This window comes from Sorex fumeus, unplaced genomic scaffold, assembly GCF_029834395.1.
Source record: "Sorex fumeus unplaced genomic scaffold, SorFum_2.1 ptg000039l, whole genome shotgun sequence".
NCBI lineage: Eukaryota > Metazoa > Chordata > Mammalia > Eulipotyphla > Soricidae > Sorex > Sorex fumeus.
In genome coordinates, this window is record NW_026606096.1 from 7,992,299 (window position 1) to 8,063,928 (window position 71,630).

General features: G+C 44.7%; 2 protein-coding genes across 2 annotated transcripts; both read right to left on the minus strand.

Annotated features, from left to right (window-relative positions):
• Window positions 1–7,608: 7,608 nt before the first annotated feature.
• NKX3-1 (NK3 homeobox 1) lies at window positions 7,609–33,132 on the minus strand. Its single transcript, XM_056118820.1, has 4 exons — window positions 32,938–33,132; window positions 9,263–9,756; window positions 9,087–9,166; window positions 7,609–8,128 (listed from the first exon to the last, which is right to left on the minus strand). Exons 1-4 carry the CDS (start codon window positions 33,130–33,132, stop codon window positions 7,710–7,712), a joined length of 1,188 nt encoding a protein of 395 aa, XP_055974795.1. The 3' UTR covers window positions 7,609–7,709.
• Window positions 33,133–33,259: 127 nt separating this feature from the next.
• On the minus strand, window positions 33,260–36,675 carry NKX2-6 (NK2 homeobox 6). The gene is made up of 4 exons (XM_056118821.1): window positions 36,396–36,675; window positions 35,447–35,621; window positions 34,945–35,009; window positions 33,260–33,870 (listed from the first exon to the last, which is right to left on the minus strand). The coding sequence occupies exons 1-4, from the start codon at window positions 36,673–36,675 to the stop codon at window positions 33,260–33,262; spliced, it is 1,131 nt and encodes a 376-aa protein (XP_055974796.1).
• Window positions 36,676–71,630: the final 34,955 nt, after the last annotated feature.

Consider the following 71,630-nt stretch of genomic DNA (forward strand, 5'->3'; position numbering starts at 1 on the left):
ATGGGGTCCACCATTCAAATAACATCAACATCTATGAACCATTTCCAGGAGGGTCCTCTGGAAAGAGAAGATAGCGGGACTTTAGTCTTCCTACATCTTCCCTCATCCATTCCCTTTCTTTCTTCCATTGGAATAACTCCTTCCAGTGGAATTTCTTGATCTGCTTGACACATTTATGGAGAGTCTCACTGACTCCTTTAAAAAAGAAGGAACAAATTTAAAACACAAAGAAGTAGTTTGTGTGAGTCACAAAAAAAACTCTGGAAACCTTTGTCCAAAACTTTCGTCATCAAATCACCCTGCCAATTGGTATGGGGAAGTCCGAAGCCTCTGTGAATTCTCTGACCAAGCTCACATACTTCTCACGCTGACATCTTTATGACATTGGTTTCTGTCCCAGAGGAGATGTGCATCTGCTAATTAGGGCTCTGTAGAACTCAGCAAGGCATCTCTTGGATGTCTTTTACCCACACAATCCTTGGGATCAACACTCCACACTTACTTTGCTAGGCACAGAAGCTGCATGTATCAGCCTTTGATGAGTCAGATCTTCTGTGTAAGAGAAGTAAGTGTGGAAAGTATCAAGGCGCTAAGAATCAATGAACTCTCAACATGAAGTCAGGGAGGATTCCAAACTTCTCCATGAGAGAAGCACACCCCCTCCACAAACCTTGAAGTTCATGCTGCGAATATTCCCTGCCTTCTTCATAAAGAAACTGGACAGAGATCTAGGTCATTTCTGTCATCATCTTCAGAGGTAGTTTAGGTCATATCTAAGCTTTTCTGACTTTTTGCTAGAGCTCTGATGCCAGCTCAGTATTTATTGCATGAAAATTTTCGTTGAAAACCATGTTGCCACAGGCGTTTTATTCCCTCATCCTGTGAACCCTCTACCCTACTCGTCTCTATACACACATTTATTAAAAAGTTCAGTATTACCGATTTGGTAGAAGGAAGTGCCAATCTTATGTCAGTGTGAAGACGACTTAATCCTGATAGATGAGTTGCCAGAGAACCATGACGCTAATTGACAGATGTTAAATGACTCCCAAAGTTCGGTGACACCACTGTGCACAAAAATGATTCCGCAGTGCCAGGTCAGGGAAACTCCTGGGCAAGAGCAAGTATGGGAAACTTCTTTTCTGCCATTTCCTGACCAAAGTGTGTGGTATCCATATGGATGTGTCTGCATTGGAGATAGGTAAGAGGGGATTGCCAACTTAGTCAAACACCCAGAAAGGCTGGTCCATTCAGCACTAATGGAGGGATGAAATGGATTGAGCAGGGGTTTCCTGGAAAACAGAGGGCATTTAATGGTGTCAGAAATTCCAAGAAGAGGAGGCTTGAGAAGAAAAGCTGAACATTTCTTTTCTGTAAAAAAAAAATTAATTAAATCAAACCAACTGATCACTTCACTCTGCCCTGGCCAGCCTCTCTAGGTCATGCTGTTATCCAGGTTCTTTTGGGCTGACAAGAGAAACCAGTTGAAAAGAGGTTGAGCAGGAGGTTCTCAACCTTGGTTATTAGGATCTGAAAACAAAATAAAACTACTTATGGCTGAGCCTTACTTTTAGAACTATTAACAATTGATGCTGACAATTGGTGTGAACAGGACTGGGTCTTCCTGTGTGTATTTTTTTGGGGGGGTCACATCCAGTGATGCACAGGGGTTACTCCTGGCTCTGCACTCAGGAATTACTCTGAGTGGTGCTCAAGGGACCATATAGGATGCTGTGAATTGAACCCAGGTCAGCCGCATGCAAGGCAAACACTCTACCTGCTGTGCTATCGTTCCAGCCCCATTCCTGTGTGTATTTTAAAGACTCTTGGAATATTGTTCAGTGCTGACAATCATGGAACCAAGGGACGTTCTATAAATGCCTCTCAGAATGTGAGAATGACCAGCTTTTGACATTGAATTCTATTGGACTTCTATCTTCAAGAGAGCACAGTTAGCACCATGTTCCCCTACACCATGGGTTTGTAGGCTTTTAAAAAAAGTTTTGTGGAGTTCATGCCTCTTTCAGTCAGCTTAATCAGTGGCTGAATAAATAGCAGTACTCCTACATTAAAAACAAATGTTTTATCAGGGTCCAGAGAGAAAGTGCAGAGGGTAAGGCTTAAGGCCACATCTGACCCTGGTTTGATTCCTGGCTCCATATATGGTTCCATGAGCACCACCAGGAGAGATCTCTGAGCACCACTAACTGTGATCCCCCAGAAAAAAATCTTTAAGTAGGCTGGGGAGTTAGTTCAAAGGTCTGGAGCACATGCTTCATACACAGAAGCTCCAGGTTCAATCCATGGAGCTTGAATGGTTTCAAGCAATGGAATGGTTTCCCCAAGCACCGCCCATAGCCACTCCTGAGCACTGAGTTGGGAGTAGCCCCTAATCACCACCTGAGCCCCACCTGAGTACCACAAAAAGCAAACAAACAGAATTACATAAGGAGAAGCACAGAAGGCAGCAATGGTCGAGTACGTGTTTCGGGGTAAGAGACACTGGGCTGGACTCCAGGCATCAAGGCCTTTCCCATCCCCAAACCCAAACAAAAGAGCTGTAAGTCTCCTGGAGTTAATCCAATGAGAAAAAATGAGACTTCTTCTGTGTGTCAATATCGCTCTCAGGCATTGCCATCCTGATGGTTTGGGGTGATGACCCCATTGCTTGTCTATCACTGGGCAAGGTGGGGACACGGAGTCTTCCCACTCAAAAAGGCCCAGGGGAATGTATCCTAAACCTTCATCTGAATCTCTCAAAACCTGCCAGGATATAAGTCCAGTTCAAATCTGGAGTTTCTGCATAGATACGAGGCAGACAGATCCTGGAAGCTGAGAGTCTTCATTCCCTGCAGACTTTGGATAATGTTCCCTTACCCTTTTTTTTTTAAATGGGGCAGTCTGTCTGGGGAAAGTTGGCAGCAAGGCCCAGCCTACGGCTAAACTAGGAGCGCTTCATGTCCCAAGATTGTGGTTCCTGCCCCTTTCCTGGGGCAGTAAATAACTCTGCTTTGAAAAACAAGGCCCGGTGACTAGTTCCTGATGGTTGTGGGAGACACAGTCTGGATGTCTGCGTGCAGAGCTTGGAGCCACAGCCGGCTCAGACTCTCTCAACTCATATCTCTCTGCAGACTTTTTGTGTTACCCATGGTCCTTGAGAGATCAGACATCACACAGTGAATTCCTTGTGCCTCACTGAGTTCCCTCTAGAAGGGTGACATCCCCCTGTGACTGCTGAGCTGTGAGTTTCAGCTGTATCCTTCAGTGGCCAGTCCCGTGTCCAGAAGGACACTGCATTGCCCAAGGTTGCTCCCACTTTCAGATGACTGATACTGGGATTCAAGCTGCCACCCTCTTTCCTCAGTCTGAGCTTCACTGGAGCGATTTTGGTTTCTTCAGGTATTGGGTGAAGCGTCAGACAACTTCCCAGGACAGGTATAGGGGTCACAGTCCTGTTCCTCAACACTGTCCTCTCTTTCTCTCAGACACATCTGAGGAAACCAGCACACCCTCTGTCACAAGGTGCTGGAGTGAAGTGGCTTTCTCTTCATGGCCCCCTTTAATAGTGGGGAAGAAACATTTTTGTCAGCAGTGAGTTTCAGATAACCATTGCCCCCGCTAGAAGCTCTGGCGTTCTTAAGGAGGTCTGGGAAACACCCACGGGGCCACCAGGGACAAAAATATAGTAACTGGGCCAGAGAGATAGTTCAGTGGGCAAGGCTCTTGCCTTGTATGCAGCTGACCTGGGTTTGATCCCTGGCACCTCATATGGTCTCCTGAAGGCTGCCAGGTTTGATTCCTGAGCACAGACCTAGGAGTAAGCCCTGAGGGCCTCTGGGTGTGACCCCCCTAAACAAACCACATACAGTGACTTTGAATTTGCAGCAGAAGTAAATTTTGTTTGTTTTTGAGCCACATCTAGAGATGCTCAGGGTTTACTCCTGGCTGTGCATTTAGGAATTGCTCCTGGTGGTGCTGAGGGGACCATATGGGATTCCAGGAATCAAACTTGGGTCAGCTGCATGCAAGGCAAGCACACTACCCACTGTGCTATCACACCCACCTTTGCACCAGAAGTAATTTAAGAGACAGACTGAAAGGATATCCAAATACCACCATGTGCTGTGCCAAGGATAGCCCTGGGGGATGGGGGAGGACATTGGGGGGGGTGGAAAATTAGAATCCACATTGAAGAGACAGTTGGAAAAGGGGCAAAGAAGAGACAGAGATTACACTTTATAGAGAGAGCTTTGTTTTGGGTTTTTTTTTTTTTTTGGTTTGTTTCATTTCCTGGATTAGTTACTTTTAATGGTTAAAAAGAAATCCACATCTGTTAATTTGCTGCCAGGGCCTTTGTAATTTGAGAGAGAGCTCACAGCCTTCCAGGGGAGGAGAGGGTGGCTATAGATTTGTGCAAAGAGTTAAATCTCATGATGTGAACATGGCTACAAGAGGCCCCACCTGTGTGTACAATGTACTTAAAGGATTAGAGTCAACTTTGAAATGATTTTGTGTTTTCCCTCGAGTAAGCACCTTCCCCTTTAAGCTTCTATTTCCTTGAGTGAGGGGGAAGCATCAATTCTCCCAGGTAATCGGGGCCATGAGACGCTCCACTGCAGGCATCTCAGGAAGATTCAGGTGCAGGCAGGGCAAGGATGTGTTACTTCTAGCTCTTATTTTAAACCTATTTTCAATACTTGTGATTCCAATTGAAAGGTGTTGCTTGCCAGAGGTCTCTCTGCCCTGGGTGAAGGTGACATTTTTGGAGAAGCAGGTGTCTAGGGAAGCAGTGGTCCTGTGAGGAGGGGGCCAAGGAGGTCCTGAGAGCTGGTGTGCGCCCTTCAGTCTCTGCAAGGAGCCTACACAACAATCTGGGGATCTGTTTAAACAGAAGGCACGCTAGTGCAGGAGCACATGATCATTAAAGACAGAATGCCACTTTCCTCCACGTGATTAACCCAGAAGACAGGCCAGTGCATTTATAAGAGAATCACCACCATCCACTCTGGGTGAAGCTACTATTTAATGATCATCTGCCTAGGTTGGCCAGCTAAAGGTGGGAGGACATGGTGAGCAGAAATATGTCAGCTGGAATCCTGCCATCTTTAAGAGAAAAGAAAGTCACACACAGGTCATGTCTAGTAAAGACACAGCGCTTTATTTTAAAAACACTCAAATGTTGCAAAAAAATACATAGAAAAATAAAGTCTGGCTGGGGTACTTTACTAAAATCTCAAGTCATGGGCTTTTATGCAGAGCAGAGCCAATTATGGTGCACACAGAGAACCCAGATTAATTTATCAAAATGGGATCGAAACAGCTATCTAGAGGAAGTAATCTTGGGCACCTCCCATTCATGAGGTATGATACACTTCTTCAGATATTGTCCTACCAGTTCAGATATGGATGAGTGACTACTTCCTGGGGGGGGGGGGAGGGGGAGCAGGATGGTTTCTAAAACCAAATGATTTTTAACAAAGAATTTGCTTTTTGCAACACAATATCCATACCAGTAAAATATTTCACACTTGCAGAATTGCAGGTTGGAAGAATTAAACTCAAAGAGTGTGCAGAGAAGGGCAGCAAGGAGGAGACCGCAAAATGCTTATCTTAAAAGGCATGCGAGGGGGAGAAAGCCAGTGAGCCTCCTCTCCCTCCCGTGGTCCCTACTGAATCCGCAAGTGGCATGTACCATTTCCACGTGGAGTCCAAATGAGAGAATATGAGGTGAAATAAGTTTTGTCCCCGGCAATAAATTGACCCTTTTACTAGGTAGGCATGGAAAAGTTTCCTAAGAGATTTCCAGTCCTCAGGGTACTTCATTAAGAACTTGATTTTGTGTGAGTTTTATTCTGAGCTCTCGCCCCCAGCAGGTCACCCAGAGGTCTGAGTCAATGTCTCCTTGGCCTTCTGCTAATTATCTTGAAGGTCATGAGGGGCCTCGTTCTGGGGGCCCATTTTTATAGACATTGAACATAGTTCACCAAGTATTTGGGCAATTTCTGCTTGCCGATGGAAGCCATAAGCATTCAATTTGAGAACAGTTTCCACTCTCAAAGGCGCTTCCTGTAAAGTGCTGGCAGCCCTTGCTCAGGGGACTAGGCCCTGAGGCCAACCCCTCCGACACTGGACAGGCACCGCTGGTGTCACAAGATCAGACCCATCCCCTTGTGGGGTGGGCTCATGTGTGCCCAACAGATGCTTCCTGCAGCCTCGGCTGCAGGGATCAAGGGGGGGTCAGAGCCGATCGTGAGAGCAAGCTTAAGAGGCAGCAGCGGCCATTCAGAGTTATCACATGTCGAACAAGAATTTGGGATTTAATGCTGTATATTTTTAAAGGAAAGAATTAGAAATTTGTTGCTTTAAAGCCTGTCTTTTGGCCAGTTCAAAAGCTGCCACCCCACCCCTACACCCCCAACACACACATTTGTTTAACTGCTGGAGATAAATCTTTGGGGGAAAAAATAGACCAGATCTCGGGCTAAATAAGGAAGGCATGTTAGGTGCAGCCAGCCTAAAAGTCTAGACTGAAAAAGAAGTTGGGCATGGGGGGGGGGGGGTTGTTTGGGGGGAACGCTAGAGAAAAGGTACACAAATTTTTAAAAAAGAAAGGAACTTTTAGTAAAAATTATGCCAACAGTCATAACGCAGCATTATAGAGTGCAAAACTCTATTCTTGAATTTTAAATTGTCTGACCTGTGGTGGAGGGTCAGGGGCAATGGTGCAAATGACCCAGAAGACATTCTAATGAAAAATGAGAAACGGCTAATGAAAAGTACAGTGCTTTCTCCCTCCGCCATGTCTCGGAAAGCGCCTGTCTTAGACATGGGGAAAGCCCCGTGGCATGGGCCCATCCCTTAGGTGAAGGTCTGTTTATTCAGCTTGTTTTAAAATCACAGTGAGAGCATCTTGGGCCACCCTGTAAATACTTACACTTGCATCCATTTAAAATGTAACAAGAAGCTTCTTTTTCATCTCTTTCTACCCTTCTATTAGTGCTACGCATAATGGGTTTCTCTGTAATACCCTATTGCCCCTCTTTCTCCTAGGGTCAGGGAGAAATACTGGTCGCATTCCCAGGCAACATGAGACTTAAGGTGAATTCCATAGATGACCTCCTAATCTTGGCTGTCCATAAACCCCTTCTGGTTTTCTCTTCCTGACTCCCTGACTGAAGTTACACAAGAGGATGGACTGGGGGGCACCTTCGGAAGTGACATGGACAATGCACACAGAATCACACAAAGTGCTGGCAACAGCTCTTGACTTTATCCCTTTGCACCTTAAGCAGGTCCCCCAGGTCAAAATGACCAGCCCTGTCTCTTTGGGGGAACCGTTCGGGGATTGCCTCATCACCATCCTGATCATCGGTGGGCCACAGGGGAAACTCCAAGATTTCTCTGCAAACCTCAAGATCGGTTTTGTTTTGTTTGGGGGCCACACCTGTAAATGCTCAGTGGTTACTCCTGACTCTGCACTCAGAAATCACTCCTGGTGATGCAACCCTATGGGATGCTGAGGATCGAATAGGGGTCAGCTGCAAGGCAAGCACCTTACCCCATGGTACTATCTCTCCAGCCCTGCGCAAACCTCAAGTTTTGGTCTCCATGCCTCAGGCTGCCCATCCTCCCTGACCATGACCCCTTCGGCCTGTCAGAGACAGAAGCTGGGGAAGGCAGTTGTGATGCCACACGTCTGTCATCTGGCACTACCAGAGAGCTGGGCTCCAGCTCCCCAGGTAGTACAGGTAGGGGTAGTAAGGGTAGCGGCTGTAGGTGGTGAGGACAGAGGCATGCGAGAAGCCATCCTCCTTCAGAACAGGCAGCGGGGCGTGCTTCTCCAGGTCTCCCAGGTCTGTGGCCAGCTGCTTCCGCTTGGTCTTATAGCGTCTGTTCTGGAACCAGATTTTCACTTGTGTCTCGGTGAGTTTGAGGTTCTTGGCCAGATGAGCCCTCTCGGGCGCTGACAGGTACTTCTGGTGGCTGAACTTCCTCTCTAACTCAATGACCTGTGTATGGGAGAAGGCGGCTCGGGAGCGCTTCTGGGGCTGCTTGGCAGTGGAAGGGAAGCTGGGGAGGGCCTCTGAAGTGTGTTCACAGTCCAGCACGTAAGTCTCCAAGGGTGTAGCTGGAAAGGAGACAGGAGGAGGACGAGGAGGAGGAGGGATGCAAAGCAAATGTTACATGTTAGCAAGGAAGAGAACAGAATTCAAGCCTCCCTTCCTTATCACTCAGGGAGGGAACAAACAGCCCACTGTCACCTTGGATACATTTCCCTCTTTTCACACGACTAAGGAACTCTCTAAGGCAGCTGAGAAGGAATCAGTACCTGTATGACACATTCGTTTTCTAATAGTCACAGAGAAGGAGACAGAGATGGCTAGGGGAGAACTTCCTGGCATGTGTCAAGAGGAACTAGGGCTTGTGGAGATGTGTAGGGCAGGGCAGTATGCATGGGAGATGGTGAGGAGAATACTGGTAAGACAAGACCCCAAAACATCCCGTGTCACCTCTGTTAGCCAGAGCAGCTCGGCGTCCAGAGAGCAGCAAGGACTAAGGGCAAACTCATCCCTGGACTTTAAATATTCCCTCCCCCTATCTTCTCTAAAGACAGGCGTTAGTTAGGATGTCTCAACAATCTGGTCACACTGCTATTGGGCTTTCTGAAAACCACAGGGGAAGTCTTATTGCCTTTTGCTCTGGGAAGCGAATGGGGAGATTTTGCTGGACAGAGTTTAATTTATGAATATAAATAAGTGATTGACCATTATTTTGTTGGTAGGTAGTGCCACGTGAGCGTGGGCTGGTGCGGACGGGGGGAGGGGGCGCGGTCGGGGGGGGGGGGGGGAACGGGGTGAGTCACTGAGCAGCGCTCGCTTTGGGTGGCGGGGCGGTGGAGCTTGGGAATCAAGCTCGGGTTTAAATCCGGCGTCCCGAGACGCTGCAGCTCGGGGTACCTCTCGGAGGGAGGCGGTGTGGCCTGCGCCCAACGCGCCCAGCATCGCTGCAGCCCGAGCTCGGCGGGGTGGCCGCCGGGCAGCCCCGCAGCCGGCCGCCCCCTTCCAGCGGCGGGACCTCCCGCTTACCTGGCTCGGTCCCCGGGGGTTCCTCGGCCAGCTCATTGTCGGGTGCCCGGCCGCGGCCTCCTCCTCCTCCTCCTCCTCCTCCTCCTCCTCCTCCTCCTCCTCCTCCTCCTCCTCCTCCTCCTCCTCCTGATCTTCCTCTTTCTTGCTCAGGCTCGGGCTGGGGCTCCGGGTCTCGCCTGGGGTCGGGCTGGCTCGGGAGGTGCGGGCTGGCTGCGTGGCCGCCGCGCCGCCCAGCGCCGTCCCGCAGGATGTCCTGGATGAGGAAGGAGGTGAGCGGCTTGGACGGGGGCGGCGGCGCGGCCGCGGGGCTCCGGCCGGCCGCCCCCACCTCCCCGGGCCGCGGCTCGGGGACTCGGAGCATCTGGCTGCCTCGGCCCGGGCTGCTCCCGCTGCGCCGCACCACTTTCGCTTTCAGCCACCCCCGCGCACTTATAGCCCCGGGGCGCGGCGCGCCGCCTTCCCATTGGCCGCCGCGGCCCCCAGCGAGCCGCCCATTGGCCGCCCGCGCCTCCAGGTGTGAGGGGCGGCACCGCCTCCCGCCCGCCGCGCAGCGGGATTCCTCGCCCAGCTCCCGCACCTCTCGGCCTTTCTCCCAAGCTCGGAAGCAACCACCGAAGCCGCTCTTCCAAGTTCCCAGATGCACGACAAGCCCACGACAGACGAGCGGGTGCTTCCGGCGAAGACGGACTTTGAGGAGAGACCCCCCCGCCCCCCGCCCCCTGGCTCAGCCCCTATTGATTGTCACAGCGTCTGGCTCGCGGGCAGGTGGGTGGCGCAGTCGCTCCGACGGAGCTCACCTTTGCGCGTGAGACTTCTGGGTGTCGTGCGCCGTAACACGGTGGCAAAGAGGGATCCTCCTGAGCCCTTCAAAGAAGCGTGACGGCTGATCTGATCGATCTCAGGCTGAACTGGTACTGGACGCTGCTGGGGCAACTGATGTTTTTTGTTTTTGTTTTTAATTAATCACTGTGTGATGGGGGGTGGGGGCAACTGTTTTTAGAAATGAATAAGAAGGATGGATGCAGGCTGTCGAGTCCGTGTGGCTCGCCGTGCTGTGGTTGACAAGGAAAGCGTTAACATATGCAGGGACACAAAGTCACGCTGTCTGGAACTTTTTTTTCCCTTCTGAAATGGTTCATCAGATCCCACTGGATAACATGAGTGGGTTAAATTCTTAACATTCAAGAATCTGGGAAAATAGGTTATGCCCGGGTTCATTTGAGATGTTTTCATGTATGCAGCCCTTCTGTGCAACTTGGCCTAAGGCACCTACCATGCATTAGAAACTTTAAAATGTTGTTGTTCCTTTGTGTGTCTGGGGAGGAGAGATGGGGAGGAGCTTACTGAGGATGAAGCAGCACTGAATGTGTGTAAAGGATGAAGCGTGCAAAGGATGAAGTGTGCAGCACTGAATGTGTGTGAAGGATGAAGCGTGCAAAGGATGAAGTGTGCGAAGTCACAGGTGCTCTTTGCTCCTTTTCCCATTTCCTAAAGGTGACTTCTCATATTTTATTGTTATAATGCAGTCATATCGCATTTTTAATTTAGCTATAGATTCACAGAAAGTTATAAAATCAGTAAGCCCAGCTTCCCCCCCCCCCAACAGTATAAAACTTTATATAACAGTATATAACTTATATAACTTTAGTGCAATGTAAGAGGAAACTGATGCTGGTATGTTACTGCTGACTACATAGGAGACTTAATTTAATCTTTTTTTTGGGGGGGGGTCGGGGGATTGGAGGAGTCACACTGTCTCTGCACTTAGGAATCACTTTTGGTGGTGCCTAGGGGACCATATAGGATGCTGGGGAGCAAACCGTAGTCAACTGCATGAAAGGCAAGTGCCTTGCCTGCTGTACAATTTCTCTTCCCCCTAATTTCATTATTTTAAGTCTGAATTGATTTGTGTGCATGTCTGTATGTGTATGGTTCTCCACGAGTCTAGTACACACACACACACACACACACACACAGATTCTTATCATATCTCATATCAAGATATAGGATATTCTATGGCCACTAAAACCTACCTGTGCTCTCTCTTTGTATTTGTTTACCCAAGTTCCTTCTCTCTATCCCTAACTCCCCTGGTAACTATTAATCTGGTCCCCATTTATGCCCTTTTACCATTTTGAGGATATTAGAAATGAATCAAATAGCATACCATGTACAACCTTTTGGAACTTGCTTTCCCCACCAAGCTTAAAATCTCTGAGGACCCTTCAAATTGTTTCATGTTTTATAACTAGTAAAACAACTAGACTACTTTTGTTGTTTTTGTTATTGTTGCTGCTGACTACTGTTACATTGTATGACTCTACCCAAGCTATTTAATTATCTAACCACTGAAGGACAACTTAGTTGCTTCCAGCTCTTTGTTACTCTGAAAGAAAGTGGTATGAACATTGTGTACAGGTTTTTCTGTGAACAAGTTTTCATTTATCTGCTGAAAATATCCAGCATGCCATTGCTGGATGAAATTGTACCTGATATTCAGTTTTGTAAGAAACTGCCAAAAAATTTCCAAGAGTAGTAATTTTAGGTTTCCTTTTCAAAGCAATTCAGATTTTCATCAGTAATGTAGAAAATTTCTAGTTTCTCCATATCCTCATCACTTGAAGTTATTATATTTTATTTAATAATCCCTATATATAATGTGATCTCATTATAGTTTTGATTTTGATTTGCATTTTCTAAATGGCTAATATAGTGCAATGTAAAAAGAAATTGATGTTGGTAATAGAATATCTTCTCACATATTCCTGTACCATTCACATTTCCTCTTCAGTGAAATATCTGTTCCAACTATTTTTTTCCATGTTATAACTGGATTGTTTAGACTTTTGAAATTAAGCTCTGATTGTTTCTTAAGTATTCTATGCACAAACCTTTGGTGAATGTGTGGTTTGCAAATGTTTTCTTTTGGCATGTAGCAAATGGTGCCTTCTTGTTCAAAGGATATTTCCTGGCACAAATTAGTTTTATTTTGAAATCCTAGTTATTATTATTTTTTATTTTATATCTTTTACTTCTGATACTATGCCATGAGAACTTTTTAGATTTTCTAAAAAATAAAAAGCTATCTTCTAAAAGTTGTCTATTTTACCTTTAAATGTATTAAAGTTAAATACTTATACCTTTAATTAAAATTTTTATATTTTAAATTCTATATTTAATAAAATCTATATTTTATTAAGATATTAATTTTGGGAGGCTGGAGCAATAGCATAGTGGGTAAAGCATTTGCCTTGCACACGGCTGACCCTGGTTCGATTCCCAGCATCCCATATGGTACCTGGAGCACCTCCAGGAGTAATTCCTGAGTGTATGAGCCAGGAGTAACCCCTGTGCATTACCGGGTGTGACCCAAAAAGAAAAAAAAGATATTAATTTTTTCTATTGTACCTTTATATCTATTCTGACTTAATATTTGTACATGGTGTGAGGTTTATGCTGATGTGACCTCATTTCATTTTTAAAATTTGGAGCTGGATGACATTTTAAATCAGTGGGGAAATGTAAATTATTTAATAACTAGTACTGCCATTTGGAAAAAATAAAGTTCTATTCTTATAACAGAATAAATCCCAGATGACTTGAAGATTTAAAACATAAACAGGCACATAAAAATGTTTAACCACACTCATCATTAGAGAAATGCAAATTAAAACCACATTGAGATATCCTTTTTCCACCTATCAGAATGGCAGAGGTTAAAAAGATGGATAATTTCCAAGTAGGTGGGGGTGTGAGAAAGCGTGCATTTGAGCTTTGGAAATTTGGATGATGACCTGGCAAAATCTGTCAAAATTAAAACCAAGGTATTCTCTGACACAGACATTCCACACTTAGAGACTTATTCTAAAAATACACAAATACACAATGTAGGAACATATTCTCCCATTGTAAGTGACTCATTCATTTTGCTATATAAGATAGCCAAATGGGAGAGAAGGAAAGAAGGGTGGAACAAAGAACATTTTGATATATATAGTTTGGGGGCCACACCTTGCAGTGCTCATGGCTTACTCCTGGCTCTATACTCAGTCATCACACCTGGAAATGCTTGGGGGGAACCAGATATGTGTCAAGGATTGAACTCGAGTTGCTGTGTGCAAAGCAAGCCACTACCAGTTGTGCTCTCCCTGTGGACCCTAATTTATATATTTAATTAAAAATTTAGAGCGGACTCCTCTCATTCCCTCTCATCTCCTCAGACTTCAGATACCTTTCAGAGTAGAGACAGTCATGGTGCTTTCTGTTCTTCACTTCCCATGTCTTCCATTATACTTTGTATTGAGGTTATCCTTGTGGATAGGTAGTCTCCCCAAGCTAGGACTGTACCATCCTCATGTGCATGCCATCCCTAATACCTGGTTGAAGTTTTGGTACACGGAAGGTGCACATCAATGTTTGCTGACCGCACAACTTTAGGAATCTAGTGGTGGGCAGCATTATCCCCTCAGGCCAATCACAGTGTAAGATCTAATCTCCCCTGACCTTGTTTGTGCAGATTAAATTGGGTTAAAATAAGGCCCAGGCTGGAGATATAGTACAGTGAGTAGGGTGATTAGCCTTGTATGCAAATAACCTGGTTTGGGGCCTCAGTACCACATTTGGTCCCCTGCACCCGGTGATCCCTGAGTGCAGTGCCAGGAATAAGCCCTGAGCACTGCCAGAAGTACCTTCTAAGCAAAATATTAATGATCAAGGGCCATGAAAAGACATAAAGGGGGGCTGGAGCGATAGCACTGCAGGTATGGTGTTTGCCTTGCATGGGGCTGACCCAGGTTCGATTCCCAGCATCCCATATGGTCCCTCGAGCATCGCCAGGATGAATTCCTGAGTGCAGAGCCAGGAGTAACCCCTGTGCATCGCTGGGTGTGACCCCAAAAGCAAACAACAAATGAACATAAAGGGACTGTGAAAAGACCCTTTAGATGAAATAAAAGAGAATTCAAATAAAATAGTGCCCCACCCCTACTCCACCATGCAAACATGTTCACCTCCTAATCCCTGGAATTTGTGAAGATGGTACTCAGATGCAAAGGCAAGTGTGCAGAAGGAATTAAAATTGTCAATCAACTGACTGACCTGGAGATAGGAAGACAATTCCGAACAATCTAGGTGGGCCCAATGTAATCACAAAGGTCAGAGGAAATGGCGACAAGAGCCACAGAGGGTTGGGACACATGCCTGGTATGCTGAACACCTTAGGTTTGATCCTCAGTGCCACATGACCTCCCTACCAATGCTAGGTAAAACCCTGGTGGTTCCCAGCATGGTTTGGGAAGCATTGCTTTCCCCCCACTCAAAGGAAGGGGATTTAAGCTGAGAATAATATTCCTCCTCATGTGATAGAACACATGCTTTATATGTTTGAGGATCTGGGTCCTATTCCTGGCACCACAAAAATGAATACATGAAATAAACAGTAATAGTTTATTTTGGCCAGGGATGTAACTCAGTGGTAGAGCTGTTGTGTGTGTGATCCTGGGTTTGACTCTCAGCATTGCAAGAAAACAAGAGGGAGATGAGGCAAATGCTTAGAATGATGGAGGGGACACAAACCCAACTGACCTTTGCTGACATTAAAAATAGACTGGGAAACAAAAAACAATGAAAATAAATTATCTAGCATCTGCCCCTGGCAGGTAGGTTTGAATGGCAGTGGGAAATTTTGAGCAAAACATAATGCCCAAAATTAAAGAGAATTGGGGAAATTGTCTGCCATAGAGGCAGAGTGAGGACTGGGATGTGGGTGGTGGAAAATGTGCACTGGTGGTGTGATGGGTGTTCCATCATTGTATGGCTAAATCTCAAACATGAAAGCTTTGTAACTCTATCTTTTGGTGATACAATTAAAAAAAATAGTAATGTGGAGTTCATGCCCAATCCAGTCAGCTTAATCAATGGCTGAACAAATAGCAGTAATCCTACATTATTTTAAAAAAATGGATTGAGGGAAGGTCATGGGGCAGGGAATATTAGTAGCTTCTAGAATCTGGAAAAGGCAACAAGTGGATTTCTGTAGAATCTTCAGTAGTAACATAGCCCTTGGGCTTAGCCCAACAAGAACCATTTGGGGTTTCTGACTTCTCAATTTTAAAATAATACATTTGTGTTATTTTAAGCCACTAACTTTATGTATTTGTCACAACAATAGCAATAAGAAATGAATATGAGGGACCACAGAGAGTTCAGTGACAAAGCACCTACCCTGAAAGGATGAGGTCACAAGCCCAAATGCAGGTCTATGCCATAGTGAGTGTGACCTCAATGACACAGTGAAAAATACACTATCCAGGACACTGCAACGAAGTGTGTGTGAGCGTCGCCACTAAAAACTATGCAATGTCCTCTTAGCACTGAAACCAAAGTGCATAAAAGCACCAAAGCTAGTAAGTGGGTTACCCAGTAAGTTCCCAACCAAGTGTGTGGAGACTTATCACAACAAGAAGGACAAAAAGGGACAGGAAAAGGAATAAATTTTCTAAAAATAATAATGGGCTGGAGCGATAGTACATCAGGTAATGCATTTGCCTTGCATACCAACAACCTGGGTTTGATCTCTGGCATCCTATATGGTCCTCCAAGTATTGCCAAGAGGGATTTCTGAGTGCAGAGCCAGGAATAACCCCTCAGCATCACCAAGTGTGGCACAAAAACAAAAACAAAGTATAAAATTAAAATAATAATAATGAAGAGGATGAAAGGGGAAAATGAATTGAATAAACAAATTTAGGGACATTTTTACAAAGGGTGCAGAGATGGGTGACAACAAGCTCCCCATTAAATCTTATACTGTATATATATACTGTCCTCCCGTTGTTCATCGATTTACTTGAGCAGGCCCAGTAATGTCTCCATCGTGAGACTTGTTGTTACTGTGTTTGGCATATCAAATACATCACGGGTAGCTTGCCAGGCTCTGCCGTGAGGGTGAGATACTCTCGGTAGCTTGCCGGACTCTCCAAGAGGGGCGGAGGAATCGAACTCGGGTCGGCCATGTTGGCTGCGTGCAAGGCAAACACCCTACCGCTGTGCTATCGCTCCAGCCCAAGCAAATCTTAATAGGGTGAATATACACTCTGGTTCTTTTCTTTATGTAGCTGAAATACTTAGCCCCTACATGCTTCATTAAGGTTTTAGTCACCAAAAACTTGTTTGTCTTTGGCCACATTTGAATCTACAATAAATGTAAATTTTGTCTCCTGTTCCTCCCTCCCAACTTCATATCATATTGTATGTATAACATATGCATGTTCCAGATGTGTCTCATTTCTATATTGCTCCATTGTATAGTTTATTTAATTTTTGGTGTTGAATCACACCTGGGGGCGGCCAGCAGCTACCTTGAGCTCAGTCATGGGGGTTGCTCCCGACATTGTTAGGGAGCATGCAGTGCCACGGATAGGACTTAGGGCTTTAGGGGATGGTTGATACACCCAGCAGTGCTCGGGGTGGGGGGACCTTCCTGGCTCTGCACTCAGGAATTACCCCGGTGGTGCTTGGGGGACCACATGGGGTGCCAGGTTGACTTCGTGCAAGGCAAGTGCCCTATTTCTCCAGCCCAGGACCTGGGGCCTTTGCATGCAGAGCATGTGTTTCAGCCCACTGAACCATCTCCTACACCCTACCATCACATTTTAGAAGCTGCCTAAATCCTTGGAAAGAACTTGAAGTTTACACCCTGAGACTTCAGAACTATAATTGGAAGTCAAGTCTTATGAATTCCTTAACCCAAATAAGTTCCCGTTAGATCACTTTCCATCCTGCCTCCAACCTTACCTGTCTCTAATACTGCCCTCCAGTGTGGAAAACAGGAGCTACGCTATGGAATTATCCTTTATAATGTTCTCGAAAATGTATTTGGGGGTAGGGCCAGAGACAGCTCAATGGACTGAGCACATGCTTTGCATACAGAAGCCCCAAGCTTGTTTCCAGCACTGAATGGTCTCTAAGCATTATCAGGACTAACCCCCAAGCACTGATCCTGGAGTGGCCCCTGAACACTGCCAGGTGTGGCCCCCAATCCTACAATAATACTTTAAGAAATAAAACAAAATACACCTGGGGTTTGTTTCCAGTAAATACGCTAGAGCCTCGCAAGCTACCCGTGGTATACTCAATAAGCCCAAAACAGTAACAATGATGGTCTTCATTCCCCTGACCCTGAAAGAGCCCCCAATATGCCATCAGGCTACACTAGCATGTGACAGGGACGAATGGAGATGTTCTGGTGCCTGCTCGAGCAAATTGATGAACAACGAGGATGGCAGTGACAGTGACAAATATGCTAAAACAGAGACATAGATATGACTGTTATGAAGGGAAAGGTTTTGATACTCCTGGGTTTCAAAGAAGGCATGGGGAGCCCTACACTATATAGGAGGCAGAAGGGGGGCAGTGTGGATGCAAGCTCTATTGTGAGTTTAGTGAGAAGGCGTGGACAAGGCTGGGCAGGGGGAAGGTTGGAAAGTTGAATAGTTTGGGCAGGCTCTGGGCTGTGGGGATAGCCTTGGGTTATGTGGCACCTGTGGTAATTTGGGGCAGAGGAATAAAGATTTTGCTGTGTGGATGCTAAACAGAGGTGAGTAAAGGTTTGGGTTGGAAGTTAGTGAATTCACACAACTGCATGCTCAAGGGAAAGTTGGTTTATAACCTGTAGAAATTAGGCAACTCTGGCCGGGGCAGTCCTTCTCAGCATCTCAAGGTTCCCATGCACTAGAAAATACACATGGCAGTAAGACTTAAATGCATAGATGACATAGAGACAGTGATGGATGGTCTTAGGTGGTGGTGGGTGCAATAACTTTGCTACTTTTTTAAGTTCTGGGGCCACATCTGGCAAATCTCAGGCTCTACATTCAGGGATCATGTCTGGGAGTGCTCAGAGAACCATATGGGATGCCGGAGATTGAACCCAGGTTGGCCATGTGCAAGGCAACCGCCCTACCTGCTATCTTTTTTGCTCATGAGATGAAATAACTTTGTACAGAAATACCATAAATGTCAACACTATTGAAACCATGTTGCCTAAACTAAACTACAGTGAAAAAGAAATTATTTCTTTAAAATGCACAGATGAAGGGCCAAAGAGTTAGTATGGTGGGTAAGCTACTTACCTTGGCTACAATCAACCTAAGTTTAATCCCCTGCACCACATATGGTCCCCCAAGCCCTTCCAGGAATGATCCCTGAGCACAGAACACCAGACACAAGCTCTGAACATGCCTAGTGTGGCACCTACAAGAAAATAACACAACAAAAAACCTAGATGAGAAGCTGAGCCATCTACAGAGGCTAGATGGTCCATAGTTGTTGTTTGTTGTTGTTATTGTTGTCCTTCTCCTTCTCCTTCTCCTTCTCCTCCTCCTTCTCCTTCTTCCTCCTTCCCCTTCCCCTTCCCCTTCCCCTTCCCCTTCCCCTTCCCCTTCCCCTTCCCCTTCCCCTTCTTCTTCTTCTTCTTCTTCTTCTTCTTCTTCTTCTTCTTCTTCTTCTTCTTCTTCTTCTTCTTCTTCTTCTTCTTCTTCTTCTCCTTCTTCTTCTTCTCCTTCTTCTCCTCCTCCTTCTCCTCCTCCTCCTCCTCCTCCTCCTCCTCCTCCTCCTCCACCTCCTCCTCCTCCACCTCCTCCTCCTCCACCTCCTCCTCTATTAAAACTTTAGTACTTTTTTAGGTTTGGGGGCCACATCCAACAATGCTCAGGCTCTACACTCTGGAATCATGTCTCAGGGAACCATATGGGATGCCAGAGATTGAACCCAGGTTGGCTGTGTACAAGTTAAGTGCATCTTCCCACCCCACCCCCAAGTAGCTTAAAAGGTTTATTGATTCAGCTCCAGGCCCTGCATCTTCCTAGGTGGCTTTGGGGTTAAGATCACTGGCATGTGTGGGGCTACAGAGAGTACGGTGGGTAAGGTGCTTGCCTTGCTTGCGGCTGGCCCTGGTTTGATGCCTGGCACTCCATATAGTCCCCTGAGTCCACTAGGAGTGATCCCTGAACCAGAGCCAGGGGGAAGCCCTGAGCACAACTAGGTGTGTCCCCAAAACCAAAACAAACAAATAAATAAAAAGATTACTGTCATGGGTTCACAGGAAGTTGCTGAGTGAATTTGGGGATTCATGGAGTTATGTTGGGTCATTTGCAAAATAGTGTGAATTGATTGGGCTTTTGCTTTCCCTATAGGATATGAGAGATGTTCCATGAAAGTGGAGGTTTAGAGACCCAAACCACCACCCTCCCCCTCCAGGGTTGGGGGAAATGAGACTGAGCAGCTAGAGCAGTTCCTCTTAGATTCCGAGATGCTTATAAACTACTTGTAGTTGGCTCCATGTTAATCCTGCCTTGCAGGCCAAAGCAGACACATGGATTTACATTTCTAGCAAGTGCATTCGTGTTGCTGGTGCCGACTCCCTTTTGCTTCCTTGAATAACTCTCAGAGATCTGGGTTCCAGGCAGCTCCCAAGGACAGCAGAATGCAGGTGCCATCTAGTCCTATGCACACCATTGTGTGCATTAACTGTGAGCAATGGAATCCTTTACTCTTTGGAGGAGCCAGTGAAAGGAAAGTTATAGGAGGTGGCAAATTTCTCAAAGGTGCAGCTGATATGAGGGCATTTAGTGGGTTTGACGTGCCAAGAGGCCAAGTTAAAACCCAGTACACCACATCTTTTTCTTTAATTTTTTTTTTGTTTTAGATACTATAATTTATAGAACTCGGAGCGATAGCACAGCGGGTAGGGCGTTTGCCTTGCACGTGGTCAACTTGGGTTCGATTCCTCCACCCCTTTCGGAGAGCCTGGCAAGCTACCAAGAGTATCTCGCCCACATGGCAAAGCCTGATAAGCTCCTTATGGCATATTTGATATGCCAAAATCAGTAACAAGAAGTTTCATAATTTGTTGTGAGACGTTACTGGTGCCCTCTCGAACAAATCGATGAACAATGGGAGGACAGTGGACAGTGCTATAATTAATTAAGGATTTTATGTAGTACATAAAAAAGACATCTCTATACTATAGTCTCTACCAGTGTGTCTATTTCTCTCCACCATTGTTCCAGAGTCTCCCCCATCCACCCAGTTCTGCCACTTTTGAAGTACAATTTGCAGCATCTGCAGCCTAAGTGGCTTCTTCTGATGAATGGGAATGATTCCAGCTGTCTGCCATGAAGATATGTGATGTGGGTGAAATGAGATAGTGTATAGAACGTAAGCAGAGGTGCTAGAGAGTTAGGGCAAGCAGTAAGGTGCTTGCCTTCACAGTTTTGGACCCAGTTGAAATCCCCAATACCACATATGCTACCTGAGCACCACCAGGGGTCACTCCTGAGTGAGCACAGATCCAGGAATAGACCAGGGCATGCATTGCCAACCCTCCCTTAGTCCCCTCCAAACCCCCTTTCCCCCAAAAGTAGGTGAGTGTCCAGGTCATGGAGGGTTCCATCCAATATCTACAGTATTTCATCTCACAGTTCCTCAGAGCTACTTAGAAGAGAAGCAGAGATCCTAGGAGCAGAGCCTTCTGTGAGGTGGGTTAGAAGCCAGCAGGCCGCTTGTGTTGCTGCCCCCTCCTTGCCAGTGTGAGCAGAGGGCAGTCAGATCGAGCAAAGGGTGAGGCCATCTGCAGAGGCCTTTAAGTTGGTTCTTATGGCATATGCTTGTATCAAGATGCCCCAAGGGCAGTATGTGTGTGTGTGTGTGTGTGTGTGTGTGTGTGTGTGTGTGTGTGTGTGTGTCTGGGAAGGGCTGATTTTGATGCAAATCGACCTCTGACAATTTTGGTTCTCCCTGGTAGAGCCTTGTCCTCTTGTCATCCCTCTGGGTCTCTGCCCCTTTGCTCCTGCTTGCAGCCTCCTGTCAGTCTCCAGCTGAGTCACAGCTGCCCCCAGACCCACCCTCAGGAGCCTTTGCATTGTTGCTATGTCGGTGGGTGCTATTTTAAGGTCTTGAGGATAGTACTCTAAGGACCAGGAGAGTACAATGACCCAAGAGTTGCGCGGCTCATGTCTTCAACTTGAGGATGAAAGACGTGGCTTTAGAGGGTCATGATTAATGTGATTTGCCCAGAGGATGACAGGTTACAAGTTCTATGATCCATGATGAATGTGGCGTTAGTGGAGGGCCTTCTGCCACAGGCTGTCTACAACACTCCTCTTTTCCATTTGTTACCTCAGGGATGATAATATGATTCCCAGAGAGGGAGTAAAATGATGCATAATGACACATGTCTTTGAGGGAATCAGTCTCTGGGTCACTTTCCTTAGATTTATAGAGTGTTGGACACATGGAAATTTCTTCCTACAGCACAGACTGAGGCCCAGGAAGGGTGATTGTCGACACATTGCTCTATAGTACCCTCCCCCCACCTTCTCGAAACACCACCCATATAAGGAACTATTGAGATATTGCATTTCAGAATCACCAGCAAATGAGCTGCCCTGGGGTGGGATAACCCTCAAGAAAAAGATTCTCAGCAGCTGAGGTTGGATTTTTAATAGCACCTGGTTATCTGGCCTGATGCTAGCTAGCCAGACCCTGGGAGGAAGAGGCACTGCCTTCGGTTTTCATCCTGGACTTGGTCAGAGAATGTCATTTCTTTACTGGTGGAGCTCTGAGGTGATTCTGAGTTCCCAATAGCTATAAACTTGACCATAGATGCAGTCAGTCAGAGTTAATGAAGCTGGATGTTTAGAGGGAAGCAGAGAGAAGAGGTGGGGAGCTCAAGGAGTTCAGGGCTCTGGTTTTGGTCAACTCCTATTTAAATCTGCCTTCCATTTGGCTACATGGATCATGAAATTGCCTTGATTATTTGACTCATGCTGGTATGAGTTGGGTTTGCATCACTTACAACCCAGAATCTCACTGCTAATCATGACTCTGACTAACTCCTTTTCACTCAAGATAAAGCTGAAACCCAGAGAGGTGACCTGATTTATTCTCTATTTGTCAGTGGAAGAACTATGTTAGAATGCAACAGATTAAGATTCAATGATCAAAACAGCCCTAATTTGGGAACAGTCAAAACCTCTGCCTTTCAGTAAGACCGTTAAGTGTGCAGGTGCTAACCTGATCATTTTCTTTTCAGCATTTTGAGTTAGAGAGAAGATGAAATGACAGCAGATTGTAGACCAATGTGCTGGAAATACTTGTTTTCTAGTCCTTCATGTGAGTACTCTAGACCCTTCGGTTATATTTTAGATATATTTTAATCCCGAGAGAATGTCAGTATAAAAAAAAGTATTTTCAGGTTATATTAAAATCCTAATTTACAAGCTGTGAGACCTTAGACATTAAGTCCCTCAGGTTCCCTAGTTGTTGCAACTATTTGGCAAGAATACAGTCGTAAGTGGTGATTAAATGAAACTGAATAGAAATTTATGCACTGGAAAGCACCCTATAAATCTTGAGGTCATGAGCATCACTCATGTTATCACACTGAAATCATAGCCAGCAGTTATTGTCTCTTTAACTTATGGATTCCCTGTATTCGTCTGATCACTTCCAACTGTCAAAAGCTAAAGGGTTTGACATGAAAAAGAAATCAGGAACATCTTTCAGATTCAGATGTGAACACCTTGAGTGGAGTTGCAGGGAATATGGGAATATTCCCTATCCCCGTAGTGGGACATCGGAGGCAGTGGTGTCCTCTAGTGGGAAATTTAAGTTCTGCAAGCAATGGCTGTACGTTAGTCCATTAGTGCTACCCAGTGCAAATGTTCTTGGGTTATATGTATTGCATTTATAGGACTGTTTCTAAACTCATGTGTCCCTGAGGGAGGCAGAGCGATTTGGGAATCTTTGTGAGCACTTAGAACTCAAGCAACTGATGATGTTCATTAGACCAGACCTTTTCCCTCTGATGACAAGAGCAGAAAGACACCATATACAGAGGGCATGCATGTGTCAGCTGCTCCGCTAGATCAGGAAACACAGAGGTAGGGACTTGTTTCTAAATGCAGAGACAATAGCAGTGAGCAGAGCCTCACTGTTTATGAAACAACCACAGAACAGAACAGAAAGTGTGTTAGAAAAATGTGATATATGTGACTGGAGAGATAGTAGATACAGGTTCAATTTCCAGCAATGCAACAAAAAATAACAATTAGTAAACCCAGTATTTAGGATACTCAATAAACATTTTTTTTCTTTACCCACTGACTAGGCACCTTTTTGACTTCCATTCTGAGGTTCCTCCAACAATTCCACTAAACTCTGCCATTTTACAAATACCCACTGATCACAACTCAGCTGCTTGTCCTACCATGTTCTGGGCATGAAAATGGAAGAAGGGAGAGGTTAAAAGAAAGCTGACAACGGGTAGTGAGAAAATGAAGTAACCAGAACATTCAATTGCTCCTAGTGGACATACAAATGAGCACTACTCCTTTGAATAACTCATAAATTCTGCCAAACCTGATGATGTATATACCTTATGTGTAACCTAGAATTCCAATCTTGTACATATCTATTAGAAATGGGTTTATATATTCATCAAAAAACATGCAAACATATAGAAGGGATAATACAGGACACCTGCCTTGCATGCTGCCGACCAGAGTTTGATCTCTGGTCCTTGAGCACTGGATGAAAACAGAAATATAATGAAAACAACATAAAACAAAAAACATGCAGAAGATGCTGATTGGAAACACTAATTGTAATTGCCCACATGGAAAGAGTCCAAATACCAATACACAATCTAACAGATCAATGGATGCATTGTGGTATATTCATAGATGGAAAGCCGAATAGTAGTAGGAATGAATAAATTGAAGCTACCCACAGCAACACAAACGCATCTCACAAACATTGTGTTGAGTAAAAGGAATCAAAAGAACATATACCTTGGGCTGGAGTACAGTACAGTGGGAAAAGCACTGCATATGGTTCCCAGAGCACTACCAGAGAAACCCCTAAGCACAGAGCTAGGTGTAAACCCTGAACACAGTTGGGTTTGCCCCCCACCTCCCCAAATAAAAGAATCTACATACAGTTATATAAAGTTCAAAACCAGGCAAAATAAATCACTGGTGTTTTGGGGGGTTGGGTGACAGAAAGGGTGCAATGAGTGAATGTGGGTGCTCTTTTTCATGACCTGGGTACCATTTACAGAGAAATTTCTTTTGTGAGATTTAAATTAGCTGTTTATGTTCTGTTCTTATACTTTTCTCTAGACATGTTCACTTCCATTCAATTTATAAAAATTGGATAAAATTGATTTCTTCTAGTAACAGTCCTATACTTGTACTGGGATCATTTTAGTGAATAACTACAATGCAAGAGTCAATATGTAAGATAACAGGGACCAACTCATGAGCTGTGAGAGTCTAGAATATTCTGACCCAAGACCCTGAATGGGAAGCTCTGGGAAATCTTTTAGGAAGTGACTTCTCATCTGGCCTTTGAGGAGTCAAAGAGAAGCTAGACCTACGTGTGCTTGGGAAAGTGAGAGTTATTTGCTGACTGCAACAGAGACTGGTGGAAGAGACTCACAGGAGATGAAGCTGGGATGTAGGTAAGAGTCAAATTATGGAGGCTCTGTGTGCCTGGTTAAAGAATGTGAGCTCTGAAAGTGACTCATCAAGGATTCTACCTTATATTTGTTTTAATTCTAGAGCAGCATGAAATGATCGGGAAGGAGAAGTGAAGACAGAGAAATCAATTAAAAGCTGATTACACACGGTACAGTGAGCAGTTTGACAACAACAGAGGGAACTTAAAATAGACCAGGGTGGGTATGAGAAGAGGGAAAAGGTTTAAAAGAATATTAAGCTAGAGAGTACTAGGGTTAAGGCACTTACTTGCCTTGCATGTGGCCATTTCTGGTTCAGTATCCAGCACTGCATATGATCCTCAGAGCACTGTCAGGAGTGATCCCTGAGCACTGAGCCAGGAGTAAGCCCTGAGCACTGTTGGGTGTACCACCCCAAAGGTACAATCCAGGGTGCCAGCAGAATATAGAAGTATGCACAAGAAAGGAAATATAGAAAGTGAGCAGACTTGTCAGGTGCCAAGAGATGGGCTGGATTTTAGGTTGAGGCATCTGAGAAACATGAAAATGGAAACATCTAGGAAGGAGAGACAATTCCCTCTGGAATTTAGGGTGGAGGGGAGATTGGAAATTGTGGGTATAGAAATTTGAGGCTGACTTGTGGTAGCTTAAGTAGCTGCCATAGCTTAAGTAGCTGTGTTGCAATAGCTTCAGGATAGGCAGACAAGTTACCCTCCATGGTGCCCTCAATTCCACACAGCCCCTGGCCCAATGTACCTTGTACGTCTCACACCACTGCAAACTCTGTTGTGGATTCCTGCTCTTTCCCACCCCACCCACATGCATCGAGCCTTCACAGGGACTTTCCTCCCCAACCCCTTCTTTAATATATATATATTTAAGTATATTATAATATGTAATAGTGGACATGAATATATTAGTTTCAGGTATGCAGCATAACTTTTTAATATTTATATATGATGCAGAATGATCACCACAGTAAGTCTGTTTCCCATTTATTCTTAGCAGTTCTTCAGACTTGCAATATTATATTACTGGTTAAGTCCCCTATATAGTGTACTACATAACCGAAACATTTCTTTTATTTTATCCTTTCAGCCACTTTCCATGCCCCAAACTCTCAAACTCTTTCTTTTTGATGGTGCTTTCCTGTATAACGGTATTTATTTATAAACAAGTCTAAATATTCAAAACATATTTTGAATGTGTACCAGTTGATCTTTTACCCCCCTGTATGTCTTCTGTATTATTTGAGGTACAGGTCTAGCTGCTATAGCAAAGGCTAAGAAAACAGTAACTTAAACAAGTCAAGAGTTGGTTTTGTTTTTTTTGTCTCTCTCATAGTAGAGTGTAAGCAGAATGGAACTTATATGATGGGCTCAGAGTACTGAGGATCCGGGCATCTTCCTTTGTGTGTTCTGTCAGTTCTGTCCTAATCTAGATTCCTGCAACTACTCCTGCCATTGCATCTATATCCCAGTTGCAACTGGGAAAGGAGGCAGTTGAAAGGAAGCCTCCTTCCATCTATGACTTCATTCCAGAGGTTGCATACATCCTTCTGCTTATATCTCTTAGTCAGAGCTTACTACTTGGCCATCTGTCACACCAAAAATTTCTGGAAAATATAATCTTTGGCTGGAAGCTCAGGACCTGATTAAGCTCTCTGGTGCTATACTGGTAGAGTGAAATTGACACTGATGGTGGGATTTGGTACTGGAACACTGTATCTCTGAAACTCAACTATGAATGACTATAAATCATGTGCCATAATATAAAATTTTAAATAATAAAGTAAAATATTTTTAAATCAGAGATTTTTATTACTGAGAAAGAAAAGGAGAAATGGAGAATGAATGGTGAAAGTCTGTGCTGAACCTCCCAAACATAAGTATATTCTGGGGAGAAACAATAAGTGTTGATGTTCAATTAATTGAATGGATAATTAATCTGGTTTTAATGGGCATTTTCTAGCTTTTCCTGTAGCATAGTTTACTGTATAGGTGCTTTTTATATCCATGGTTTTAAAAATTCAAAGATAAGGATTATTTCGTATGCACTCTTATGTGTCACTGACCCCATAAACAGTTTTAAAATGACACTGTTCTTATATTGTCCCATAATGTTCAAATTAATTGTCACTCTTACTTGCAAATTAAAGATATGTTGTTCTGTAAGGAAATAGTTGGGAAGACAAAAATAGAGGAATTCTTCTCCTTCCCCCACCCCGTAGATGTTATGCTTGGTTAATAGAAATTCCACACATGTGGGTAGTTTACTCCTGAGAATATTAAGTTCTGTGAGGCCAGATCATACCTGCATCTCTTACAGGACCATAGGAGGATTCCATACAGCAACCATCCAGCCTATTCTATCATCCAGCAAATAACACCGAGTTCCCACTCTATGCCCTGCATGGGGAATGCTGGAGATACTAAGTGAGAGAGGGGCAGATGCCAACAGTTGGGAAGCGGTACCAGACACAGACAGTTTGAGTACATTAGCATGGGAGGAACCCAAGGGGTTCCAGGCACAGATGGGGGGGGGGTGTCTGACCCGTAGGGAATTCCCAGGGGTGGGGCATTAAGGGGCTCAGAGTCCTAGTGTAGGATTCTAGTTTCCTGGGCCCTAGGATTTCAGGCCATTAAGCTGGGCTGGTGACAGAAGGAAACAGGAGTCAACGGACTGGGGGGAAGGAAACAGGTTTGATTGAAACAGCTTAAAAAGAAGGCCCTAAGGGACTAAGAGAGTACTCAGGTTTTCGGGCAGTGCTGCTGGCCAGGTCTTTGCTTTTCTTCCTCTGGAATCTGGACTGTGTCAGCAAGAGCAAAGCCTTCTCTCAGGTTGAGGGTGGGGGTTCTTGCTGCAGTCTAAACAGAGTTGGGCAGGGGAGGGACTTCCCACAGAGCTCTCCCACTCTGGGGGAGGTGGAACTGAGGAGAAACAGCCCAGGCAGAATTCTCGCCACTCACAAGAAAGCATGAATCAGCATCTCTGGGGGATTCTGAGTGGAGGAAAATGTGGACAAAACTGGGCCGGGGAAACAAAGCCAGAGCCTTTACGTGCTATTTGCCTCAAAGTGTTTGAAAAGGCCGTTTTGTGATGCTGTATCTTGTATCCTCCCTGCCCTTAGTTATCCTTGCTCCATAGTTATCCTCAATTTCCAAATCTTTTGATGCTTTTTCCCACTTACAAAATAAACAGAGTCACTCAAAAGTCACTTGGTCAGGTTGTGCATCTGTGAATACTGCCTTTTGTATACCTGCTGTATATCATGGGATGTTGCTTGTTACAAATCTATTTTGTATCCGTGGAAGTAACCCTGGGCCAAAGGTCTGGTACTAATTCATAGGAGGACTTCACTTTTCTCATTATCTGGTGCTTATTGCAGGAATAGGAACAGTCATAGACACTTTAACTCAGATGGATGTTTGAACACAGACTGGAAATTGTAGAAAAGTTAAAGAGGTGTACTAGTGTATAGCTGTCAATTGTGCTATAAGTAGAAATCTGTCTCAGAGGATGGAGCCTTACCCTGCAAGTCCTAGCAGTCGTTAGAGGTCAGGACAACCTGTTCCCCAGAAGCTGACCTTCCCAAAAGGTTGTCCTGACCTCTAAAGCAGCATTTTTACGGTATTTCCCAGCTGGGAATAGCTCCACTTTCAGTAATACATGCAGGAAGACATTTAGATATATTCATGTACCTAATGGGATCAGGGAAGCCACACAAATGGGCAAACAGCAAGCTACACACAACAGCATGGCTAAATCTCACAGACATCAAGCTAAATAAAAAGAGGTCAAGTCAGAGAAGAAGACAGGCAGAATGGTTCTATTTATGTAATGTTCAAAATCAGGCAAAATCAAACCATATTGCTTAGGGATACGTCCATATGGGAACTCCACCATGAGAAGCCTGCAAATTATTATCACAAAAATGAGACTAGCTGGTATCTCCTTTGGGGAAGGAGAGAAGTGAGCATCTTGGGAGAGACTTGGTAGGCAGAGCTGCTGGGGGTTGGCGTCCGTGTTTGTTGGAGAGGAACTTACATCTGTGTTTGCTTTGCACTTACGCTTTAAACGGCTCATACATATTTTGTGTAATCTTCTGGTATCATGGTCTTACTCACAATTTTAAAAATGGCATCTGAAAACAACAGGGTGTCACCTCAAATTAGAAAAGTTACCGGGGCAGAGCAATAGCACAGCAGTGTAGAGCGTTTGCCTTGCATGGGGTCGAATCAGGTTCGATTCCCAGCATCCCATATGGTCCTCTGAGCACCACCAGGGGTAATTCCTGAGTACATGAGCCAGGAGTAACTCTGTGCATCACCCGGTGTGACCCAAAAAGAAAAAAAAAAGAAAAGAAAGGTAATCTCAAAGATCTACCTTCTCACATTGACATATAAGGAGACTGAACCCCAGAGAGTTTCCCCCACTTCCGTGTTCCTTTCCCAATTCCCTCTCTTTGAAGGAGTCTCTTCATGGGAAGGTTTTGCAGCACAGCTTTTAAGTGTGGAGTTCCCAGGTTTTATGAAAAAGCAAAAAGGTGAATTAGCAGGCTGCAAATCATATTTTAAAAAATTGGTATAAACTAGAATGACTGCAAACACTTTTCTGAAAGAAATTTTAAAAGATCCTTGAATATTCTCCCAAAGTTATATCACCATAATGAAAAAAAAAAAAGAAGAAATGGAAGAAAATACCAGGAACCTCTGACAGCTCTGAAATCTAGAGCTAGACTTGCACACCATCTGATCTGTAGATGGTATCTGCTGAAACTGGCTCCAAGGGGCAGGGCTGGGCTGGGGGTGGGGGTGGGGAGAGGAAGGATGGGGAGCCAGGAAGTCTGCAATTATATTGACTTACCCACCTGGCCTAGGTGAGCCCCTTCGCCCCAGACAGTCGGGGAAGGAACTGCTGCTATCTCTCTGAGAGCTTTTTTGTTTTGTTTAGAGGTCAATTACTTCCCATTTGGGGAACTTGTGAACATTAAGAGGTGACTGGAGTGACGGGTCTGAACCATGCAGATAAGAGGCAGATCGCTTACAGAACAGCTCCCTGGTAGAAGCCTGACTGATAAACTGTGCTTGGCGACACACACAAGAAGGAAGGGCTTTCAGTGCTGAGGAGAGATTACAAGAGGGTAGCTGGGCAGCTGGGGCGTGTAGTGTGCTTGGGGAGCTGGGAGAGGGATTCTGATGGGCAGATGGGGAGAGAGAGAGAGAAGAGAGTTTTTCTTCCTCCTCTTTTTTCAGAAAGAGTTTTTAGTGTCTGGTGGTTCTCAAACTTGGTGCTGTCTCTCGTCTGCAGAAAAAAAAGCCACTTGGATTATGCAGCAGCAAGGGTTTTGTTTGTTTTATCAGAAACTATGGATGCCACAGCAATCTGAGGGCAAAACAAAGTGCTGCAGGTCAATGGGAGAACATCGAAAAGGGTCTTGGGTGTCTATGAAAGCTATACACTCCCCGCTTCCTACCGCCCTGGAGACAGCTGAATGCACTTCACACATTCCCAGAAGCTAGCCCTAAATTGGACTCACACTAGAAAATGTGCCTCTGACTTCAGCATGTGCCCATTGATTTTTCTCCATCAAGTCCTAGACCTTTCCTGGCCCCTCTCCCAGCAAGCAGTGTCATTCCCACGCTAATCACCAAGCTTAATCCGCCTCCTCTAGCAGCCAGCTCCCATGAGCTTTGCTTTCTGGAGAGCAAGCTTGTTGTCTGTCCTATTTGACATGCGGCATATACCACCTCTTATTTTTAGATGCCTTTGTCCTGTTAGTCTCTGGTATCCAATTAGATAATACATTCTTTAAGGGAGGCAGCTGATCGTATTCTTTCGAGTATCTGTACCAGGAGCACTCTACAGTGAAGAAACTATTGGTGGGTAAGCTGAGCACCTTCCCCATTCCCTGTCTGCATAGACCATGGCTTCTCTTCTTCTGCTTTCTATGTGGTGAATGTGTGTGTGTGTGTGTGTGTGTGTATGTCCTCACATATGGCATATTCATAACACCTGGTGGCAATTACTTCTTTGCTTCCTTTTCAGCGTTTGAAGACCCAGCAAAGGTGGAGGAAATAACAGGTCAAGTTCCTACTTGGTGTCAAATACTTAGAGATCTATGATGATGATGATGAGTTACATCTCTAGACTTAGAGACTTTATCCAAAGAATAGCTAGCAAGGACTTTAACATCGAGCATTTTTGAGCCTGATCTTGAAAAAATCCAATGCAAATAATAGCTTAGAATCAGGACCAAAGAGATTGCTGGTGGGTGGGAACAGGGAGCAAGAGAATGCAGCAGTTGACCTGCCTGGGTTCAATCTCAGGCACCCCAGATAGTCCCCTGAGCCCTACCAGAAGTGATCCCTGAGTACAGAGCCAGGACTTAGCCCTGAGCACAACTGGATGTGGCCCCCAAACAAACAAACAAAAGACAGAGAGCTCAGGCTGAGTACATGAGCATGCTTTGCTTGTGAGAGTCCTGGTTCTATACCGGGCACTGCAGGGTCCCTCAAGCACCACTGGGAATAATTCCCTCAATGCCAGCTGGTGGGACTAGCCCCCAGCACTGTCAAGTGTAACCCAGAAACAAAGCAAGCAAAAACAAAACAAAACAAAACAAATCCCCAAACACACGAAAAATGGAAGATCAGATGGTTGGGACTCTCAGCAGTGGCCCTGAACCTAAGTTCAACTCCCAGGAACCTTTTGGGATCCGTGGACTAAGATCTCTGTCCACAGATGACTCCCAAAGCTGCTTGTTCGGAATATTTCTTGCAGGGAAAGAATGACAGCACTATACGATGGCTTTATGGTTTTTACTGTTATGTAGTTTCATATATGGTTTAAAAGAGCAGGGATTATTACTGATGGTTTCATATATGGTTTAAAAGAACAGGGATTATTGCTGGTGGTTTCAAATTGAAAGTAAAGTAAAAGTAATTTAACTCTCATGTCACAACACTATTACTAAAAGCCACCATAGGGAGTTTCTAAATGTACTTTTATCAACTGTGAGCATAGAGAAATAAAGGAGAAAAATGAAAACAAAAAGGAAAGAAAATAGAAGGAAATGGTAGCTAGGAGAATAGGTACATGTATTGATGCTTTTAAGCTTCAATGTAAACTTTAAGAAGCAGAAGCTCTCAGAGGTCCAGAGCAGTTTTCATAGGACCAGCTCTATTCTGCAGCGTAAAAACAAGCAGGGCATATTCAGAAATAAGAAAACGCAGGGCCAGCACATCTTTTATTAAATATTAGGACTTACTAAGCAAGTTAATTACACAGTAGTTACTAGGCAAGAAATTAACAAGCTGACAAACTAGCACAGGGGATGAAGTAAGTTTCTGTTGTCTTAAACTGTGATCCAAGAATGTTTAAAAAAAAGGGGGGGGGGCCTAACTTTTCCAATCAGCCAAAGACAGATTTTCTATCTCATCTCAATTCCCTAAAATTAGTTTTTATCTTGAATTTGCATGACTTTGGGTATGTTTGGAGAGGGAAATCATTTTCCCCTAAAGTTCAGGCTCTATTGGATTCATTTAGGATTTATGGCTATAAGTGAATGCCCAATTTCCTAATGGGCAAATTTGGAAACTGCCTTCTGGAAGAAAAAAAAAAAGACCTTGCAGACAGACAGAAAAGGAGCCTGGGAGAAGGCAGGTTACCTACCTACACGGGTTGAATCCTTCCCCTCCCTTCCCTTCTTTTGTCTACCTAGGGAATCCTGTATATTTTGAGGTTTCAGAACTCTGGGCTCTGGAGTTTTATTCTTTACTTAAAGCTGTTGAGAGGAGCCCAGAAGTGGATGGATCCTAAAAGCCTTTGGGTAATACAGGTATTTAGTGTGTCTACTGGAGCGAGATGCTGAGCTGTGTAGAGTTAACATGCAACCATGCAGTAGTGAAGGGGAGAGCCAGGATACTGGGGATACTTCCTGAAGAAAAACTGAGCACACCAATTGCTATTGGGAGCACCACTTAGAGCGCTCTCTCTGTCTCTCTCTCTCTGTCTCTCTCTCTCTCTCTCTCTCTCTGTCTCTCTGTCTCTCTCTCTCTTTCTCTCTCTCTCTCTCTCTCACACACACACACACACACACACACACACACACACACACACACACACTCAGCAGGGCTCGGCTCACCCAGCAGTGCTCCTTCCTTCCCGACCCCTGGTTCCTCCAACTCCCTTCACTTTCCTTCCTCACTGCGCTCCTCCTCCGTATCTCCCAGCCCGCTGCCATCTGTTGGAGAGTTCCTTTCACCCCATCTTTCGCCGCCCAAGTCGGGGGGCTGCCGCTCGCACCCCAGAGCGCCCACAGACTCCTACATCTGAGGCCTGGAAAGTCGCTGGCTCCCAGTCTCCTCCGGCACCGCAACTGTCGGCCACCCCGGCCACCCCGGCCTTTCGTCCTGCGCCCTTCTTCGTGGGAGGCTGGCAACGGCGCTGGGACGACGAGGAGAACGTCCCAGGATGGGGGCAGGGGAGAAGCGGTGGGGAGGGGCGTTGAGCCTTCCTGGGCATTGCTGTTCCCAGGCTGTGCGCAGTCCTAGGGCGAGCCGGGAGACGCGCATTTCCTCGGCGACCGTCGGTGATGAGCTGCGGGGACCGAGCACCTGCCCGGAGGGGGGCCCCCAGCCCAGCCGGCGCCTTACCAGGCCCTGACCCCCTGCAGCGTGGCTGGCAGATGGCCCTGGGGGCCGGCGTTCGCGCCGTCTCCCGGGAAACCCAGGGCGGCCAGGGGCGCGGGCGGCGCCGAGCCGGGGGGCGCCCCGGCGTAGCCACCGTAGCCCGCGCCGCAGGGAGCAGCCGCGTAGCCGCCGCCGTAGCAGGGGAAGGGCGCGGGCGGCGGCCCGTAGGGACCCGGGAAGGCCGCGGCGCCCGTGCCCAGGCAGGGCCTGCCGTCCCGCACCAGCACCGGCACCGCCACCCGGCGAGGCGCTAGCGGGTGGCCCGCCAGTTCCAGCGACTTGTCCTGGCGCTGGCGCTTGCACTTGTAGCGCCGGTTCTGGAACCAGATCTTGACCTGCGTGGACGTGAGCTGCAGCGCGCTGGCCAGGTGCTCGCGCTCGGGCGCCGACAGGTAGCGCTGCTGCTTGAAGCGCCGCTCCAGCGCCAGCACCTGCGCCTGCGAGAAGAGCACGCGGGGCTTCCGCCGCGGCCGCGCGGGGGGCCGCTGGGGGCCGTCACCGCCGTCGCCAGCGCAGCCGGTTGGCACCGGGGTTCCGCCACCGAGGGCCGGGGCCGCTCCCAGGCCGGGCTCTGAAAGCACAGGGAGAACACCGTCAGTAGCGCCCATCCCCAGGGCACCCCAAGCAGGGTTCTCCTGGCTCCAAGGCCTCTCCCCGGGAACCCCCACGCACACCCCGCGCGCTTTCCCTTGCGACTCTGGACCCCTGATACAGTCCTCGATGCGTCTGCGTGTCCCCTGCCCCGCAAGTGCTGGCGGTGTTGGAGCCGCCTGAGCCCGTGTGACAGTCTGGGCCTCTGGGGATGACTCTAGTCAAGAGTCGAGACAGCTTCGTTTTTTTCTTAGGTGGCAACGCGGGTCTACAGGGTTGGAGGGCGCTGTGCGGTAATACTGATTCCAAAGTGGACCCGGTTTGGGGGAGTTCTGTTGTTAGAATCCAGTGTGATGCTGGGGGCTTATCATAAGCCCTCGTTACCTTTGGACTGTGTGTGCTCGAGTGAGAGGGGTGTGGGGAGGCTTGGTAGGTGGCTTGTTTGTGGGCTCTTATCTGCTGGGTTATCCCTTCTGGCCCCATCTTGAGGTGCTGGGGTCCAGGCCCAGGATCAGGAGTCTCCAGTGCCTCCCAGTGTCACCCCACCATTGCACATACCCTTTCATTTTGGCCATCGGGTGCTCTACCGGCTTAAAGGATTTGTTGCTCTTTCGTAGACTAAAGGCGCTGTCTTCCAAACACATGTAAACACAACTATGCAAAGTATTTCCCTATTCCTGACTCTTGGCTCAGAGGCGGAGGTTCTCTGGGGGGTGGGTGGGGGTGGGTGGGTATGAAGATTCATATTTCACTTTATGAAAGCAGCCTTACCCTTCCTTCACTGGTGTTTCTCTGGCATGTGGTGGTATTGAGTTGGTCCTAACTTCCACTTTCTTCGGAGGCCCTAGGAGGCAGTGACCTCACCCATAGCCCCAAGTGGGTGCCTTTGGAACAGGCTGAAAACTGGGCTCTAATTGCCAACTGTTGCTGCAGTGCCCAGAGTCTACAGAGATTCAGCGTTTTCTTCTTTCTTCTCATCTTGCCTATGCTGTTTTAACCCAAGGAAGGTAGAGGAGAGGCGCAGAGTTTCTATGGAAACGCGACAGCAAATTACCCAGCGAGCTGACAGGTACAGAGAGCCGTTTTGGAAGCTGATTGGGACTACCCTCGCTGCACAATCTTGGGAATGGGAGGTGGGGGTGTCTGTTTAGCAGTTTCAAAACCTCCTCGAAACCTCCTTTATCGCAGAGAAACCAAGACCATTCTTTGGAGGAAAAGTATTGACGACTGGTTTAAAAAATAAAATAAAATAAAATAAAAATAAACGTTTACAGCAAAGCAGAAAGTACCCACTGACCAGGAGGGACGCTGTAGAAGGAGCAGGACCCTAATTCAGGTCGCCCACGCAGGCCTCGTTCTTGAGCTAACCCCCCTCTCCCCCCACGTTCACTCCCGTACAATCCTGGCCTAGTCGTGACCCCCTTTCACACTAGTAAGCCTTGAACGCGAGGTGAGTGACTGGGGACAGAGCAGTGCGGGTAGGAGTATCTCCGCGCTGAGCGCTGCCTTAGTTCTTGCACGGGACCGGGCCTTCTTGGCGACCCCCGCAGCCTCACCGAGACGCCACCCCGGCTAAGCCTCGACGAGGAATCGCCGCCGTCGTCGGAGAGGGACCCTTTTCTGCTAAGTCAGTGGCGAGCTCCTCACAAGCGCCCAGGTTAGCGCCACCGCCGCTGCGGGCTGCTCTCAGCACTCTGCGAGCGGAACCTGCTTCGGGCTTCTTTCTACACGCTACGCAGCAGCAGGCGGCGAAAACGCCACGCGCGGCTCGGAATGAACGTTTTGGACCTCGGCGCCTGAGACGGACGCGTTGAGCGCTGCGTGGGAGAGGTGGTTCCCCCACCGCGGTACGCGGCTGGGGCTCAGGATTCAGACTCTGGGTCCTATCAAGGGTGGCAGGAAGGTAGGGCCGCCCCCGCAGAGCCTTCTCGGGTGGTAGGAGCTACCCAGCCAGGCCTGCGCCCACCCTGTCCGTCCGGAGACCCCGCCGCCAGCGTCCAGGACCCTCGTGTGCTCCCCAGCTCTTTTCGGGAGGACTTTCCGGGCTCAGAATGGCGGCGTTGGTGTGGACACTGAGCAAACCCCAAGAAAAGGCCGGCCTGGGTTGATCGGTCCACACCCTAGACCGCAATGGCCTCGGCCTAAAGGCTGCAAGGATGGAGCCCCTGGGGGCGGTCGGGGGCGAAGATGCCCAGCGGGGCACCGCGCCTGTGGGGTTTCGCTAGAAGAAAGAGAAGCTGGAGCTCTGGGAACTGACAGTGAGCGCGGAGGGGGTGTGTTGCTGGAGAATAGGGAGTCCCCCCACTTTTAGGGCCTTGTTTCCCTTGGGGTGCGTGGAACACAATGGGAAAGGGGAGGTCGAAGGGCTGGAAAGGCTGGTGGACTTCTCAGATGGGGGGATTGGGGGGAGCTCATCCAGAAGAAAGGGGGGTACCACGCTCCAACAATCACTACTCCTCAGCACCCCAACCTCGGAGACGTGCTAAAGCCCGAGCGCGCACTCACCGGAGTCCCCTTTCCGCTCCTCGTCCGTGTCGGGGACTGTCTCACAGGGACCTCCGGAGGGCTCCGCGTCGTCCTGGCTCCCGTGGCCATCGTGGCCACTGTGACCCGCGCTCTGAGCCTCCGACTCCGCCAGACCGGGGTTCAGGGACAGATACTGGGAACTCTCCAGGTTTCCTCGCGCGCCCCGGAGTGGCCAGGCCTCGGCGCCAAACGGTTCGCGCTCGGGTCCCAGTATGTCACTGACCGAGAAGGGGGTGGAGGTGACGGGGCTCAGAAGCATCCCGAAGGCGGAGGGAGCCGGGGCACGGACAGTCCAGGGTCCCGCCGCTCCCAGAGTTCGGGACCCACTCGCTGTAGGCGCCACAGCCTGGCGCTCTGGGACAGACGCTCAGTGTCCAGGACTGCACACCCAACTCATCCCGGCCACCCCTGGCGGCCGGGTGACCAGCTCCAAGTGACGAGACCGTCCACAGCCATTGGTCCCTACAGAAACCACGTGCTAACCCAATACCACCCGGAGCGTTTTCTTTCTTTGCCAGTCTCATGCCTCTCCAACTCCCAGTCTCCCCTTGGAGAGGTTGGCCAGCAAACGTGTGTGTGTTGGAGGACGGGGGTGTAGCTGGGGAATCCGGTATGGATAGGAGGTCGGAAGCGCACCCTGATTCACCCCAACAAGTCGCGGAGGGGATGGGATCCTAATTTTCCAATCTGAGCTACCCGGCGTTTGCTCACATCACCCCTCAAAATCAGGCAGAAGAAAACTCCGGTGGAGACAGATGGCCACCTTCGGGGTTTGAGTGAGTGATTATAGAGCGGGGGTTCTGGAGCCAGCTCCTCCTTCTTCCTTTCCGTGATGGAATCTTAGAGAAAGGGCGAACTTGAGTTGCAGATATATCGTTTAGAATTAAAAGTCGGGTCTGAGGATCTTGGATCTGCCTTTTTCGTGGGAAAAGGTCTTGGCTGGAAGTTCACTGCTTTGGGGAGTCAATTGGGAGCTCCCAGTCTCTGAGCAGACTTAAAGAGTAGCTGGTGCAGAGTGTCAGATAGGGACTCCCATAGTCCTTTATGTTCCCAAGATCTTTCTCTTCTTCCTGTTCATCTTCCTATAGTTATTATCAGACCACGTGTGCAAGTGTACATCTTGCGTCTACCAAAGAGTAAAAAGTTGTGATCAGCCAGGAGCACTTAAAAAAAAAGGTCCAGATTCACCACAGGACCCAGCAAAGGAGACAAAGTGCAGTGATTATACCACATCTCTCCCAGGGGGTTCTTTCTCTGGTCACTTCCTAATGGGCCACCGTCTGTCTCCACCAAAGTGAAGCGATGGGATCACCGGGTTGGTGAGATTGAAGGGGGGAACATCGCATTACAGAACAAGTTTGTAAATAGACGTACACGCTCCCTTGCATCGCCAGGGAAAAGGCGTCCCTGCTGCGAAAAAGGAGGCCGTTGGCGGAGGCGGAGACCTGCAGCGCGGAGCTCAGGGCAGCCCTTTCGAGTGGGCTCGATGCTTGCCCTCACCTCCTCTCGAGTCCCAGAGAGCTGAGACACGCCGGCGGGAGAGTGGAAGGCACAGCGCTCATCTCGCTCCATCCGAGTTGCCACCTAGAGAGAGCGAAGCAGAGAGTAACTGCGGGCTGCTGAGCTGATGGGCAGAGGCATCGGCTAAGCAGGGCTGAGGCTCCCAAAGAAACGTCATACTCCGACTCAAGGCACCTGGGTTGTGGGGTAGGGGCGGGTGAGAGAAGGGGGGAGGAGGAGAGGGGGAGGAGGAGGAGAGGGGGAAGAGGAGGGGGGAGGAGGAGGAGGAGAAGAAGAAGAAGAAGAAGAAGAAGAAGAAGAAGAAGAAGAAGAAGAAGAAGAAGAAGAAGAAGAAGAAGAAGAAGAAGAAGAAGAAAAGGAGGAGGGAGATGAGGACGGAGAAAGAGGAAGAGGAGGAGGAGGAGGAGGAAGATGAGTGGAAAGGAGAAGAGAGGAGAGGAGAAGGGCAGAAAAAAAGAGGGGGAGGGCAGGGAAGAGAAGGGGAAGGGAGGGATCACAGAATATATCATCAGTAGGTTCACAAACAGATTTTTAACCCCTAAACTCTGAGATACAGAAGAAATGAGAAGTATAGACTCTTTTTGTCTTGGTGTGTTCTAGCATTAAAGACAATTCTTTTCATGCAGTGTGTACCTTGGACAATAGCAATGGAATCTCTTTCTATTCCTAATAAACAAACATTTTCTCCGTCTGTATTTCAGACTTTGCCTAAAGAATCTAAGGATCTTTTTAGCGTCTTAGTACATAGCAGGTAAGTCTTCCCTACTTGCTGACCCTTGGGGAGTGAGAGTGTGGGAACTGCATGCTTGCTAGGGTCTCCTAGCCAGCAGCTGGCCCGCAAAGTTACCTAGGGGCTGGGCTCAGGTGTGAGGTTGCAGATTCTTCACCAGGTTGGTAGGAGCCACCAACACGGAACTCTGTGGCAGATACGTGTGGGGCAAATGAATCCACTTTGATGGCACAGGGTTAGCCTCGGTGGGAAGAGAGCCTGTGAAGAAAGAAGGTCCTTCTGCTTTGCCACGGTCTCTTTTGTTGTTGTTGTTGGAGACTCATTGAGCATTATAGTTAATCATATTTAAGCATGTGATGTATTATATAGTTCTAAGTCAAATTGTACCAGAAGGGGCTAGATGTATAGTACCAAGAGAGATAGATCCCCAGCCTCCCATATGGTTCCCAAAGAGACCCTCCAGGAGTGATACCTGAGCACAGAGCCAGGACTAAGACCTGAGCACCACCGCGTGTGCCCCCCCCCAAAAAAAAACACTGCACAGAAATTTTTAAAGAAATAACCCTAATTTTACTCCCACTTCCCATTCTTCCCAGGCTCCAGCTCCTGCTTTTCTTAACTAATCCTGGCAGTACCTTTTTTTGTTTGCACAAGAGTGGATAAGTGCATACTTTTTTCTGTTTTCCCTTTATATGACAAAGTAGGTCACATGAGTACTATTTCTTGTTGCAAAGTAATTTATCAAGGTCTTTTGGTAGCTGTTTTGCTTCTGACTGCTGTCTGTAGTGGAGGCTGCTAAAACATAGAAGGTCGAAGTTACACCTATGTCTAAGCACTTCCTTGGCTCAAAATGAGTGATTCCATGTGGGCAGATCATGCAGAACTCTGAAAATCTCCTTTCATGCAACATGCATCTATGTAACCTAATTTTCAGAGTGCCTGATTACAGTTTTAAAGTGAATTCTTCAGAAAAATATCAGTGAATTTTTTTAAAATGGTGTTCCGTTTTCTCTAGTTGTCTCTATTTCACAGAAAACAACCACAGAAATTATTTATCATCTTAAACCACAAAACTAGTGAATAGCATAGGAAAGTTTGAATTTAGGTTTTCTCACTAAAATTTGGTGTATTTCAAAGCCACATGATTGTACCATGTACACAAACCCTTGTCCTCCACCTTTGCTGTTTTTATCCCCAGTTTAACTCTTAAGAGGAGAAAGGAAAATTGGGAAAATAAGCAGAAACAAATTAACAAAACTAACTGGGCAATTTTATGTATAGTGTCCTTTTCTATTTTAAACATACACTTATATCTCGTCAGATCCTCAAAATAATTCTATGAGGCATATAAGCAGTTATTATTTCCAACTTACAAATGATAAAACCTATTTGGGGGTTACATAAATCATCTGAGTTTTCAGTATAATGGCCTTTTCTTTTTATTTATGGGGGGTGGGATTTGACACATGATATGTGGTGTCAGGGATTGAATCAGGGTTTGCCATGTGCAAAGAAATACTTTACACCCTCTATTTCTCTTGACCAAAAGTTCTTTTCTTTAGAGCATTAAGATTAGTTAATAAAGTGCCTCTTCTTTTATTTTCTCCCTGGTTCTTTGATTAATACTTATTCATAACCTTGTTTCTAAAAAGTTTAAGTTATACCATTCAATTTAATAGGTGTTTTCTGAGTGCCCATTGCCTAAGGAAAAGATAATCATATAATCTATCATTGAAATCAGGACACTTAAAATAAAAGGAACATTACTGGATGAATAAACCACATATTCCAGGTAGACTAGGACACGGGGTCATCTTACACATAACAAACTTTAAAAGCATTCAGAATGCAAAGAAAACAGCCTCCATATTAGAACTTTCCAAGAGTATTCAATCCTCTAGGGAAAAGACAGTTTAATTTTTTACTGCGTACATTTTCCAGCTTAAAAAGGAGAAATTTTGTTTCGGATATTTCAGTGTCATAATCTATTATGTGGATCTTATGGTCATATTTTAGAGACTGGTGGTGTTCATTTTTTTTTTTTTTGCTATCATGAGTCCCCGTCCCCACAGGTTCCTCACCCCCCCCCAAAAGGGCTACTCCTAACAAGAATTCACTCTGTAACATCCCTTGTATAATTTGCTGTAGTATGTTTAGCACTACATCCTGGAAGTCATACCCAGTTGGTTCAAAGCCATCTTTCTCCCCCTCCTCTTTTTTTCTTAACAATTGTCCAGTACCACAGTGTACATTCATCTACTTTCCACTGAATATCACTCATTTATGATTCTACCATGAATTTCACTCCTTCTCAGAGAATGAGACTAGTTCAGTATTTTGCATTTACAAAATCCAGTGCAAACAAACAAAACAAAAACAATGTTGCTTTGTTCTTTCGTATTCTTTGAAATGTGTCTTTTGTATTTCTACAGGTGGAATAGTGGATCAGAAGCAAATGCACTTGTACTTTATTTAGGCATAGTCAAATTCCCCTTTTGAATTGTTGTGCAGGATTGTATTTCATCAACAAAGCAGGAGAGTGCCCCATACCCTGACCAATTATATATATGTATATGTGTGTGTGTGTGTGTGTGTGTGTGTGTGTGTATTGGGTGGGAGGGTCTCCCCAGCTGTATTCAAGGACCCGAGACCAATTTCTATGACTAGATAATCAGTTGACTGTGAGATTCTGACAGTTTAAACTATCTTCTCTGCTCCAAAGTATTTTTAATTATCACCTATCTGATAGGTGAGAATTGGGGTTTTTTTTGGTGTTATTTTAACTTGCTTTTATTAAATTATGTGCAAAACAAAAAAATCGCTTCATGTTTAAGAAAAATTTACATGTGTGTAGACACACAAATAATTATTAAAACTATATAAATACACAAATACATAAGCATTGAAATTACTTATCCCTCTTTTCTATAATTTTTGAACTTTTTCTATCGTTCAGTGATTTGAGTCCCTCATACTTGTTGCAAATACTTTCTCCCATAGTTTTTCCCTTGTGCTTCTTTAAATGTGACGGTATATGTTCATTTTCTCTTTTATTGGCTTTGGATTTAAGTCTGCAAGGATAGCTCTTCTACTCTGGGTTAATCGCCCACATTTTCTTTGTTTACATATTTATGGTTTTTTGTTTATATGTAAATCTATTTGGAGCATATGGTGTGAGTTAAGATGTAATAGAATCTTTTCCTAAAAGGGCACTCTTGAGGCCATTTAAAGGTTTGTCTGTGAAGGTTTTCAAGGGCTTCTCAGGAAATTGAAAATCAATGCAAAAACCCCGGGGGGCGTGGGAGAAGCGTAGGGAGTGGCAATGGGCGTGGGTCGAAGATTTCATGTGTTCACTGTTTGAAAGACGACTGCTCCTCAGTATCTCCTGGTACCCTGCCCCCACCCCCACCCCCCCCCAACTCCAAGACTCTTTTTGTCTATAGCTGGCGGGGTGAGGTTGGATTTTTCCCGAGTGCGCGCTGCGCGTGGGTCCCCTGGGTTGCTTGTCGCTCCCACGCCGCACATTCATCCGAACCGGAGGGTACACGGATCCTCGGGGTGGCGGTGGCAGCCTCGGGCCGGGGCCCTGGGGCGTAGCTCGGCGACTCTTATCTGCGCCACGCACTACGCTCCTGTCAATTAACATTCCAGCGCCCGCCGCCGGCGCTCCGACCGCCCTGCGGGCTGATAGCGCCCGGCCACCTCGCCGCCGCCGGAGCTGAGCCCCAAGCCCTGGAAAAATAAACTCTTAGCCCCAGCGGCGGGGTGGGTGTGAGTGCAAGGGTGGGGCGTGGGGTGGGGGGCGGGATGCGGTTGAGCGTCGGCCGCGGTTCCGCAGGACTCCGCGCCCAGGAAGGGGGAACCCTTTAGCCCAAGCGCTCCGGGTTGCAGCTCCCCTTTGCGGACCACCCCAAGATTCCGAGCCGAGACCGCTGAGCAGTGGCTCTTGGAATAACCTGGCAGCTGGCGGCCGGTCTGCTAAGCTCTCTTAATATTACCATAGCCCTGGACGACGTGCACAGCCGCCGCGCTCCGGCCAGAGCCCCAGAGGACTTCCAAGCCTGACCTTGGGGGCCAGAAAGACACTCAACTGGCAGTTTGCTGGTGTCTGGTGTCTTGCTCAGCTTGAGCATCCATGATCTCACTGATGTCCATGTGAGATAGCAGGCAGGCGTCATTATCGTCATTATCGCAGAGATGGGATTGTGAGGCTCACAGGGGTTCCTTAATCTGTTTATAGCTGTTCGCCCAGAAAGGGACAAGCATAGGGTGCTAACTGGAGTTTTGGAGGCCAAGACCAGAGCCCTACCCTGTCTCCTTCCTCTAGAGACTACCACTTTGCAAATAGCATTCCTACTTCATTATAATTCTCTGCAAAGGTAAAAGATGGCACCACTTCCAGGTGCTTAGACTTATGAGGCCAACTCTTTTTTTCCCCATTTTTTTTAATTGAATCACTGTGAGCTACAGTTACAAAGCTTTCATGTTTGAGTTTCAGTCATATAATGATTGAGCACCCATCCCTCCATCAGTGTACATTTTCCACCACCAATATCCCCAGTATCCCTCCCCCCCTCCCCCGTTCCACCCCTCTCCCTGCCTCTATGGCAGACAATTTCCCTCTTTCTCTCTACTTTTGGGCATTATACAAGGCCAACTCTTAATAGGTCCCTGTGTAGGGGTGTCTGCAGTGGAAAACATTTTCCAAGGGTTCTTTTTGCCAAAAACGCCATCTTCACAAAAAGGTGTGTGTGTGTGTGTGTGTGTGTGTGTGTGTGTGTGTGTGTGTGTGTGTGATTTTGAATCACACTCAGCAATACTCAGGGTTTACTCCTGGCATTGCTCAGGGGACTATATGTGATGCTGGGGATCAAACCTGGGTTGGCCGCATGCAAGGCTAATGTCCTACCCACTGTACTATCACTCTGCCCCCCAAAAGATTTTTAACATATCTTTTTATTAGAGCTGGAGAGATAGAACAGGAATTAGGTGCTTACCTTGCAGGAAGCCACTCTGGTTCCATCCCAGTCACTGCATATAGTCCCCCAAACACCAAACACCCCCAGGAGCACACCCCCGAGCACAGAGTCAGGAATCAGCCCTGAGCACCAGCTGGTGTGGTCCCAACAAACCTCCCACAAAACAAATCAAAACAAAACAAATTATTAACAATTACAAATTGCCTAGCAATTATTTCAGAGTGTTCTGTTACCAGCCAGAAAACAGCTCTGGCCTTTGGGTTGCTTCTTTTATTATTCTTATTATTTTTATTTGGGGGAAGGCTGCTGGCTTTATCAGGGTTACACTCAATGGTACAGGGTCGGCCATGCGGTAAGGGGGGATCAGTTCCAGGGCCCTGTGCATGCCAGACATAATCCTCAGCTTTTTGAACTATTTCCCTAGATAATAATTTTTAAATAATTTAAAAAACATATAATACAGATATATGAATTGTGTTTTGAACCTTGGGGATGGGAGGGGGGCGGGTTGGCCACATCCATGGTCCTTGGGAGAGTTTTGGTGTCAGTGAATTGGTTGCATGCATGCAGGGCAAGCACTTTAACCCTCTTTAGTCCTTGAGTTTGACTTAAAACAATTATTTATTTTTACAGTGAAAAATTTGAATATTAAAGCACCATAATTTATACAGTTATTCATAGTTGAATTTCAGGTATACAATGTTCCAACACCAATCCCACCACTACTGTCAACTTCCCTTCACCAATGTCCAAGGTTTCCTCTCACCTCAAGCCTGTCCCCTCGACAGCCACATTTCTTTTTTGGACCCATATACAGCAATGAGCTGGAGCGATAGCGCAGCGGTAGGGCATTTGCCTTGCGTGCAGTCAGCCCGGCTGAGCCGGGTTCGATTCCTCCGCCCCTCTCAGAGAGCCCAGCAAGCTACTGAGAGTATCTCGCCCTCATGGCAAAGCCTGCCAAGCTACCCGTGACATATTCAATATGCCAAACATAATAACAACAAGTCTCACAATGGAGACGTTACTGGGCCCGCTCGAGCAAATCGATGAACAGTGATAGTGTTACAGCAATGGTCAGGGTTTACTCCTGGCTCTTCATTTAGGGATGATCACTCCTGACAGGGCTTGGCAGACCATATAAGTTGCCTGAGATTGAACCCAGGTTCTCTGTGTGTAAGGCACAAAGAATTGCCTACTGTACTATCCGTCCAGCTCCTGTTGACAAACATATTTTAATGCTGATTGTTGTAGTTTGAATCTCAAGCTTATGGTGCTGTTAGCTCTGTGGTGTTGATATATTTCTATTTCACAACTCTATACCACTGATGTGCCTGAGACCATTGACCTCTATCCCTATGACATCCATTTATCTCTTCTTAACTACTCTCCCCCTAATTTCTTTATTCCCCCATCTTTCTCATTTCTGTAATCTAGGTTCTAGGGTGTGGGGCCAAGGGTATTTTTTTCATCCTCACATTTGCATTCCCTCTTCTTGTTATTCTTCCTGCTATACTACAGATAAGTGAGATCATCTAGTATTTGTTCTTCTGACTCACTTCATTTATCCAGTTTCATCTAAGTTGCAAGGAATTGTATTATTTCATCATTCCTTGCAACTGCATAGTTTTCCATTGTGTGTATACAATACACCATTATTATCCATTCATCTGTTGCTGGACAACTAGACTGATTCTATATCCTAGTTATTGTGCTGCAATGAATAACGGTGTGCATCTGTCCTTTCTAATGAATGTTTTTGTGACGGGATGGGGTGGGCATGGTGTAAATACCAAAAACCGGGTCATATGGAAGCTCTAGTTTCACTTTTCTAAGAAACCTTCATACTGTTATTCATAGGGATTGAACCAGGCAACATTCCTACCAGCAGTATATGAGAGCTCACAATTTTCACAATTTCAGCACATCTGTTAGGAAAATGAGAAACCTGCTAAAGTGTGCTGAACAGATGGAAGGGATTAAATACCAAGTGAACTCCTGCCCCCGACTCTAGCCCCTGCCTGAGTGTGAGTGTGAATGGGCTCCCAGGATGTCATGAGAAGGTTTTGCGGGGCTGGAGCACAGTGGGTAGGGCGTTTGCCTTGCACACAGCTGACCTGGGTTCAATTCGATTCCCAGCATCCCATATGGTCCCCTGAGCACTGCCAGGAGTAATTCCTGAGTGCAGAGCCAGGAGTAACCCCTGTGCATCACCAGGTGTGACCAAAGGAAAAAAGAAGGTTTTGCTTCTTTACTGAAGCAGAATCCTGAAGCATTTCTTGACAGCCTGTCGCCCCTGGGTCATGTTCTCAGTGAACATGTTGGGTAGCCCGTTCCATAGAAGGAATAGTTCTTAATTAGCCACATATCTGCATGCATCTAACACGGCATTGATGCTAAAGTAGAAACTCTTTAATATCGCCCTTCCCCATTCACAGATGCCCCTCTCAAAACGCAGAGAGAAAAATAAGTTGGCTAGAGTGCTGGGGAAGAGGTCAGGCCTTGGGAGCTTCTGGTGCACAATCCATTATGCTTTCCCCACTGGGCACTCTCCATGCATGTATAACAGCTAAGGGGCAAAGATAAAACAGGCAGCAACAGTCGGCAAGTTGATATTTCGTGCCACATAGATAAATTTCCCTGATAACCAAGTGCATTTTCCCCTTCTACCACTTCCCCAGACAGTCTGACGCTGGGCAGACATACACATCAAAGGAGGGCAGCTCGTTTCAAAGTTGACCTAGGGGAGGCCTCTTGTCTCCAGCGGGCCGAGCTACTGAGGGGAACATGCCCAGAAGAGCTCGCAATGCCAAGGCCCTACCACAGAGCTTCTGCTGGTCTCTGCCACCTTTTGGCTTTCCCTCCAGGGCCTGCATTCTCTCTTGCCAACTATTCTGCCTGCTTGGAGCTGGGTTGGAGTGGATCAGAGGGCTTGGTTGGGATAGGATGGAGGGCAAGTGGGTGGAAAGTCATTTTCAAAGAAGCTGGTAGTGCATCCATCTTCCCCAAATCCCAACAATATGGAGAGATCTGGAAATGGGGAAAATAAGAAAAGGTTATGACGTGTTTGATCAGGTCAGCTGTCTGTTTAATATCTGTATCTTTAAAGTTGCCTGTATTTATTTTTGAACTCTCGGGGGGGGGGGGGGGGTCTGGGAAGAAACACAGGGAAAGCTTCTTGGAATACCCGGGAGAGAGTGTCAAACTGAGGATCAAAATGTAACTGCCAAACCTTTCAGTAGTCTTAATTGCTAGGTAAGGTAAAGGCCCTCCCGTTGATCATCAATTTGCTCGAGCAGGCCCAGTAATGTCTCCATTGGAGACTTTGTTGTTACTGTGTCTGGCATATCGAATACGTCACGGGGAGCTTGCCAGGCTCTGCCGTACAGGTGAGATACTCTCGGTAGCTTGCCGGGCTCTCCGAGAGGGGCGGAGGAATCGAACTCAGGTCGGCCATGTTGGCTGCATGCAAGGCAAACGCCCTACCGCTGTGCTATCTCTCCAGCCCTTAATTGCTAGAGTGTACCTAATTCCCACAGGTCCCTGAGTGAAAAACAAAAGACAATAGTTGGCCATTAATTTACCAAAATCTAGGCATTATTTTTTCATCATCTCCCCACAGACAGGTCCGGAGAAATCAAGCAATGTGCTTGGGGGCACATCATCATTATTGCTGTTAGCAAGGGAGCAGAGCCTCACTGTATTAGTCTCTTCAGTGGACCACTAAGGGGACAAGCCTTTAACATTTGCCCCTTTCTCCAGAGCCTCCCTACTAAGGAGCATACAATAAGTAGAATAAAAAGCCATTAGTAACAATAAACCATTAATTAATAAACCATTAATTAAAATTCTCAATATTATTTTGCCACTTGAATGAAAGGATGGGTTGATTAATATTAATTAAGCCAATATTCACTCAGTGCTTACTAGGCACTGAGATTTATTACCTAGACTTCTGAAATATATATGTACATTTTGCTGTCCTTATTTTTTGTCTTCTGCAAGGTATCTACAAGGCTCCTTTGATCCTTGCTCAGATCTGATTCCTGTGTTAACATATGGAGAGGAATGGAAGAAAAACTGGATATAACAGAGGAAAATTGTTTAATGTGTCTGAAGAAAATGTGAGATATGGGGAAATAAATGTAACTAAATGAATAGGGGAAGAGGGATAGGAAATGAGTTATGCCAGTACACAGGTTCATGTAGGCAGGCAATTTGTTTTTTGAGGATTTGAGAACTCCCAGCAATACTCAGGACTTACTCCTGGTTCTTCACTCAGAAACAATACCTGGCAGTGTTCAGGGACATTATGAGGTGCTGGGGATTGAACCCTGGTCAAAGCAAGTGCCCTATCCACTGTACTATTATTCCAGCTCTTAGGTAGGTGATTTTTAAAAATTATTTTAAAAATTATTAAAAATTATTAAAAATTTTAAAAATTATTATTATGGCAGAAGCAGCTGTACAACATCTTCTTATCTAATTCTTACTTTGGAGAACCTGCCAGGCTACCAAAAGTTTTCTGTTCGCATGGCAGAGTCTGGCAAACTCCCCGTGGCATATTCAATATGCCAAAAACCAGTAACAATGATGGGTCTCATTCTCCTGACCCTGAAAGAACCTCGAATGTGGCATTTTCTAAAATCTCAGGGCTAGGATGAAGGAGACATTACTGGTGCCTGCTTGAGGAAATGGATGAACAACAGGATGACAGTGATATAATGATGATTATTTTTTTTTTATTGAATCACCATGAGCTATACAGTTACAAAGTTGTTCAAGACTGGGTTTCAGTCATACAATGTTCCATCATCCATACCTTCACTAGTGCACATTTTCCACCACCAATGTCCCCCAGTTTCCCCTGGGCCCCCTTCCCCATAGCCTTCCTGTATGACAGGCACTTTTCTTCTTTCTCTCTCTCTCTTTCCTTTTGGGCATTGCAATACAGGTACTGAGAGGTTATCAAGTTTCTTCCTTTACTTTCAGCACTCAGTTATTTTCCAGAGTGATCACTTCCAACTGTGTGATCCCTTCTCTATCCTAGCTGCCCTACCCCCACTACCACTTATGGCAAGCTTCCAGTTGTGGGCCATTCCTCCTGGCTCTTGATTCTACTGTTCTTGGGTATTAGTCTCATACTATGTTTCTTTATGTCCCACAAATGTGTCCAGTCATTTTATGTCTGTCCCTCTCTCTTTCTGACTTATTTCACTCAGTATGATGCTCTACATGTCCATTCACTTACATGTGAAATTCATGATTCCATTTTTTCCTGGTGGCTGTGCAGTATTCCATTGTGTAGATGTTCCATAGTTTCTTTAACCAGTCTTCTGTTCTCAGGCACTCAGGTTGTTTTCAGATCTGGCTATTGTGAATAGTGTTCCAATGAACATAGATGTGCAGATGGCTTTTTTGCAGTGTGATTTTTGGGCCCTTGGTATATATACCCAGTAATGGTATTGTAGTATTGTATGGAAACTCAATTTTTAGCTCTTTGAGGAATGACAATATTGTTTTCCAAAAAAAGGCTGAACCAGTTGATATTCCTCCCAACAATGAAGGAGTGTTCCTTTTTCCCTGTATTCACTCCAGCACTGATTGTTCTTGTTTTATTTATTTATATGTGTGCCAGAATCTGTGGTGTGAGATGATATCTCATTGTTGTTTTGATTTGCATCTTCCTGATGATTAGTAATGTAGAGCATTTTTTATGTGATTTTGGCCATTTATAGTTCTTTTTAGAGGAAGTTTCTGTTCATATCTTCTCCCTATTTTTTGATGGAGTTGAATGTTTTTTCTTGTAAAGTTTACCAGTACCTTATATATCTTGGATAGCAACCCCTTATCAGATGGGTATTGAGTAAATAATTTTTTCCCAAATTGTATCTTGGTCATCATTTCTTTTGAGGTGTAGAAGCTTCTTAGTTTAATGTTGTCTCATTTGCTTATCTTTGCTTCCACTTACTTGACACTACTTCAATATATAAGAGGACACAAGGAAATGAAAATATATCCCCTCATCATGGATAGTGAGGATTAACATTGTTAAAATGGATATACTCCCCAAAGCATTTTGAAGATTCAATGCATTCCCTATAAGGATATCCATGACATTTTTCAAGGAAGTAGGATAAAGCATTCCTGGAATTCATATGGAACAACAAACCCCCACGAATCGCTGAAGCAATCATTGGAAAAAAGAAGATGGGAGGCATCACCTTCCCCATCAGTAATAACTAAAACAGCACAGTATTGGAATAAAGACAGACCCACAGATCAATGGAACAGAGCTGAATAATCTGACACTCACCCTCAAATATATGATCAACTAATCTTTGATAAAGGAAAAAGAAATGTGAAGTGGAGCGAGGAAAGCCTCTTCAACAAGTGGGGCTGGGAAAACTAGACGTGAAAAAACTGACTCAGACCTCTTTCTAACACCATGCACAAAAGTCAGATCAAAATGTATTAAAGACCTCAATACCAGACCCGAATCCATAAAGTATATGGTGGAAATGGTGGGAAGAACCCTCTATGACATTGAAGCTAAAGGCATCTTCAAAGATTAAACACCATATAAAGGTGATTTTAACGAGGATGGTTAGAATTGCCTCTTTGAGAAGATGACAGAGAAACTGGGACCCACGGGAGGTGAGTGTGCAAGTCATAGGGATGTCTGGACGGAGTGTGGGCAGCTAAGGCGGGTGCAAAGGCTTCCAGATGAAATGGTATTTGGTATATTTGAGACTAATGGAATGAGAAGTGAGGCCTGGATTCAATGAGAAGAAGAGGGAGAGGAGGAGTAGGAGGTCAAAGGTGTATTGAGGTTCTGGTAAGCTAGTGAAGACATGGACTTTCATTTTTGAAGGAACTGAGAACATTGGGAAGTTTTGAGTCAAATGTCATTTACCAACTCAGTTCATAAGTAATACATTCGGAGTTAATAAAGGACCCTCTGATTTCTATGCTCAGAAAAGTTTGCAGGAGATTAGAGGTGGAAGGAAGGAGACTCAAATGGAGTCTTCTGCAGTGTTTTAGACAATTGGTGATGATCATGGATCCAGGTGGAAGGAAAGGAAACAGAAAAGTGGTCAGTTTCTGGGCATAATCTTGAAAACTGAGTGAACAGAGTTTTCTGAGAATTTGATGTGGAATGTGTGATGAGTCAAGGCTCACCGAGTTTATTTTGGTTTGAGCAAATGGAGCTGTGAGTTCCCAAGAGTTGAAAAAAAGGAAACACTACCAGTAACAAAATAATTGGAAAGATCAGGCTTTTCTGTTTCAAAGCTTTTAGGTTCTAAGATGAAAGACAGAGAGCTCCAGCAAGCAGGGCTATAGTACAAAAACCTAGGCTCAGTATACATATCTGAGGGGCCCGAAAGACAGTACAGCAGGCAAAGTGCTTGCCTTGCATGTGGCAAACCTGGGTTAAATCTCCAGTACCACACAGGGACACCTGAGCTCCACTAGGAGTGATCTCTGAATGCCAGGCCAGGAGTAAACCCTAGGCACCTCTGGGTGTGCCCTGTCCCCACCCAAAGGAATGCGTACTTGAGATGCATACATATGTTATTTAGAGCTAGGATCTAAGATGAGATTACCAAAAGTGGAAGCAGAGAAGCAAAAAAGCCAAAACAGAGAAGGAAAGGAAGCCTAAGGGTAAAAAAACAGCAATTCAGAAAAGGAAACAGTCACAAATATTCACAACTGGTCTGAATGGTGCAAGAAAGTTAATGTTATTTAAACCATGTTCTGCAGGCAGGGAGATAGCTTCAAGGGCGAATATGTGTATCTGGCATTATGAGGCCCTGGTTTGACTCCTGCCCCCAGCCACTAGGGGAGTGATTCCTGGCCTCTCTGAGCACTGTGTGGGAGACCCATCACCCCAAAGTACATGTTTTGGATTCTATGTTAAGATAGACATTATTACCAGGTAGATTTTATGAAGCTGGACTAGATCCTGGAGTAAAAACATGGAAACTACAAAAAGGCATGTTTGAGGGCTGGAGAGATAGCACGGTGGGTAGAGCATACCTTGGACATGGCTGACCCAGGTTTGATTCCCATATGGTCGCCCAAGCACTGCCAAGAGTAATTTCTGAGTGCAGAGCCAGGAGTAATTCCTGTATATCGCCAAATGTGACCCAAAAAAACCAAGCAAATGAATAAATAACCAAATTCCTTAAAAGAAAAAAGGGCATGTTTGGAATAAATGGGGACATATAGCATTTGAATAGATGATATAATGAATTTTCTTGGAACTATTAATAGTGAGTACTCTCACTCACTATACCAAAAAACTGCAACAATGGTGGTCCACATTCCCCTGACCCTGAAAGAGCCCCCAATATGTTATTGGGCCACACTAGCATGTGACAGGGACAAATGGAGACGTTACCGGCACCCACTCGAGTAAATCGACGAACAATGGGGTGATAGTGATAGTGATAGTGATTAATAGTGATATGGTATGGGCCGAAAGACACTTACTTGCATTGCAGCATCTTCAGAGGCTGCAACTCTGCTTCATGTTCCTGCCACTATGTCTGGTTTCCTGGGTACTGCCAAGCACAGAGCCAGGAATAGCTTCTGAATACCATTGTGTGTGGTCCTAAACAGTCTCCCTCACACAGTGATTTTCTGAGATGTGATCACAGTAGAATGGTTTGTTGGAAGTGCCTGAGAAGGAGCATATGAACTTGAACTATGAACTTTAAAATGGTTCAGGAAAAGTATACACAGATTGAAAAATGAATGTGGGAAATTGGGAAATAATTGGTGGATGGTCAATTAAATATTTAGATGAAGCTTATGTATTTGTTGTACTTTTTCATCAATTTTTTTCTGAAAAACAAGTAAATGAAGAAACATGGAGCCAGAGCAATAGTACAGTGGATAGGGCACTTGTCTTGCATGCAGCCAACCCAGGTTCAGCATCCAACCTGGTCTCCTGAGCCTTTCAGGAATAAACCCTGAATGCAGAACCTTGGGTAAACCTGGAGCACCAATGGGTGTGCTCCCCAAACAAACAAACAAAAAACAAATAAAAACCACAACCTACAAAACGCCAAATTTTTGTGAAAATAAATGAAAAGAAAAAGAAGCAGAGGAAAAGTGGTTGGAAGAAGATCTATAAATGACACTTCAGAGGGAATATAATGATGGGAAATGTTACTGGACAAATGGGCAGAGGGGTATGGTGTAACCACTTCTACTGGGTGAGCCCAAAGGAGGATGAGCGGGTGGACTCAGAGCTTGGACCCCAGAAATCAAGTGTGTGTGTGTGTGTGTGTGTGTGTGTGTGTGTGTGTGTAACTTGTGGGGAGGGAGCTGAGTCTTGGAGTGGGGGAGGAGCCTATATTCTCCCCTGTAGCAGCACAGCCTGGAATGTTCTCTGTAAGATCCCTGAACTGTCAGCTGTTGGGGCATAAATGCTGGGGATGGTTTTTATTCTGCAGGGAGTGCATTTATTCAAATAGAGAATGAGCAGGAAAAAGAAAAGAAAAGGACTAGAATATGGAATCACTTATTTCCCTACCCCGCAACCCTCCACTTCTCTTTGCTTTCCAGGTAGTTTTGAAGTGAGTGTGAAGTTGATATTTGACCAAGGAGGATTAAAAAAGCAAATTCTTCTCTTTCCAAGTTATGAAGCAGCAAGACGTATTTTCTTGTGTGGGTTTTTTGTTTGCTTGTTTGTTTTTGGTCTTGTTTTGTTTCTGCTTTTTCTTTCTTTCATTCTGCCACTTGAATTACTCCTGTAGTGGCTTCAACTTAGTTTTCTAGGGAGGCTGACTTGATAACATAAACACCAGCCTTGGTGACAGATCTGTCTTCAGTCCAATCAGTCATAGAGGTTTTGGAAACCTCTTTCCCCTCCTCCATTCTTCTCTTCCCAGAGCAACTAGATTCTTAAAGTAGTATACACTCATTGGAGACAAAGGAAAACACAAAGAGAATTACTATAGCTTAATTACATTATTCAGAAGACAATTTAATGTTATCTATTTGCTCTATTTTTGACATCTACATATATATTCATTCCTTTTCAAATAAACAGGAATTGGATACACAGTTTCCTACCACCTTTTTTAATTTTAAAATTGAATAGGGAAAATGTTCACATTTAAACATCATGTTTTCCATAAAATGATTTTGAATGACTATATAATATTTTGTCCTACAGTTATCTACAGGCTGGAGCGATAGCATAGCAGGTAGGAGCGTTTGCCTTGCATGCAGCTGACCTGTGTTCGATTCCTCCGTCCCTCTTGGAGAACCTAGCAAGCTACCGAGAGTATCACCCCCCATGGCAAAGCTTGGCAAGCTTGTATTTGATATGCCAAAAACAGTAACAACAAGTCTCACAATGGAGATGTCACTGGTGCCTGCTCGAGCAAATTGATGAACAAAGGGAGGACAGTGCATAGTTATCTACATAGAATTTTTGTTTGCTTGGAGGACAAACCTTCCAGTGCTCACAGTACCCCTAGCAAAGCATAAGCTCCAAATTTCCCCAATTCTGGACATATATTTGTACATATACAGTATTTTTGATATTACTAGGTGTTTTTGTTTCTGTGTTGGAAATTATAAAACCCAGCTCCTGGATCTTATTATTTCGTTCTTACTTTGGACAAAATGGCAGGCTACCAAATGTAACCTGCCCACACGGTAGAGTCTGGCAAACTCCCTATGGTGTACCCAATATGCCAAATACCAGTAACAATGATGGGTCTCATTCTCCTAACCCTGAAAGAGCCTTTAATATGGCACTTTTAAAAAATCTCAGGGCTAGGACAAAGGAGACGTTACTGGGGCCTGCTCGAGGCAATCGACGAACAACAGGATGGTCATGATCGTGATCACTGGAAATTTAGATTTTGTCCACACTTCCTTTTTAAGTGACATTTCTATAAACACTTATGTAATAAATATTTTACTTTCAGGTGGTTTCCTTGGTATGAGGTGTGTTAGGGGAAGATGATGGAATTCTTATTCTTCTAAAAGCTCGCATGGCTTGGCCTGGTGTGCTACCCTATTAGTAACAGTATTGTAATCCACAGTACCTAAGGGGCAAAAGAAAAAGAAGTGCCTGCTAGAGAGGCAGGCTGGGGGCGAGAGGGAAACTGGGAACATTGGTGAGGGAAGTGGACACTGGTAAAGGAATTGGTGCTGGAACATTGTACTCCTGAAACTCAACAGTGAGTAACTTTGTAACTCATGGCGATTCAACAAATTAATTATAAGAAAATAAGAATTAATGTATACTTAGAAAAGCCCCAAACAGAAAAAGGTGATGTGGCAACAGAAGCAGCTGGAAGAATGGAAATCGTTCTGGCAGAACATCTGCTCCCAGGTAGGGCTCTTGCTTTGCATGCAGCTGACCCGGTTTGATCCCAGGCACCACATATAGTCTCCCAAACCCCACAGGGATAAACCCTAAGTGCACAGCCATGAGTGAGCCCTGAGAACTGCCAGATGTGGCCCAGCTTCAGTCTTCAGCTCTCTTGGTCCTGGCCCAAAGGCTGGTGCACCCCCTTGGGACAGTTCCTCTTTCTTCATCTTTCCTGTGGAACCTCAGTTTCCAAGGTGATCCACTGGGTATGGGTATGGGTGGATGGATAAGCAAAGGATGGAAGAAGTGATGGTGGAGGGTGGGTTTTGTATGGGTTACTCTTGCTTCCCTGTAAAGGGTCTATTAGTGACTGGTCAGCAGCTCATTCCTGTGACAGCAGGTCTTAACCTGCAGCCTTGATGTCCTCGCTTCTTCTGGCTTCCCAGCATACACTTACTGTTTCCTGGAGGGCAGCAGGAGTCCTTTGGTGCTGGAACCTTTGTGAATTTCCCTGAAGGACACAAGAGGCAAGTGGGAGGCTCCTGTCACTTTGTGAATTTCACTTTGCTACACTGGAGTTAGGAAGTCAGTCTCCTCTCTACTTGGAGTTGATTCCTGAGGGCAACCCTGGAATACTGAGGGTATGTAAAAGTCTCCAGCAGTTAGAGAAATAAGCCACTGACCCCGAACCTCACTGCTTTTCCTAAACAGGAAAAGGAAAATGTTAATATTTCTTTAAAAGGGCATAACAATATTATGAATCTGTTAAGATAAAGTCCAGGAAACTGAATTACACACTGGTCATAAAAAAATAAAAACTTAATTGGCAAGAGTAATAGTACAGCTGGTAGGGGAGGGCTCTTGCTTTGCAATGCAGCCGACCCAGTTCGATCCCAGGCACCACATACAGTCTCCCAAAACCCACAGGGATGAACCCTACCTAAGTGCAGAGCTATGAGTGAGCCCTGAGCACTGCCAGATGTGGCCCAGCTGCAGGAGTCCAGGGTGTGACTTAGCAGTTGAGGGTTTGCCTTATATGCATGAGGCCAGAGATTTGATCCCAAGTGTTAACTCGAGCGGGCCCAGTAACGACTCCATTGGAGACTTTGTTGTTACTGTGTTTGGCATATTGAATACTCTCGGTAGCTTGCCAGGCTCTCCGAGAGGGGCGGAGGAATCGAACTCGGATCGGCCATGTTGGCCGCTTGTAAGGCGAACGCCCTACCGCTGTGCTATCGCTCCAGCCCAAGTGTTAACAACAACAAAAAATTGAAATGAAAAACTAAGAAGTTAACTGCTTAGTGGTGGTGTGGCTCAGTGATAGAGCACATGTCTGGATGTTTGTCGTCTTGATCTCAGTACACAAATAACAAGTCTACACCTGCAGTCTAGCGAAGAGGCAGACAGAGGGGAGACGGATGCAGGACCTCATATCCCAGCCCAAAGCCAGAATGTAGGAGAAACTCTTCCAAGTCAATGGGGAAATGGATTCATACTTCCTCATACACAGAAAAATCTAGACAGTCAATTATCAGGAGAAAAAGTGTGCATCTTTGATAGGCAAGGTTGGTTGAGTTGTGAAAGATGATTACTAGGTGTGGAGCAAGGGAATTGACTATATGCACATTGCCTGTGCAAATAAAACATTGAATGTAGTTGGTACTATCTAAGAAAGTTGGAGCCCAGTTAGTCAATGAACATTTTTAGGAAAAAAGCCTACTCAAGTTGTACAAACGTAGTTCTTAACCCAGGTCAGTCATTTGCAAGGCAAGCACTCTACCCACTTGCGAATTGCCCCTGCACACACATTGTTTTAAGCAATTGTTCACCAGTATTCTCAACTACATTCTTTGTAATAGCACCAAATAGAGACAATTCAAATGTGTACAGTCAAATTGTGTTATAGTCCTAGTATGGAATGACATAGAAGAATATGTATGGAATAATATAAGTATGGGAAAGATATAGAATACTATACAACAATGGAGATAAAAGAACCACACTGAAAAACAACGATCCTTTGAATTTAAATTATTCTTTATTTCCCCTTCCCTTTGGTTTGATTGTTGTTGATGGTGATGTTGACTTAGTTTTAGTACTCGTGGGGAATCACAAGCCTGTTTTCAGTGCTTGCACACTTGGCTGAGTGGAGGTTGGACTCTTTAGTTTTGACACTTGGTACCAGCTCATTCTGGTTGTAGTGATATTGGGAATTGGTGTGATGCTCACATAAGTTGTTCACTGAAGTTGTGCACTTTAACTGAAGAGCTCTGGATATCTCACAGTCTGTTATGTGGTCTGTGTGTGTGTGTGTGTGTGTGTGTGTGTGTGTGTGTGTGTGTGTTGGCAGGAGCCAGGAGGGAATCCCTGGCAGCAAAACCATACAGACTGAATCCTGAATATGGGTGTTGGGCGTCCAATCCCCAGCCTCATGCTTGCAAGGCAGGTGATCTTCGTCACTGGGTCCAACTCTTAATCTTAAAGACAGAATATTAAGTCAAGAACCTAACTCAAAAGAACACAAGCTATTACTTTTAAACAAAGAAGCGACATATAATACAGGTGATACTAAGTAATTCCATTTGTTTAAAGTTTTAAGCACAGGCAAGATTTAGTTTAGGATTTTAAGTAAAATCCTTAGATAATACAACTTCAGGAGTAAACCCTAAGCACTGCTGGGTGTGGAGCCCAAACCAAAACAAACTAAAATGAACACTATGGAAGTAAGGGAGCTTGGCTATAGCAAGAAGTGGGGGGAGGGGGTGTTTTCTGATCTGGAATGGTTGGAATATAATATGGCTGAGCCAGCAAATTTCTAGGTGACTGTTATCTTGGTGTCTGTTTAATAAACATTAATTGGGCTTAGCAGTTAGATTTTTATACTTTCTTTGGTATACCTAATGTTTGCTATATTAGGTGCCCAATAAGAAAAAAAATGAGAGAACTGAGGAAGGGATGGGAAGTATTATCACTACTTGCAGGTGAAGGGATGGTGAAGGGACATGGGAGGTGGGGAGGAGTAAAGGGATAAACCTGGTGTTTTCAGCTTTGTGCACTGAATACACATTGGGAACTAGCCATTCTTTTCTAGGACATTTCATTAAACCCTATTTTCATCTGGAGCCAGAGAGGAATATTCTTCCCCTCATTTTGCTACAAGCAGTAAAGAGAAGAACAATTTTTATTTAGTTTGGTTGCAACGACCAAATATTTTATATTTATTTATTTATTTATTTATTTTTTGCTTTTTGGGTCATACCTGGTGATGCACAGGGGTTACTCCTGGCTCTACACTCAGGAATTGCCCCTGGCGGTGGTCCGGGACCATATTGGATGCTGGGAATTGAACCTGGGTTGGCTGGTTGGCCGTGTGCAAGGCAAACGCCCTACCTGCTGTGCTATTGCTTCAGCCCCACGACCAAATATTTTAAGGCTTACCCTGGACAAGTATGTCAGGTTTTTGGAAACACTGTTTAAATAAATTCATTCTTCCTTTTACTTTGAAGAAGTAATTCTTTACCTCAGTCTGGGTTTATTTTGAGTGAAGAGGGGCAGATCTCTGCTTGGGCTCTAGTCAGCGCAATTTTGAGATGAAGACCCTTCTTCTCTACCCCACTGCAATTTCTCCTTCTTCCTACTGACAGCAGATCCCTGGGAAGTGGGGAGGTACCCGCTGGGGTGGGACCTAGGAACCCTAGTCTCAGGTAAGACTGGGGAGTGTGCTGTGGGTACTATGGGGAATCTGTAGCAAGATTAGAGATAACAAGGAATTAGGAAACAGCTTTCTGGACCAGACAGACTATACTGGATTATTTTATTTTATTGAGGGTCACCCAACCAAGGGCTACTGCGGGCTTTGTACAGGGGGTCACTCCCGACAGTACCTTGGGACCTTGCCAGGGATGCGGTCCCGATGAGTACAAAGCATTGCTCCAGTCCCTTCCACACTTTTCAGCTCCTGATTTTATTTTTCAGATTAAAACTAAAGAAGTGAAAAACTTGGCGTGCAATTTAGCCCTATTTGGCACTTCGTTTCCTTTATTGTTATTTTAAACCCAATAGTCATACCCCAAAGCGTACGTTTTGAAACATACACAAATATTCTAGACCTAAACCTCAGAGAACCCTGCTCTCCCCCTCTGCAAGGAAGAGCGTTTTCACTGCATCGGGGAACAGGTCGGTGCCTTTCCAGCTGCAGACTTTGTCAGCCTTCGCCTGGGTCTTCTAAAGAGCTGACACCCGGCTCCAGCTGTGGAAACAGACCCGCGAGTCTAGATTCTTTGCCTTAAGAGAAGTCGGGCGGTTAGAACAGGCTCATTCACCCTCTCGGCGCCCTGCAACGCTCCAGCAGCGCTCGGCTCCGTGGCAGGGGCTGGCTTGAACTCGCTTCCTCCCACCTGGGGCGGAGGTGGGGGTGGGGGACGGGGAAATTTCCCCACCTCATCCCTCCCAGCAGTCGCTGCTCGGGAGCCCCTCATCCCCTCCCGCATCCCCATCCGGGAGAAGTCCTTCCCTTCCACACCGCAGCCGGGGTTACCCAGGGCGCTGCTTCTGCTCTGCCAGGGGCCGGGGGCGCGCTGCCCGGTGTCTGTCGACGCTGTGAACAGGGACACTCAGGAATGGCACCTAAGATGAATTGGGGGATGGGGGACCCCACCGGGAGGATTGGCAAATGGAGACTTTTCTGCGTCCCCGGAGCCATCCGTGTCACCCCCGGGCGCGGCCCAAAGCGTGGCGACACCTCGGGCTGTTGACGGCGCGGGGCCGCTGGCGCCAGGGCTGCGGGGCGCACACTCGGGCCCCGGGAGGTCTCCGAGCGCCAGGCTGAGCCCCCCAGCCCACCCACCCACCCGTTCCCGGACCCTGCAGGACAAAACACTGAAGGTGGGTTGAAAGCGTCCCCGGGCAGGAACCCGCACGTGGGCGCTCCGCATCTGCATCTTGGTCTGTCATGCAGTGAATTCCCTCTTCCTCTGCCGCAGTCGCTCCCTCTCCACGTAGTTTGTTACTTCGATGCACCCTTAGAAAAGTGAGTATTCGTTCTAACCTTTATTTCTATGTACTAAGGCATTTTAGTTTTTGTGCGTTTAACCTTCGTTTATCTCATTCATCTTAATGCATCGAATTTGCTTTGATTTATTTATTTGGTTTATTTTTTTCGGGGGGAGAGGGAGGTCACACCCGGCGATGCTGGGGGTTACTCCTGGCTCTGCACTCAGGAATTGCTCCTAGCAATGCTCTCGCAGGGCACGAATCGGGGAGCTAACCCAGGTGGGCCTCATGCAAGTCCAACGACCTTCCCGCCGAACTGTCGCTCCAACCAGACCCAACGCATTGAATTTGGTTGGCAGTCACGGGTGCACAGGTGTAAAATGTTAAGTTCAGTCCATCCAGGTTTAGCTTCTCAGGGTCTTTCGCACCGTCTGAGCTTCACACACCACGCGTGGTAGAGATCGCTTTTTTTCCAGTTAGAACCTTCCCGGCTTTCCAAAAGGAAACCATCCCTTTGCAGAGGGTCCGCAAAGGTAGCGGGCCAGTCTGCACACGGCCCCTTGATCCGCTCCCTTGCGGATCTTGGGGATGACTGAGAGTTGGAGAGTTCGGACTGGGCATCTATGCTCCAGCAGCCTCGGCAGGGCCAGGGGTTGCGGGACCCTGCAGCTAGCTGCCTGGGCTTCTGACTCCCCGGACCCATCCTGGGAGCTTGGAGATGTGCAGGAAGAGGTTCCTTGCCTGCCAGTTTTGGCTCTCAAATTCTCTGGCTGTCAGTGGCCACTTACTACATCTGGTACACACCCCCGTCCCCCACCCCGCAATTGGAGCTCCTGTCTCTCATGGTTGCTTCATATCAGACGTTGCTCCTTCAGAGATGTTGTGTTTGACCCGCGCTGTTTCTTTAGTAGATTTTTAAAGATTCGAGGACATCTGAACAGAAAGAATGCAGAGCTCCTAGATGAACCTTCCACCGCCACCAGTTTCCTCTTAAAACATCCTGTTTTAGTGTGGTAGTTTTAAAAAATAATTTATAAACCAATATTGATACATTATGATAATAAACCGCGGTTACTTAATTATTGGAGTTTTCCCTCTGTATTGTCTACAGGTTTGAACAAAGGTGAAGGTATGGGCTCATCATTACAATATAATAAGAATAGTTCCATTGCCCTAAAAACTCCTTTAGTCTATAATCCCTGGAAACCACTCATTTAAAAATGGTTTAACTTGATTTTTATCATTTTCATTGGAGCACAATACTGTTGATTATACTTTTCATGCGGTCCTCATTCTAGCACCACGCCCCCCACCAGAGAGCCCGCCCTTCCCCCTCTCAGTGCCCCCTCCCACGGAAGCTCAGTTTCAGAGACAAAGTCTCCAGTTCTGATAACTTGAACCATTTTTAAAAAAATTTTCTTTCTATGTTTCTTTGTATCCTATACATGACACAGAGATCTTGAAAAAATATGCTTTTAAATTGTGGAGGTGATGATATCTAATACACATAGATGGATAGAACTAACCTGAAATTCCACAAAATTGTAAATCAATGATAAGTTGATAAAAACTCCTCCCCCCACAAAACAACAACAACAACAACAACCCTGTATGCTTGCCTTGCACACGGCTGAGCCCCGGTTTGAACCTAAGCATTCCATATGGTCCCCACTAGGAGGTATTACACCACCAGGAGTAATTCTTGAGTGCAGAGCAAGAAGTAAGCCTTGAGCATCACTGGGTGGGGCATAAATACCCCACCCCCATACAAAAAACTGTATGGCTTAAAAAATATATATATGTTAAAAATAATTCTATGTTATAGTTTAAAAGTATGCATGAAATAAAGTATAAATATACAATTTAGTAAGGGAGAGAAGAGAATTTTTTTTAAAGTCAAGCACTGTTTACTTGTCTAAGTTCAGTATTTGAGTAACATGCAAGAGATCTGGTCATTCTGAAATATTCCTTGGGGTTAACTGTAAAATAACTACATTAAAGTTCTTCCTTTTTATTTTTTCTTTGCTTTCTCTCATTTGCTTGTTTCCCTCACTTAAGTCTCATTGCTTCCTCTCTAATTCTATTCTTTTTATTATTTTCCTTCCCTCTCTCCATCCCTCCCTTCCTTTCATTTTTCTCCCTCTTTTCTTCTCCCTTCTTTTTTTCTTGCTTACTTGCTTGTTTTCATCTTCTTTTTTCCCTTTATTTCCATTCTTTCTTTTTTAAACATTTTAAAAAAATTTTAATGAATCACTGTGAGATACAGCTACAGACTTACAAATTGCATGATTACGTTTCAGTCATACAATGTTTGAGTACCCATCCCTCCACCTGTGCCCATTCTCCATCACCAGTGTTTCCAGTATCCCTCCTGCCACCTCCCTCTTCTGTCCCTCTCCCCGACCCAACATTCCCGCTTACTCTCTCTCTCCTTCTGGGTGTTATGGTTTGCAATACAGGTAGTAAGTGGCCATCATGTTTGGTCCATAGCCTACTTTCAGCGCGCATCTACCATCCTGAGCAAGCCCTTCAAGAAGAGAATTTTTAAAAAGTGTGTTTTAACCCATAAAGGGAATATTGAGTTTGTGTTAGAAAAATGTTCTAGACACTGCATAACTATATTCATTAATAAGTAAAAGATTATAATAAATCTCTATAGATGTAAAAATCACCTGAATATATATAGAATATTCAGTATAAATTAAACTTTAATTAATTATTGAAAAAAGTATAAAAACCTTTAGCAAGATAGGGATAAACAAAGTACAAAATGTTGAGAAGTTTGTCTTGTCTTTTTATATTTATTCTATTTATGTTTAGAATTTTATTTTAGGCATTATTTTTACAGTGTTGATATTGGCAGGGTTTCATGCAGAAAAACATTGAAGCACCACACCCTCTACCAGAATGTCATCGTCCCTCCACCATATATATCCCAGTGGCTCCCTCCATTTCACCATTCTCTGCCCCACCTTCCCCACCACACACACAGTGATATGCTTTCTATTAAAGGACAAGTTCTCAGTTTCTGTTGCCTTTGAGTATTTGTTGTTTCTTTACTATATATACCACTTCTGAGAGAGACCATTCTGCAATCTGTCTCTCTCCTTCTGACTAATTTCATTCAGCATGATATCCCCCAGATCCATTCATGAAGTTACAAATGGCATGATTTCTTGTTTTCTTATAGCTGAATAATATTCCATTGTGTATATCTGTGTACCACAGTTTCTTATCCAGGCATGTGTTTTTTGACACTTCGGCTGTTTCCAGACTTTGGCTATTGTGAATAATGCTGCAATGAACATAGGAGTGTAAATATCTTTTCTGAAGAAAGATTTTGAGTCTTTGGGGTAAATGCCAAAAAAGTGGAATTTCTGGAGCATATGGAAGCTCAATTCCTAGTTCTTTGAGAAGTGTCCATATTGTTTTACCAAAAGGCCGGACCAGTCAATATTCCTATGTTCCTCCCAGCAGTGGATGATGGTTTCTTTTTTCCCACATCACTGCCAGCACTAGTTATTTTTAAATCTTTGTGATGTGAGCCAGTCTCACTGATGTGAAGTAATATTTTATTATTGTTTTCACTTGCATTTCCCTGATAATGAATGATGCAGAGCATCTTTTAAAAGATATGCCTTTTGAGCATCTGTAACTCTTTGCAGAAGTTTCTATTCATGTCTTTCCCCCATATTTGCATAGGTTTGGCTGATTTTTTTCTTGTAAAGTTCTACTATTGCTTTTTGTATGTTGGATATTAACCCTCTGTCAGATGAGTGGTGGGCAAATGTTTCTTAGTCTGTAGGGTGTCTTTTTTATTCTGGTCATCATTTCTTTACAGTGCAGAATTTTTTTCATTTGACATAGTCCCATTTATTTATCTTTGGTTCTGTTTGCTTAGCCAATGGCATTGAATCATTGTAGATGCCTCTAGATTCAATGTCATGAAGACTCTCTCTATATTTTCCTCAAAATAATTTATGGATTCAGGTCTAGTATCAAGGTCTGTAATCCATTTTGATTCGACATTCATGCATGACTTTAGAAAGGGTTCTGAGTTTTCTATTTTTTTTTTTCGCATGTGACCAACTGTTTTCTCAGCACCATTTGTTGAAAAGACTTTCCTTACTTCACTTCATACTTTTTGCTTCTTTGTCGAAGATTATCTGTCCATATGCCTGCAGATCTATCTATGGACTTTCATTTCTATTCCATTTGTTTGAGAGTCTGTCCTTATTCTAGTACCATGCTGTTTTGATTACTATAGCTCTATGGTATAACTTAAAATTGGGGAAGAAAAGGTTCCCATTTTATTTTTCCCTAGCTTTGGCTATTCTGGGGCTTTTATTATTCCATATAAATTTCAACAGTGTTTGATATATGTCTTTTTAAAATGTCATGGGCATTTTCATTGGCACTGCTTTGGGTCTGTATAATGCTTTGTGCAAGATTGTCATTTTGACAATATTTATCCTTTCAATCCACGAACAGGCGTTATTTTTATTTCTTCATGTCCTATTTTATTTCTTACAGTAGCAATTTATAATTTTCCTTGTTTAGGTTTTCACCTCTTTTATTAAGCTGATTCCTAGAATTAATTGTGATTGGATTTGTTTTTAAAAAATTCTCTCTTCTATTTCATTATTTGCTCTTACACTTACTTTGTGCTTTGTTGTTACTTTTTTGAGCTTTAAACATCCTTCACAAAGTGCCACTAAAGCCATTTTCTGAAAGTTTAGAGAACTGGTTGGCACTGAAAGAGCCTTCCATGTTATTGTTTTTACTCACTGAGCTGGTTGGTTTTTTGTGGCTTCCCCATTGTGAAGCTATGCTTCTGTTATGCTGAGCATGAGTCTTTGTAGTTAGTTTGAAATGGAAGTCTTTAAGGGGTTAGGTTGCGTTTGCTTTTTTTCCTTCCATACTGGTCTTTGCCCAGTGACAGCAGGGATAAGTGTGTAAAGTATGAGGAGTAGAACATACACACTATGTGGTTCAGGATGCAAACAACTGCTTGAGAGAGTAAGCAGAAGTTCTGCAGGTTGGGCCTGCTGAGATGGTTGATACTGGGTATGGAGGCTGCTGGGAACCAGCTCGAAAGGATGAGAAATTGCTTCAAGTGCCAAAAAGGTCCACGTGTTGTCAACCAAGAGATTAATCTCATGTGGAAGATTAGATGTGCAAGCAGACGATCTGAGATGTGGAAGTGGTCCTGCTGTCACTCATCTTCTTAATGTCTCTAGTTTATTTTTTCCAGAATTCCCTATAGTTAGAGCATTTTATTACTATGTATACATATACAGTCTGGAGCTTTCTCAGACTAATATCTTTTATAGTGATGAGCATTTAGGGTTCTTCCGTGTCTTTTTGTGAGTTTATAGCTCATTTCTTCTTCCTGTTGACTATTGTTCTATTCTTTGCCTATGTCTCAGTTGATTTATCCATTGAGGGTGAACTTGACTGCTTCTCGTTTTGGGTAATTATGAATAATATAAATATAAATATTGACAGTACAAAGATTTTTATGTCCCCATAAGTTTTCAACTTAGGTGGATAAATACCTACTAGCACAATTGATGAAATATATAGATCATTTGTTTACTTTCAAAAATATTTTTTCTTTTATTTTATGCATATAAGTAGAACCAATTTTAACCACAAATATAAATATATAAAGGATCCTATTTTCTCATAAAAAATGATTGGTGAAGTGTCTAAATCAATATTATTATTTTGAGGGTTTAGTCCCCTGGCACTGTGTGATCCCATCAACAGCCAAGACCCAGAGACTATAAAATCCATTTGCAGCCGCACTAGACATCTTATTGTCTGATTCTTACTTTGGACAACCTGGCAGGCTACCGAATGTAACCTGCCCACACGGCAGAGTCTGGCAAACTCCCCGTGGCGTACCCAATATGCCAAATACCAGTAACAATGATGGGTCTCTTTCTCCTAATCCTGAAAGAGCCTTGAATATGGCACTTTTTAAAATCTCAGGGCTAGGATGAAGGAGATGTTACTGGTGCCTGCTTGAGGTAATCAACAAACAACAGGATCATGATCATGAGGGTTTAGTTAAATTATGAGGTGTTAAGTGTTACTTAATTAAAAAAATTGGTGCCATGATTTACAATACTCTTTTTTTAAAATTTTTAAAAAAATTTATTTATTGAATCGCTGTGGGAAAAGTTACAAAGCTTTCAGGTTTAGGTCTCGGTCATGCAAATATCAATCACATTTCCCTTTACCAATACTTATTTTTCACGACGAAGAACCCCAATAAACCCCCCACCCCCCCCAATGCCTGTGGGGCAGATGAATTCTAGTTAACACTCTATCTACTTTGACTAGCTTCATTGTTTCGATAAAAGTTGCACCATTATTATTTAGACTTTACCTCCTCCCCCTCCAAATCAGCCATGCTGAAAAAGCATTGTGAAATGATTTGCTTTCTACAGCTGGGTTCGCGGCTGCGTGGTTTTGGATTTCTGCTATTTTACTTATTAACCCTGGAAGTATTTCTACTGAGAGTCAGATAATTAAGAGATTGGTTTCTGTGCTCTGGAGTCATGGCAGTGCCGGAGAGCTGCTCGTGGGGGGCAACTGGTGACCTCGGTAGGGCGTGAAGGACGGGCTGGAATGCCCCCCTTTCCATGAGGTTTTTGTCGCCCCCGACCCCCGGCTCAGACCTGCTCTCCACAAGGCTCCCATGCGGCCACCATCTTTCTTTCCAGAGAGGAGAGGGCGAATGGGGCAACACCCTTTCCCCTCCGGGCAGGCATGATGGTGTGGATTAATGCATAGTCCGTTCACTTTTCTGCTCCAAGCTGGTGGTTTTCTGCATTAAGTCCTTGTGCTTCTGGGCTACAATACTCTTAATAACAGGTTTTTATGCATACATTGTTCCAACAACACACCTCCTGTCAGGATGTCTCCACCTCTATCCACCACTCCAAGCCCTGTCTACATGGTAAGCTCAGTTCTATAGACCAGTTGCCAGGTTTTGTTGACTTTAGCCATTTATTATTCCCTTATTTTGTTTCTTTGTTTTTTCACATACTACACTTAATCTTAGCCAAAAGGCCCAGAAGCAAGATCATTCTGTCTCAGTCCTTCTTCTAACTTTACTCTCAGCATGATGTTCTCCAAATCCATCCACATTATGGCAAATTACATGATTTCATTCTTTCTTATAGCTGAATGGTATTCTATTGTGTATATATAACCAGTTTTATTTGTTTGTTTTCTTATTTTCTTTTGAGCCATACCTAGTAGTGCTCAGGTCTTAATCCTGGTTTTGCACTCAGGGACATGACAGGATTCCTGGGGATCAAACTGGGTTGACCACATACAAGGCAAATGCTTTATTATCCTTACTGTCTCTCTTGCCCAGCAGTTTTAATTTTACTGAAATGTAACTTGTCAACTTTCATCTCATGGATTATGATTTCAGTATTTCAAATAGTCATTTCCTGGCCCACATTGTTGCTTAAAATGTTTTGAATTTGAGGCAATATTTGTAAAGCAGGAAGTATTAAAAACCAAATCTGGCACTAGACATACAAAATTGAGAGACTTTTATAAAGAAATAGGCTATGTTCTGGTCACTGTAGTTACGTAACAAATAACATAAATATTATTGGTCTACAATAGTTGTTTATTACATTTATGGTTTCTGTGGACCAGGTATTCAGAAAAAAACAAAAGGTATGGTTAAATTCTACTTCATTACGCCTGGGCCTTAGCTATGACTCCAAGCTTGAGGACTGGAAATACTCTCTGGGCTGCTGCTCTTACCTCTGTGGTGACTGATGTTGGCTGTCAGCTGAAACCTCAGCAGGATTATTGGTAGAAACAAAAGTTGTCTTTACATATGATTTGATTTGCTTCCTTTCTGCAAGGTGACTGGATTACAGTGACCTGTATTACAGATAGAAAGAAAAAGAAATAGACACAGGAAAAGCTATATCCTTGTTATAACCTAGCTCAGAACTCACTTCTGCCAAACTCAGTTATAAAAAGCAGGCAGTCTCTCTCAGGTACAATGAGGAGGGTGAGGAATCTATACCTCTTAATGGCATAAATCATAAATAGGTTCTGAAAAAGTATTGGGGACTAGAAATGTTGTTGTGGCCATGTTTATTTTGAAAATACAGTATACTACAAATTTATAATCTTCAAAATTGTCAAGATCTAATAGTCAGGAAAGAGTAAATAATTATTCTTAGATTAAAGGAGACCATTGCTGTATCATAACAGAATGCAAAACATGACCTAGGGTTTTTTTTTTGCTATAAGGAATATTACTGGAAGTTACAGAAATATAAATTTCACTGTGGTTATATGAAAGAAATTAGAAAACTATATATCAAGGGTTATACCTTCACTTATTTAGGAAAAAAAATATGTCGGAGTAAAGAATAAAGCTAATGTGAGATTTTAAGATTTGGAGAATGGGTTCACATACTTCTTATAATTTTTTCCTGAAGTTTTACTCTAAATTTAGTCTGTTTAAGTTATGTTATACTAAAATTTTTTGAGGTGAGGAAATGTGAAAAAATGCTAAATTTCAGTTTTGGGCATTTTGGAAATTGGAAGAATTGACATTACACATACATGTTCACAAGAGAAAAATGTAACTGATTAGTGACAATCTTTCAAATGATTTATTTCCTTATTAAAATTGCTTTCTATTCACTTAAAGTGTTGAGTACTTCACTTATATGACTCAAAGTTAAAATCAGTGAAAAATTTAAAAAAAATACATGAAAAGGTATACATTGAAAAATTTGCCTTTCAATTTCTATTTCTTATTTACACTTTTCATAATGTTATGAAATGAATTTTATTTCTTAAGGTTTTGAATTTTGGGGTGGGAGTTTGGCCCGCACCCATCTGTGCTCAGGACTTTTTGAGCTCTGTGCTCAGGGAATCACTCTTGGCATTACTTGAGGAACCATATGTGGCTCTTGGAATCAAACTCAGGTCAGCTTTCTTGCAAGGAAGCACCTTCCCAGCTGGACTATCTCTCTGTCCCTCCAACACTTTTAAAATGTCACTGTCACTCTGTGAAGAACATAGTTACCAGAAAGGTAAACAAAACAGAATTAATTGAAATTAGCAAACAAATAAACACAACCCCCCTCCCCACCTTGTAAGCATAATCAGGAACCTCTCCTGCTGGTGCTCAGAGGACCATTTGGGATGCTGTGAATAGAACTTGGGTCAGCTGTGTGCAAGGCAGACACCCTACCCCGCTGTGCTATTGCTCCAGCTTCTACCTCAGGAGTCTTTACTAAATATTTGTTACCTTGAGATTTTATGATTCCGGAACTGGAGATAAAACTCATAGCCCTTGGAGGGAGAATCTTTCATATTTTTAAATTATTATTATATATTTAGGCTGGAGCGATAGCACAGCGGGTAGGGTGTTTGCCTTGCACGCAGCCAACATGGCCAACCCGAGTTTGATTCCTCCGCCCCTCTCGGAGAGCCTGGCAAGCTACTGAGAGTATCTCGCCCGCTTGGCAAAGCCTGACAAGCTCCCTGTGATGTATTCGATACGCCAAACACAGTAACAAGTCTCACGATGGAGACGCTACTGGGCCTGCTCGAGCAAATTGATGAACAATGGGAGGACCATGACATTATATATTTAAAGTTTTGGCATCTTGATTTGCAATACAGTTAATGATAAGGTTTCATGCATGCAGTGTCTTAACTTCATGCATATAATGTCACCCTTCACCAGAGTGACTTCTCCATCTGTGTCCCTACCACTCCCTTTTAGTAAGCCCAATTCTGTTAACCAGTTTTCAAGTTCTATTGCTTTTTGTAATCGGAGAAAGAATCTTCTACCATATGTTTGATTTTGATTTTGTTTGGATTTGGGGTCATAGCGAGGCTGTGCTCAGGGCTTACTCCTGGGTCTCTTCACAGAGATCACTCCTGGCAGTGCTCGGAAGCATGTATGTGGTATTGGGGATTGAACCTGAGTTTGCTGAGCAAGGCACTCAGATACCTGGAGGCAGAAACTTATAGAAGACTTTCAAGTATAGCTGGGATCCCTGCAGAGACATTCTTTGTGCAAAAGTGAAAAAATAAAAATCCATGCTTTGAAGGACATAGAAAATTCATTTACCTAAGAATTCAGCGAATAAAGAACATTTTACAGGATACTTGAAAGTGGTGCTCATATAGGCTTATAGTGTAAAATCCCATTATTATGACCTTCTGACTATCAAGTTGAAAATATAGTTTAAAATGTTTATATCTCCTTGAATCCTGTCCTGTGTTTCTCTTCCCTTGGCTGATTTGAGTTTGTGACCTTTATTCTATAATTAATAAACTATATCCATGACTATAATATATTTCAAAATATAAATTAAGATGCTGATATAGTGGTAATGACTTCAGGTTCCTGGTAGAAGTCAGCTCCTGGAGAACCCGCCTTTGAGACTCAACTTTCGTATGGGTGAAATTTCCAGGATTTTGAAACCAAAGGCAGAAATCGCAATATATGCCCTAAACACTATAAAGTAGATTAAAAGGAAAACCACAGCAATATTAGGCCAGCAAAATTTTCAAATTGCAGTGACAAGGCCCAGAATATAAAGAGAGTATGTATTTTTGTTTTTTGCTTTTGGAACTAAATTCTGCAGTGCTGGGGCCTTCTGAACTCAGGGCTCACACATGCAGAGCCTGTGCCCAGCTCAGCTCCTTGCCTCTTTAAAAGAAATATGTTTAATGTGTATACAGATTTAAAGAAAGAATGGAAACTTTAAGAAGTAAAAGATCATGGAGAAAGCAAAAACCATCCCTGATCCTCTAGCTTGTCACTCACCACCTTGTTGTTTTTCTGTTACACACAAACAATTTTACAGAACCTTAGACTAGAACCATCTTATGACAATGATGGGTCTAGACAAAGAAAGATAAGCTTTGTCACAATCATGTCTGAGAAATTGTGAACATTGTGTCCAAATAGAAAGAAAGGGATCCACGTCCCTCTTGATGGATATTAGTGATTGCAATTTTAGCTTTAGTTCTGTTCTAGTCATTTTTGCATCTTGACAAGATTGTTGATACTAAGAATGAACCCTCTTCTGACAGAATCCAATATAGAGCAGACCTATTTCCTTAAGCCATTTCTCCAATCACTAAAGCCCAAATAGGTCTTTTTAATGCCCTCTTTCTGATCTGCCCTTCAGTTCCTTCATGTGCATTTCCCTTCACTATAATCAAACATAATAAGCACAGCATGTTCAGTTCTTGGTAATTATTACCTGGAAAATCACTGACAATATAAAAATCAAGCCAAGAGCTGGAACGATAGTACAGCTTATCTTGCACATCTTGCACATGGCCCATCCTGGTCTATATTGAGCATCACCACCTGTAGTCCCTCATCCCCCACTCGAAGTGACCCCTGAGTCCAGAGACAGGAGTAAGCCTTGCACACAGCCAAATGAGGCCTAGAAGCCAATATCCAAATGGTGTTTAAAGAAATAAAAGTATAAAGTTAAAAACTCAATGGACAGACTTAACAGTAGCTTGACAAATGGGAAATATATATATATATATATATATATATATATATATATAGCACTGTAGCAAGCACTGTCCTCCCATTGTTCATCTATTTGCTCGAGCGG

Excerpts from the sequence above, each read along its gene's own strand:
- NKX2-6 (XM_056118821.1), bottom strand. The coding sequence starts at position 36,675 with ATGCTTCTGAGCCCCGTCACCTCCACCCCCTTCTCGGTCAGTGACATA. Across the intron at positions 35,622-36,395 it reads GGAGCGGAAAGGGGACTCCG|CGTGTAGAAAGAAGCCCGAA; the intron begins GTGAGTGCGCGC and ends GCTGCTGCGTAG. Across the intron at positions 35,010-35,446 it reads TTAGCCGGGGTGGCGTCTCG|ATTGTGCAGCGAGGGTAGTC; the intron begins GTGAGGCTGCGG and ends CCCATTCCCAAG.
- NKX3-1 (XM_056118820.1), bottom strand. The coding sequence starts at position 33,132 with ATGCCCAGGAAGGCTCAACGCCCCTCCCCACCGCTTCTCCCCTGCCCC. Across the intron at positions 9,757-32,937 it reads CGACTTTCCAGGCCTCAGAT|CACCCGCTCGTCTGTCGTGG; the intron begins GTAGGAGTCTGT and ends CTTCGCCGGAAG. Across the intron at positions 8,129-9,086 it reads ACCCCCGGGGACCGAGCCAG|CTACACCCTTGGAGACTTAC; the intron begins GTAAGCGGGAGG and ends TCTCCTTTCCAG.